General features: G+C 39.0%; 2 protein-coding genes across 5 annotated transcripts; both read left to right on the forward strand.

The window, feature by feature from the left end:
- Window positions 1–3,774: 3,774 nt before the first annotated feature.
- On the forward strand, window positions 3,775–39,421 carry LOC132273749 (uncharacterized). 4 transcript variants are annotated; one of them, XR_009470237.1, is made up of 8 exons: window positions 3,775–4,363; window positions 7,700–7,825; window positions 10,628–10,779; window positions 10,941–11,100; window positions 14,052–14,219; window positions 14,717–14,848; window positions 26,553–26,860; window positions 39,049–39,421. XR_009470237.1 is itself a non-coding variant. In XM_059774797.1 (6 exons), exons 1-5 carry the CDS (start codon window positions 3,854–3,856, stop codon window positions 14,214–14,216), a joined length of 1,113 nt encoding a protein of 370 aa, XP_059630780.1. In that variant the 5' UTR covers window positions 3,775–3,853; the 3' UTR covers window positions 14,217–14,219; window positions 14,717–15,045. The 4 variants fall into 4 exon arrangements, 1 of the variants encoding a protein (XP_059630780.1); XR_009470236.1 differs by lacking the exon at window positions 39,049–39,421 and having other exon boundaries at window positions 26,553–27,261; XR_009470238.1 differs by lacking the exon at window positions 39,049–39,421 and having other exon boundaries at window positions 3,776–4,363; window positions 14,055–14,219; window positions 26,553–27,250.
- On the forward strand, window positions 17,952–18,782 carry LOC132272537 (uncharacterized). Its single transcript, XM_059773666.1, has one exon. It carries the CDS (start codon window positions 17,952–17,954, stop codon window positions 18,780–18,782), a length of 831 nt encoding a protein of 276 aa, XP_059629649.1.
- Window positions 39,422–54,663: the final 15,242 nt, after the last annotated feature.

Genomic DNA, 54,663 nt, shown 5'->3' on the forward strand with positions numbered 1-54,663 from the left:
AATTTAGCTCTGTTTGTATTGCTTCTTTCCATTTTGGCCAATCATTTTTTCGTCAACATTCTTCGACGTTTTGAGGTTCCGGATCCTCATTATCAATATCAAGAGCAATGGCATATGAGAATATGTTGTCGACAATAATTTCATTTCTATTCCATCTCATTTCATAATTTAGTGAGATCTCATCATTTTCAGGTACTTTTGTCTCATCAAGAGCATGTGCCTCATCAAGGGCCGCATCATCATCTGTTGCCTTTGCCTCATTAATATTTATCATTTCATCATTTTTAGGTACCTAAGACTCATCAAGAGCCTCAACCTTATCAAAAGCTATTATCTCAAATTGATCAACAACATCTGTTGCTCCTTTTGTGGCCTCTTCAAAAGTGCTAGCTTTTCTTTGTAATTTCCTCTTTCGAGGAACAATATCTTTTGCACCAACTGGTTTACCACGCTTCAGGCGTGTTTTAGATGCATTTGCTGCATTACTGACAGAAGATCCCTCAGGGACAGCAATTCATGCCGGAGCATTTGCAGCTGGTATATGTGATTTTATTACTTTCTTTGTATCAGTAAATGCATCAGGTAATTGATTTGCAACATTTTGCAAGTGAATGATCCTCTGAACTTCTCGTTCACATTGATTTGTATGAGGATCAAAATGAGACAATTCCAAGGCATTCCAAGTAAGATCACGTTGCTGCTGTGCCTTTTCTCCCCCTAATGGTGGGAAAATAGTTTCATCAAAATGACAGTCAGCAAATTGTGCTTTAAAGACATCACTTGTCAGGGGTTCAAGATATCTAATAATAGATGGAGAATCAAAACCAACATAAAATCCAAGTCTACGTTGAGGACCCATTTCAGTGCGTTGGGGTGGTGCAATTGGAACATATACAGCACAACCAAAAACTCGTGTGTGAGATATATTTAGTTGTTGACCAAAAACAAGTTGCAATGGTGAGTACTCATGATAAGCAGTTGGTCGTATACGAACTAATGATGCAGCATGTAATATGGCATGACCCCAGGTAGAAACAGGTAATTTTGTTCGCATAAGCAAAGAACGATCAATTAACTGAAATCTTTTAATAAAAGATTTAGCCATACCATTTTGAGTATGAGTGTGTGCAATAGGATGTTCAACATTAATTCAAACTGACATGCAATAATCATCAAAAGCTTGAGAAGAAAATTTAGTGGCATTATCAAGACAGATTGTCTTAATTAGGTAATCAGGAAAATGTGCCCGTAATTTGATGATTTGAGTAAGAAGTCTAGCAAATGCAACATTACGAGTAGAAAGCAAACAAATATGTGACCATCGTGTTGAGACATCAATTAAAACCATAAAATAGCGAAATGGTCCACAAGGTGGATGAATTGGCCTACATATATCTCCGTGAATTCATTATAAAAATGGGGGAGCTTCAACAATGACTTTTGAAGGGGATGGTCTGATAATCAACTTACCTTGCGAGCAGGTGGTGCATAGATGATTATTTGGTAAGATGATTTTTTGATCCTTTAGTGGGTGTCCATGTGAATTTTCAATAATTCGACGCATCATTGTACTTCCCGAGTGACCAAGTGGATCATGCCAAAGCATAAAAAGTTTTGGGTCACAAGATTTTTTATGTATCACAACATTGGACTCAATTATCCTAATGGTTGTATAGTATAACCCAGAAGAGAAAACATGGAGTTTTTCTAATATCTGCTTCTTGCATGAGGTAATGGAAGTAAGGTGGAGATATTCCACATTTCTTTCATTTGCGGTCTCAATATAATACCATTACGACGCAAGTCTTTTAAACTCAACAGATTTCTCTGAGATCTTGTAGAATATAAGGCATTATTGATTTGTAATCTTGTTCCATGTGGTAAAATGATATTGGCTCGTCTGGAACCTTCAATCAAGTCAGTGGGATTTGATATTGTACTGACACTAGCGTCTGTCAGAGTTAGGTGAGAAAAATATTTTTGATCTCGAAGGATTGTATGTGTTGTTCCACTATCTGCAAGACATATGTCTTCACCATTTATTTTGGAACTAGTCAGATCCATTCCTATTCATGCAAATTTCTTTATCAGAAAAGAAACATTTATAATAAAAGAAATTTTAATACAAACTAGAAGATAAAAACTTTAATACAAGGAAAACAAAAGCATAATAGACAGAACATGAAAAGAAAATAGGATTAATTGGTGTGGACATTTCCATCACCAATTAGGAAGTCTATCTTTCCATCATGGTCCTTAAAAAAACTGATACATCCAGATTTGTGATGTCAATTGGCTCATCATGATTAATGAAATTCATTTCTAGATTTGTGATGTCAACTGCCTCATCATGATCGATAAAATTCATTTCCTTTTGTTTCCCCTTTTCTTTCATTGAGGCTTGGTAAAGTTCAGCCAGATGCTTAGGTGTATGACAAATGCTTTGCCAATGCCCTGCCATGCCACACCGATAACAAGTATTATCATGTGCCTTGGGAGGTTGAGCCACATCCTTCCCTTGTACTTGTCTCATTTCGTTATAATTCCTCTTTTGGGGATATGGTGTGGATCTTTGATTGCGAAAATGTGAAGATTGATATCCTTCAAAGTAATAAGAATGATTTCTACCACGACCATATTCATTATTGTGGTAGTTATTTTTACCACGACCATATTCATTATTATAGCCATTTCTACCATCACGTCCACGTCCACGTCCACGACCACGACCACGACCACGGGATGAGGCAACATATGTTTCAGGGATCGGTGTCGATCTAGTTGGACGAGACCGGTGGTTTTTTAATAAAAGCTCATTATTTTGTTCTACCACAAGTAAACATGATATCAGCTCTGAATATTTTTTAAATCTACGCTCTCGATATTGTTGTTGTAAGAGCACATTCGAGGCGTGAAATGTAGTGAATGTTTTTTCCAACAAAAGTTCATCAGTAATGGTATCACCACATAATTTCAATGTAGAGCTGATTTTAAATAGGGCAGAGTTATATTTAGCCACAGTTTTAAAATCTTGCAACCGCAATTGCTGCCAATCAGCCCCAGCCTTTGGGAGGATAACTGTTTTTTGATGATCATATCTTTCTTTCAAATTGTTCCACAAACACAGTGGATCTCTTTCAGTGAGATATTCAGTTTTAGCTCCTCACTAATATGGCGCCGAAGGAAAATCATAGCCTTCGCTTTATCTTATAATAATGCATCATTTTCTTTTTTAGTTGTGTTTCTAAGGTCCATGGCATCTAAATGGATCTGAGCATCCAGAATTCAAGATAAATAATTTTTGTCAGAAATATCCAAGGCCACGAATAACCTTTGAAGTCAGAAATATTATTTTTTTCGATAAAGCAAACCAACCCAATAATCTATCAAAACTAGTATTACAAAATAGATATATAATTGAGATAGAAAGAGAGAGAAAAAACTTCTCCTTTAAATCTCAGATGGATATACTTCGTGCTAATAATGTGTAATAAATATATATGATTTAGTAAGAGAATGGAGAAAGTATTACAAGTATAACAGAGAGAGGTAATTGAATTGTGCACACCATATTGCACACACCATTTCATACATCTGATGCCTATACACACCATTTCATACTTCTGATGCCTATTTATAGGCATTCAATTCGTGAGCTTCCCATATAAGCTCGCTGCCATTTCCAATGTGTGGACCCCACACAAAACACATATGGACATGACAAAATATGAAAAATTGAGGGCAAAAAATGTTGGTACTATATCATAAAACATAAATAATCCTGTGCAGATCGTTACAGAACTAAATTAAGTTGAAGAAGTGAGACACACATTACACACACCGTCCATGAAAAATGACCTCCCTGATTGCTCGTAGTCTGATACCAAGAAACAACCCAACGCTTTCATGCAAAATCAACCACTCCTCAATTCCCTTCACCACAAACCCAACTCCATCTCTCAGTTTCTCTTTCTCTCTCTTCAAACCCCAATTTCTGTCTTTTAATAACTCAGGATGTGGCCGAGTCCACTCAGTCCATCCACACAGATCTTCCCAAAATCCATTAAGAATCCTGTTCAGTCTCGAGACACTCATTCTCTTCATATTCTCTCTCTCTCTTCTCTGCCTCAGGATCGCCTCGGATGTCATCGTCCCCGATTTCACTCACCGATGGCATCAACTCATTGCGTTCTCCGAAGAGTCTGAGGCCAAGTTTAGCCATTACCCGTCGCATTTGTGGCGAGCTGTTGTTGCCTACGAAGACCGGCGGTTCTTTCGGCATTTTGGGATCGACCCAGTTGGCATTGGCCGGGCTGTGTTGTCCTTTTCGGCTCTTGGAGGTGGTAGCACTATAACCCAACAGGTACGTTTTTGTCCATGCACAGCCAATGTTTGATGTTTTGCCTCTTCAGAGTCGGTCTGTTTATTATGATTGTTTATTAACTTTCTTTTGAGTAGTGGGTGGTCTCTTTTTTCTTTATTTGAAATGGGTAGGACGGTGATTGTGCGAATGCTATATAAAAGTATTGTATTTGTGCTCGGTAGTTCAATCTTCTTCGGTTAAATAAACACATCCTTAGTTCTATATATTACATCCCTATGTGATCTTATCACCAAATGTAAACCCACCTCTACTTGCACCATTGAACTGTCTGAAATCGCTGTAGAGAGAGAATACGGTGGTCACTGTCAACCTCAGCAGCAGAAGTTGGGAAAAAAAAATCTGGAGAGAGCCAGGGCAGAAGGATTCTACCCTCATCGATACCTATTCATCAGAACCATTTCCGTTCTTTCCTTCATCTTTACTTTATATTAAGTCCTTGTTATTCTTGCTCACAACAGTCAAATCTCGTGCTCTATCCTCTATGGTTAGGATAGTGATTGTGCGAATATATAATTAATGGTAATCAATTTGTTCAATGAGAATATTATATAAAAGAATTGTATTTGTGGATGGTAGTTCAATCTTCTTCGATTAAATAAACACATCCTTTGTTCTAGATACTACATCCCTAGCTGATTTTAGCACCAAATGTAAACCCACCTCTACTTGCACCATTAATCTGTCTCAAATCGCTGGAGAGAGAGAGAGAGTATGGTGGTCAATGTGAACCTCTGCAGCAAAAGTTGAAAAAAAAATCTGGAGAGAGCCAGGGCAGACAGATTCCACCCTCATCAATATCCTATTCATCAGAACCATTTATGTGCTTTCCGTCATCTTTACCCTATATTAAGTCTTTGTTATTTGTCGGAGTTCATATAACTGAACTCTACTGCTTTGGGTCTCCAAGCATTTGACAGCTGCAGCACATGCAGTTTGTTATTTTCCTGTAGCGGACGTTGGATGGATTGTAATTTAAAAGAGAGATATATTTATAATTCTATCAGAAATAATTGTTCAAAATAGTGGCATTTGAGAAAAGTAGTTTCAACTCTTTAAAAGTTAGCTTTTGGATTAATGGTTACATCTGTTAATTGAACAGTCACGTATATTCAAATAGTGTCATTAGCTAAGTCACATAAAGCGGGAGCAGGAGCGAGAACGAATTTGAGAGCGGGAGCGTGCTCGGAGCTTGAGAGCGACACCCGTTGCGAAGGATTGTGTGACTTAGGGACTCATTAGGACTGCATCCATTTGTACTGTATAAATAGAGTGCTTGATTCAGAAATTAGTTTCAACTCTTTCCAGTGTTTTTCTTGTATTATGGAGGTGTTTTCTTGTGCCCGGTAGCAAACTCACATTGAGTGGGGCAAATAACACCTTAAGGACAACGTTATTCTACGAGCCTCAAAGCCACAAATAGTGTTCATTGATTCCTTCTTCATATTACCATACCGGCCATAACAATGGACACCCAAAGCTGCCATATTCAATACTTGCACAACAAGCTAACTTCTACTTGTGTCTTATTCATGAGCCATCCAACACCTTCACTTGATATGAAAACCATGACGCATCCATTTCCGGTTCATGAAATATGAGTCTAACTGCCAGAGGCAGTAGTATCCCCCATCAAGATGGCAATATCAACTGGTCAACTCCACCGTTAGGGTTCTGTTATCTGCACAACTGCAGACTGAGACTTTTTGGGGGAGCTTCCTTAAACCAACAGATACAATCATAACCAGACAACACTTGGTTGTTGGGACATTGCTTTAAGCACTGTATCAACTGGTGATTACAGGCTTGCAGTTACTGCCTCTGATGCTATACTGCTATGGCAGACTCCAACCTTACTCCTACGATCTTGTTGCTGGAAGAACATGATCACTCCACGAGCAATTTGTCCCCTTCCTAGTGATTGATTTTGCTTCCTTTCACTCACGAGCGCGAAGATGCAGGGAAAACCTGCTGATCTAATTGAACTAGATAAATCGTAGATAAGTCACAATACCATCAATCAGATATGATGAACACCACATTAAAACACTCACAACCTCTCGAAACATAAAAAAACAAACTCAGAAAAATCAATCCTCTCAAAACTCACTCTACGCTCTGACAATAGTGTCTCTATTGGTGTCTATTTATGTTAGCTAAGACATGAGTTTACATACAAAAGAGTCCTTAAAACTGGTGAAAAAGAAGTTTATAAAAAATTTAGTTCATATTTTGTATTTGGGTTGAAAAAGGAGTTCAAAACCAATCAGAAAATAGGTTTTAACACCTCCACCGGTTGGTGAATTTCTGTCCAATAGAACTGGTTGGGCAAAAATCCCAACCAGTTGAGAAGCATTCTGGAAAAACAGTTTTCGTTCCAGAATCAAGTACAACCTGTTGGGATAGAAAATAATTTTAAACTTCTAAACATGGTTGAACTGGTTGGGCAAAATTCCAACCGGAGGGTCCTGAGTGATTTTAACACAATTTTTCAGAACTTCAATCAACCCAATTTTGTAAAACAAAAGTACACACTCATTTACCTGTTCTATGTGATGTCCAAATCCAATCGATAGGTATCGAGTTCATATCGAACACTTGACGTTTAGCTTCCGAAATCAAGACTCAAAACAAGCATAAAACTACAACTTGATTCACATGTTTTGACACCGAAATTTGCCAACTCCAATCAATGCCTACATAAGATGGATGAAGACCGGGGCCTCCTAATTTAAAGGATAGAGAATAAGAGATGGGGAATATAGAGGCTTTTCTTTCGCACTTCGGAGGTGAATTACACATGAATTTTTCTCTTTTCCTGTCAGAGTTATTGATACTCCTTTTTTCTTTCACACTTCCTAGGGATTGCCTGACTAACTAAAATATTAAGCGTGGAATGTATCCTCGTTTTTTCTATTTTCTGGGAAATATTTATAGATCTTAAGGGTGGAATATTACTCATAAATTTTTGTGTAATACTGAAAGCTGCTATTTATAACTTTGCTAGGTGAGACTGCTTCAGTTACTTTCTGTATATTGTGATCGTATGCTTCCCTGCTTAATAATATAGCAATTATTTCCTTAGTCCGTCATACTCTAGTGACTCTATTTTTGTTCCTTAAACCATAGGTACATGACATCAGGCTTGTAGGGATTGAAGTGTATTACTTTTGAATTCTGGAAATAGTTTATAGTTTTTGAAATTAATTTAACACTAGTATAAAAATTCTCATTATTCTTAGAATTGATTTTAGTACTTTATAATTCAATCAATCCCATTTATTTCTGTTTTTTAACGCTCTTGATTCCACATGGCAGCTTGTCAAGAACACTTTATTGAAAAATGAACGTACATTCTCGAGGAAAATTGTTGAGATGGTTTTGGCTCTAGCATTGGAGAGGACAATTTCAAAATTGAGAATCTTGAGCTCCTATTTGAGTAAGGTCCAGTGTATTTTCAATTTATTGCAAGGTAGTTTTGTAATATTACTCTTTTAGTGACTAAAGGAGATTGATGTATCCCCTTTCCCTTTTTCTTTTGTTAAAATTTACAGAAGAAATTGTGTTATTATCAACTTTTCAGTTTAAAATGCATTCTTTAATGTGTTACCACCAGTTACCACACATGTCAGCCATTTCCGAGGAGATTCCGGATGCAATTAGTACAGAATATATATATATCAGTGAATGATATATATTATTCACTAGCCCTTCAATGTTTAAAAAAGGAAAAGAGAAAAGGATGGCTGATGAGAAATGGGCAGGGCTTTGAATATATCTTCAACTCTTTTAGACATTGTTTTCTTTTCTTAGGATAACATATTTGTTTTTACGTTTTCTTTTCATTTACAAACTTGTCCCTCACCTTCAAGTAATATTTGATGTATGCTATACATGTGATAATCTTGAAACTGGTTGTTGTTATTCATGGATAATCATTTCCATTATAGGCATATGGTCGCATAAACTCAAATCTTGGAGAAATTGAAATGTATATAGGTTATGAATAAAACGCAGAGGCGGAAAAAATGAAAGAGGTCAAGGGGTGAACATTAGGGATGTAACCTATTTCTTTGATTATTTACTTATATGGTTTGGTTTGGCTATACCAAAGTAACTTCGTTATTTGATTATTTGGTTATATGGGTTTAGTTTGGCTACTGCGGTTGAGCTCAATTCAACTTTCTGCCTAGTTGCGGAAACTTTGACAGCAACGGGAGCAACTCTAGCTTGCCCTGCCATGCCTTGACATTCCATATAGAAATTAGAGAAATTCATCATTCGTTCATCAATCTCCTTAGGAAATAAGCAAAGTTGATGGGCCCATAAACATCCAAAATTTGTTTGCCTTCTCTGGCATGATTTCTCAACTAAAACTGTACAATAAACTATTTGACATCTTGTCAACTATCTCCATTGGAAATTTGGAAAGTACTTGACAAGAAAACTGACATGGCCGTTAATGTTTGAAATAAATGAGGTAACCAACACTTTGATCAAACTAACCACAACAGTCTTATTTCCATAACCATATTGGTTATGAATTCTCCTCTTTCTACCTATAATTCCACAACTTCATTTATATCATGTTTATGGAGAAGGGACCTAAGGGTTTTCAGAAACGGATTTATGTATTACATTTTCTTCCTTCCTTTAAGGTGATGTGTTAGGGTCCACTGATTCATGTACTCTCTTACCAAAATCCAAATAGGTCCTGAATCATATGGATAAATTAGAGACGCTTACTAACAATGCCAATACAGGAAGGCTTTTATGGACGACTTTTCAAGAATAGTATAGGTCACTGTTACGTCTTTAGGGTAGTTATGATTCATTTTCTTTTTATTTCTAAGCTTGAGTATGGATCAGTAGATGAAGATCCCTTACCAGTAGATTTAATTACCTCATATTATATATTGTCAATGCTTTGACAATATAAAGTGCAAAAAACTTTCAAAAAAAATATATACATATAAAGTGCAAAAGGGGTTTGGCCTCTCTTGAAACCAAATACAGAAATATCATGGAAGATCGAATCTTTGCATGTGAAGCCATTCTAAGCAAACCTGACAGAGCAATTTCTTATGTTACTCATGTTGTGCTCATGAGCTCAAAGCTAGGAAGCACCGATACTTCTACTGGTGTGCCGTACTCGTATCGTGTCTGTGTCAGATACCGATACTCCTCTGATACTCACGGATATGTGTCTGATACTTCCTAAATGTATCCATAATTTTAAAATATATATTTTTAATTTCTAACACGAATATGATGCTTCTCAGATACTTCGACCAAGTATCCGATGCTTCTCAAATACTTCAAGACACATATTTAACAAGTTTTGAACATTAAAATGTAACTTTTCCAACACTAATATCATAAGTTAAATAAAGTTTAAAATTTATTCAAAAATGAAGTATTGAGATATATATATATATATATATATATCATGATTTAGTCCAAAATTTATACATGCAATATAACTCTCAACTTATTTTGTTTGTTCATCATAATTTTTTTTTTTAATTTTTTTTATGTATAAATATATATCATCATCATCATCATCATCCTCGCCTTATCCCATATAAACGGGGTCGACCACATAGATTCTCTTTTTCCACTCTTTCCTATCATAAGCCATATCTCCTACCAGATTTTATTTCTTAAAATCATTTCTTATCACTCCATTCCATGTTATGTATAATTTAGATTGATTTATATACATATCTACGATTATAAAAATATATATTTTGTCGTGTCCTTGCATATCCGTATCCTATTTTGTAAAAATTTGTCGTATCATTGTATCCATATCGTATCGTGTCCGTATCCATAATTCATAGGCTCAAAGTTATGATTGAGCTTGGCTTGTCTGTGTTCTTAGCTTGAACCAACTGTAAACTGGCTGAACTTGAATAACTCGCAATCTACTATTCATTTTTACAATCTTGTCTCAAACATTTAAGTTATTGGTCCTCTTGTTACCTGATTTTTTTTTGTTTATTTAAGTAAACAAATTGTCACTTTGTGGGCGCATGCAGTGAAAAGTTCACTATAATTCTTCTGTCATTGGACTAGGGCGTTTAAAATTGCGTCAAGGAATTCTTTTATAGAAGTCACTGAATTGTTACTCTGCCAACATTTATGGCTCCTGTTACAATTATTTATGGAGATGTTTCTTACAATCCTGGCACACGTTGAGTGCTTTTTTCTTTGGTGAATGACAGAGATAATGATATGTTACAGATATACTGGGGACATGGTATTTATGGCATTGAATTGGCATCATATTTTTATTTCCGGAAGCATCCAACCATTCTCAGTTTGGGGGAGTGTGCAATGCTTGCCGGGATTATACCAGCACCAGAGCTCCGATCGCCACTCAGGGACCCCGGCAGGTTTGTAATTATTGTTGGAATTCTTGTACTCAAATTTCCTTTGGATTTTTAAAGTTCTTTCTATTGTTCCTAAAGTTGTATAGTCATATATTGCTTGGAACCTTATCCAGTATTAAGTTCATGGATTTAGTTCTAAAGGGTTAACCTCTCACATCTTTCAGAGGGAAGAAATACCAAGTTAGAGTACTGAAAAGAATGGTGGAAGTTGGTTTTCTTGATATCGAGACAGCACTTATGGTTGTGAAACAATCTGTTCATTTGCATGCCGATCAGGCAGATTATGTGGATGGATTGTTGCCTTTGATGTCTTCCTTTAGGGAGGTCAGTTAAAGTTTTCTTCCTATATCTCATGTTAGCAAGTGTTATGGACTTAAATGTTTGTATAATGTATATATACACATGTTATGACTTTAACCTGGGGAAGTAACCCGGTCAATGGGTCACTGGTTCAATTGTCAGATCAACCAATTGGACCTTGACATTACAAAGATATTATGCTTATTATACTGTATTAGTAAAGTTACAAAAAGAAAATGAGAAAATTAACAATATTTGATATTATTTCATATTATTATGTCAATATGAGTATTCAAATGGGTTGTAGGCTTAAAAGGTTACATTTTCTTTTGCCTTGTCCTACTATAGTGCTTCACAAAAATATATAAGGACCCACTGTTAGAAACCCCCAAGGCCACTTCAATTCACCTAAAATAAAGTTTGTGCATTACTTGAAAGGCATATTAATTATGTTTAATGTCAAACTTTCATCAAAGGACTGCAGGTTAACTAAATTATTAATAATTTAAAGAATAAATTATAATGATAATCATAAAACTACTCAATGCATCATGCAGTAATCATGTAACCGTCAAACATATAAATATGAAAGTAGTAAAAATAAAGAGCATAATGGACACAAATTTTTATGTAGAAACTCCAAACGATAATAATTCAATATCTCATAACCCCTAGTTACCTCTTGCCACAAACTGATTCACCGAACTCACACGCAGAGTCTCCAGTCACAGTTTTCTCAGTCAATAAATTTTGCTCCTCATGCAATCTGCTTCTTCTCATGTACTTTAGTCTCTAGGCTAGTCCCAAACCAATATCTGACGAGTAGATTGAATTGTGTTGAACTGGATATAGCTCATACATGATCACTCACCAATCTAGTATGCAATATGATTGATGAATGAAAACCAAAGAGGTATATGCACTCATATTGCTCTCTATTGTATATTCTGTGTATAATTTTTCTCTGAAATAGTTGAGTATTTATAGACAATACAGAGAAGTAAAAGGATTAGGGTTTTAGAATTTTAATTTTGAAAAGGAAATTGCTTTTCCAGATAGGTCAATTAACCGAGTTAACATGTCGATCATTTGACATGTGTCTAGAAAGCTTTGATTGATCCCTCGATCCCCTATCCTTTTGCAAATTGGATTTTTAAACAATTGAAGTTTCCAAAAACACTTTTTATGCATATAAAAAAGGATTTAATGTATCAAATCATAAAAATCTATGAAACCCTCGATGATAAATGCATGAACCTTAATTTTGGTGCGTTCAAATATGCATGTCAAATGGGCATTACCCTGTGGCCTAGTTGGTAGACCGCCCAGCTCCCCGAGCGGGTGTACCCGTGTTCGAGTCCCCCCCCCCCCCTGTTGGCCAGGATAAAAAAAAAAAAATGCATGTCAAATTACCATTTTACCCTTCGCTTGAAGATTACCGTTCTGCCCTCGGTTGTAACTTCAGTTCCAACTCCACCCTTGGCCAAGAGGCAACTAACTTGACATCAACTAAAAAATAGTGGTTTGTTGATAATAAAAGAGAGAATTTGCAGAAGAAGAAAGGAAAAAGATAGATAAAGAGGATACTCTGAAGAAGAAGAAGAAGGCTTGCCGGCAGTCAAGCTTCGATGATCCATTGTAGCAAGTTTGAAGCTTGGTTCTGAAAGAGAACAAGAACCTTTCCATTTTCTCTTTGTGATCTTTTACAATATCAAACAAGTAATAACCATAAAAAGATCAAGTAAATATAATTTCTTGATAAATTTCATTTAAAAACCTTGTTATTTTATATGTTTTGACTTGCATATTATTGAAACTTTTAAAAAAATTCCTTTTATATATTTTAACTCGGTCTTTTTTTTGAAATATATCTAAAGGTGTTCGTGGTGTATCGGCATGTCCATAATGTGTCCGTGGCGTGTCCATGACATTTTTACATCATGTTCGTAATGTGTCCATGACGTTTTCACAACATGTCCAAAAAAAAGAATATTCAGACACATTTTTTGGCATCTGGGACTCATGTCGGGCCATTTCAGACAAGTGTGTCCATGTCCGACATGGACACTTCGACCTTTATTTCTAGCTATTCAATTTTCATTGGATGTCCATCTGAATGAGTTTCCATTGTATTCATGCATAATTATAATATGACTCTAAAAAGATCATTTTATATAGGCAAAAGTGCAAACCCCACCCCCCCAAACTGTCACTGAATTGCAATATACCCCCCTGGACTATTTTGTTGCAGGTCAACCCCTCAAGTATCAAAAAGTTGCATCTTGACCCCTTTCGGGTCACCGGAATACACTTTCCGGCAGTTAGAGGGTCACGTGCTGAAGCTTTTTGAATTAATGCCTAAATTGCCCTTGCATATTTCCATTATACCCCCCTCCTTCCACCCATCTGCTGCCTGTTTGCTTCAATCTTCATATTCCCTATCCATTATTGAACACACCCAAATTTTCATCCACATGAGAAAACCAGATCAGAGACAGTGATAGAGAGAGCTCCAAAACCATTCCAAGGGGGTATCTTGCAATTCAGTGATAGTTCAAGGGGGTGAAGATGCAACCTTTTGATAGTTGAGGGGCTGACCTCCAACAAAAAATAGTCCAGGGGGGTATGTTGCAATTCAGTGATAGTTCAAGGAGGTTTTTCGCACTTTTGCTTTATATATATATTTTCCAAGGATTCTTCATAAATGCGGAGAATTGAATATTATATAACAAGTCAGTTTTACAATTCGAATTATTATATTTTCTGTATATATTTTGGTTGGCAAATAGTATATTTACTTCAATCACATTGTTATGACTTTTAGTTAAGTTTTTGGAGTTATCTTTTTCTGTCTCTACTTGAATGGGGAGGGGTGGTTTATGGCAAAGATTTACTTTCCACTTGCTTGATTACATAAAATTTTGTAATACAAAGATGATTAATTTGTTACTTTGGGAATTGGAATGTCTATGCAGCAGAAAGGAAGTATGGATTCTATAATGAAGGAAATATGGGACTGGGAAACTGAAAGCAAGATTTGGGAAGCAAGAGAGGACATGGAAAGATGGGCACTAAGCATCCAGAAAAGAAATACATCAAAAATTTCTATTTCAAATGACAAACTGGATATTCAATTGTAATAGGTAATGTTCGTCAATCCCTCCACCCCACCCCAAAAAAAAAAAAAATAATGCAAGGTTTCTCTATGCGTTGGAACTGGTATGGAAATGATTCAATTTATGGAATTATGAATAGTCATTGGTTCAGTTGGTACATAGTAATCTATACATTCTCTCTTCTATATAGATGGATTTTTGACGTCTTTATCCTTTCCCCTCTTCATTTGTCCAATGGTATATAATATATTATTATTACTTTTTTGTATTTGTCATTTGTGCAAGCGCATGTAATTTTTGTAGTTTTCATACTTCATCTTCTTTGAGTCTTTAGTGGTATATTGGAATGAAAGTTTCTTTACGTGTTAACATCAATTGTTTTGATCTCTAAAAGTGTTTTTATGCATGTTGACATCGGCATTAATAATTTTTTTTTTTTTTTTTTACTTTTTAATTTTCTAGTTAGTGCCAAACATGTCTTTACTGATGATGCTGTTTATCTTACTCTTCTGTTTCTCTTCCAGACAACTGTATCAGATAGTAACCTTTTTGACTGTTTGACAAACGTTTGGGAATTCAATCCGGGGCCTGTTCCAGGAACTTGCAGCCTTTTTTTCTTGGTGGATTTCAAGTTCCAGTCACCACCTTATCGACAGGTGATGGTCTCTCTGGCCAATTTTGTTATGCATTTTTGTAGCTTTGTAAACTTCAGAATAATAGCTAACTTGTTGCTACCATTGCTTCATGAATAGAGAATTGATGAAGAAGTTTAATTACTCAATCTTTGGAATGAACACAATGTTAAGTTTATGTGGTAAATTTTGAAGAGCATAATTGTCTAAAGACTAGTTCATATGATTTACAGTTTCTGAAAATAAGTAGAAGTAATAAGCAGTCCTTCGTAAAAGTTTACCCAAAGAAACTTAATGAAATGAATTTGCAACGATTTATCTTTAGAAAGAGTTGAAAAGCCATCCTCAATGAAAGAGGTTGTGTTCAAGTGGTCCACTCTTATTAGTTGCCAAGGGATTCCTTACATGCACTCTCCTACTTTCCTTCATGTACCCATATCGACACAACACAACATGGGTATGGGTACAAGATACGTGTTCCACATACAAACCTAAATCAGACAGCCCAATCCTTCACATGGCATGGTTGAAGAAGAAGAAAAAAATCAGATTAAATAGTAGAGATGAGTTTCCTGTCTATGAGAGAGATGGAAACCCTTTTGTTTTATTACATCACATGTAATTAGAGTAATAATTGAGTATTTTTTTTTTTTTGATAAGTAAGAAGACTTCATTAACAGCTCTCAAGAGGGGAGTTCTCCCAAAGGAGAACAAAAGATGCCTATCTAAAACAACAATAAACATTAAGCTATAATAAAACATATAATGTATCTAAATGTGTAGTACGTCCCTATACAACTTTTGGATAGATATCACCGCACCCGATACACTTACCAAAGTCCAGGTAACATAAGCCAAGGGACATCTTTATGAACGCTTCCATTTGCAGCCAACCCATATGGGGAAGAGAGTGATGGCCATGTAAGACATGCCTATACAAGGCACCATTTTGCCTTCACTTGTGAACACTTCCATACTGCTGCTGTTATCACCCTATCCATCAATTCCTCCACTACCTCAGCAGGCTGCTGCTGCCATTGCATCTCCAAGAGATATGGCACCATCGTGCATTCACCACCCTCTGCCAGTTCCACAGGATGCAGTATTTTGACCATTTTCTTCCTTTTTTAGAACTAGATATTTTACTAAATTTAATTCAATTGAATCTTCGAACCAACATATGTTTGTGTGTGTGTCCGGTTGAATCAATTTTTTTTTTTAAAAAATCATGTACCTTATACAGTTTCCAATTCTCAGTTCTTTAACTGCTATAATAATGGTATTCCTTTGGGAGGAATGTGTCTTGGTCTTGGTTTCACCATAAGGAGATGTGAAAACAATAGTTGATGCAGGTTATTGGTTGAAACTGTCTTGGATGGGGCTCAGAAATCTAATGTGTGCCCCAATGGTTTGCATGGAGCTCTATAGTCTATTATTTCACATGATGGTATCAAGTTTTAGCTCGCATGGTTTCACACACCTAGACTCCACGTGAAAGTGAGTTAAAGAGATCACCATTATTTTAACAAACATTGAAGAGCCATGAACGGGTTCATTTTAAGCAAGACTCAATATTTGACTAGTGAATCATGTCTGTCCCTTGTCTCGCCGTGCCATTGTTTGGATGTGGGTTATCATATGGTTATAATGGGTCAGGTTTAAACTGCTTTACGTGTACAACCACTGGCCCTTCTGGTTGAATGAGTTCTTTGTTTATAGCTATTCCATTAGTGAATGATTATCAGGTCCAAGAATGAGATGCATAGATTTCCTGAAATATATATAGTAGTTGTTACTTGTCAGCGTATACTGACCTGAGTACTACTTATTCACATTTCACTTTTTTAATGAACTTGATTTTGGCAAGCGTTCATTTTGGTAATTGTTGAAGCCTCATACTAATTGCTTTAGGTTTTGCTTCAGGAATTTGTGGATTATTTCAAATTGTAATCTCATATGGGTTGAAGGATTATTATTATTATTATTATTATTATTATTATTTCCCTAATTGCTGAACTGTGGTGTGTTTTTATCTCTCGGTTTATTGTTATGGCAAGAGCTAAACATATTGTAGCTGTGTTAAACATGGATCGTGTTCATGATTGAAGACACCAAAAGTGACCCGGGCTTGGTATGATTCATATTGCTAAGAACGGGTCGGGTGGGGGCAACCAAGATGGAGCAAGTCCTCGCTGAATGGGCCCAGGTCCAGGAAGTCAGTAAGGAAGCCCACATTGTGATGAAAGGAGTTGGGCCCAAGCAAAAGGAAAGAAGATAGGTCCAGCCCATGAGTGATTGTAACCGTCTATAAATAGACGAAAATGAGAGGGAAAAGGGGTTGGAAAAAATTGTTTGAAGTGCACCATTTCTCTTTCTAGATTGGGGAAAATTTATGCGTTTCTTCAATTGGCGCTGTCTGTGGGAAGAACGACGAGGATTGATTGGTGTTGATCCAAATCGATTCGATTCAGAGCACTTTGCGAAGAAGGCGCTTGATCTCTGAAAGCTGAATCAAGATTGATGGAATTGTGATCTGTCTTGATGAATCTCGGTTCCAGTTGATTTCGAGAGGTTGGCGTCCGATTTACGCAGATCTGATCTGTGCTTGTTCCGGCGAGCTGCGCAGTTGCGAGTTGTTGAGATTGCCGCATTCGGCAAGCTCGTAGCTGAAGTAATTCAAATCCGGCCAGTAACGAACAGAATTCAACAAGTTTGAGTCCAGATCTGGTGCGTTTGCATTAGCAAAGCTCAGATCTGATCAAGAAATCCGCGGTTAATGACTTTGCTCCGATCAGGAATGATGATCGGAGAAGAGAGTTCAAATCCCTTGGAGAATGGCCAGCAGTCGAAGCTCGATGAGTTGATGAACATGATCGAAGCCCTGAGAAAAGAAAATGCAGAATTGCGAGCTGGAATGGAGCGTCGTGAAGCTCCTACTATTCCGAGGCCACCTCCGGTTGTAGAGGGAGTCTTACTGTTCAATGCTATTCATCAAGGTGATCCAGAAGGTGTCAATCGCGTGGATCCTCATCGTGCTGAAGTTTTAGTAGGCGATCTACCTCCAAATGTCCGTTAAGTAGAGGATCGAGAGGGATCTATTCATTTGGATCCGCACCGCGAACGGATCATGCGAGAGGAAGCGCCGGTGTACGATCATAGGGCTGCATCATGGCAAAGTGAGTTTGCAGAGGACAGATCGTTTGATCCACCCTATCGACCTTCAATGGCAACATTTGATTACTACAGTTCAGAAAGGAGATCTGCCGATCATGGAGTTCCATCACAGTTTTCAAGTAAGAACGAAGCACTGCGCTCATCAGCAAGGACGGTTGCATCTCCGTTCACTGATGAAATCCTAAACGCTCCAAATCCGAAGAAGTTTTCCATGCCGATCTTCATTCTGTTTGATGGAATAACCAACCCGATCGACCACATCGACCACATTCAGTTGAAAATGGCTTTGAATACTAACAATGATCCTTTGATGTACAAATGCTTTCCTACAAGTTTGGCTGGGCCAGCCCTCAATTGGTTTAAGAATCTGGCTCAAGGCTCAATTGCTAGTTTCCAGGACTTGTGTGACAAGTTCATAAGCCAGTACTATGGGAATAAACGCCCAGCCAAGGATGTTTCAAGCCTTTTTACAATGAAGCAGCACGAAGATGAACGACTCCAAGCTTTCCTCACCCGGTTTAACCTTGTCAAAAGCATGGTAATGGAATGTCATCCGTTTACAGCGGTCCAAGCGTTTAAACTTGCAATGAACCGAGGGACACCGTTCCACACAAGCCTAGTGGTGAATACGCCGAAGACCATGGACGAGCTGAACGAGAGAGTTGATGGTTTTGTGCGTTTGGAAGAAGAAGAGGCAGCTAATGCAAGGAAGACATCAATTATTTCAACAGAAGAGAAGTCCAAAGCCAAGATTTGGCAAAAACAAGCTCAGCCACAACGCTAGACCTCCTGGAAGGCAGAGAAAAGGCCTAGAGAGGAGGAGTTGGCTACTCCACTTAGAGTTACCCTGGCAAGGTTGTATCAAGAGAATAAAGATAAGTTTCGCTTTCCCTTACCAATCAGACAACCTCTTGAACAGAGGGATCAATCTAAACATTGTGCTTTCCATAGTGACTTTGGACACCAGACTAATGAATGCAGGAATCTCCACCCAACAAAAGTGGGGAGGAGGAGCCGCCAGTTCTGACCGCAGAACCTCTTCTTGATGTGCAGATCGACCATAAGAAGTCGGACCGAACAACGAGGGTGGGATCCAGACTTGTTGAAGAGGAGAAACAAGGGTTGATTGATTTCTTGACTCAGAATGCAGATGTGTTCGCGTGGAGCCATTCAGACATGCCAGGAATTAGTCATTCTTTGTCCTGTCATTCCCTCAATGTAGATCCGAACGCAAAGCTTGTGAAGCAGAAGCAGAGAAGATTTGCTCCAGAACGCAATCGAATCATAGCTGAGGAGATTGATCGGTTGCTCGAGGCTGGATTCATTAGAGAGGTTCAATACCCGGCCTGGCTCTCCAATGTCGTTGTTGTGCAGAAAAAGAATGGGAAATGGAGAGTATGTATTGACTTTACTAATCTGAACAAAGCTTGCCCAAATGACAGCTTCCAATTGCCAAGGATTGATCAAATGGTGGATGCCACTACTGGGTACGAGCGATTAACCTTCCTAGATGCTTATTTAGGTTATAATCAGATCCCTATGGACCCGATTGATGAAGAGAAAACTTCTTTTGTTACCGAACGTGGGACCTACTGCTACAAAGTCATGCCGTTCGGATTAAAGAATGTTGAAGCTACTTATCAGAGGCTAATCAGCAAGATTTTCAAAACTTAAATGGGGAGAACTGTGGAGGCTTACATTGATGATATGGTGGTAAAGAGTAAGAAGAAGGATGATCACTTGGAGCACTTACAGGATGTGTTCGGTGTGTTGAGGAAGTACGGAATGAAGCTTAATCCAACCAAATGCTCATTCGGCGTAAGCTCTGGCCAATTCTTGGGACATGTGGTCAATCATAGAGGAATTGAGGCTAGCCCAGCCCAGGTGGAAGCTTTGATCAGAAATGCAGAACCAAAGACAATTAAAGAACTGCAAGCACTCACAGGTCGAATAGCTGCACTGAGCCGATTCATTTCTAAGCTCTCATACCGTTGTAAACTGTTTTTTGACACGATATGAGGCCATGGAAGACAAGCCTGGGGGGATGAACGACGATAGGCATTGACCAACCTGAAAGATTACATGCGAAACCCTCCGGTTCTATCTGCTCCCGAGCTAAATGAAAAGCTTTTTGTGTACCTTAGGGTATCCAGCATCGTAACATGTGCCGTTCTGATCCGTTGTAAAGACGGAAAGCAATTCCTAGTGTTTTATGTCAGCAAAACAATGGCTGAGCCAGAAAGAAGGTACTCAAAGGCCGAACGGATGATCTTGTCGTTGGTCAACGCGAAAAGGAAGCGCAGGCATTATTTCGAATCCCATCCAATTGTCGTCTTAACTACTTTTCCTATAAGGATGATCTTGCACAAGCCAGACCTATCAGGAAGAATGACAAAATGGGCCATTGAGTTGAGCTCATTTGATATGAACACAGAACGGCAATCAAAGGTCAAGCGGTGGCTGATTTCCTACTTGAATGTGATGTTGAAGACTTGGAGGAAGATTATAGTTGTTCCTTATGGAAGCTCTTTGTTGATGGCTCTTCAAATCAAATAGGGGGCAAGAATTGGAATCAAATTGCAAACACCAGAGGGCACCACGCTGAGCCAAGCGATCAAACTTGAGTTCAAAGCAACCAACAACGAGGCTGAATACGAGGCATTGTTAGCTGGGCTGCAGTTGGCTAAAGAGCTGAAGATCAAGAATCTAATTGCTTATAGCGATTCACAGCTAATCGTTCGGCAAGTAACTGGAGAATACGGAACCAAAGATAAGACTATGGAAGCATACCGAACCGCAGTTCTGCGTGAGGCAAAAGACTTCGATTAGATTAAGTTCATTCAGTTGCCGAGGGAGTATAATGAAGATACCGATTGCTTGGCTTGTAGTGCATCCAGTTCTGAAGAAACACTGGCTAGGGTCATCCCGGTTGACGTGTTGATCTAGCCGTCCATTTTTGATGAATTGCCCGATCCGGGCGCTCAGCAAGTTAATGTTATACTATATGAGCCGAGCTGGATTGATCCCATCATGGCTTTCGTACGTGATGGTGTGCTGCCCGAACAAAAAGATGAAGTAAGAAAAATCAGGTCCAATGCCGCGAAGTATGCTATTGTGTGTGATCAGTTGTACAGACAGTCCTTTTCGAGTCCATACTTGAAGTGTGTTACCCCAACAGAGGCTAGACAGATCATGTGAACCATTCATGAAGGTGTATGCGGAAATCATTCGGGAGGAAGATCTTTGGCACACAAAGCAATGACACAAGGGTACTTTTGGCCAAACATGGCATGGGATGCAGAAGAATTCTCTAGAAGATGCGATAAATGCCAAAGGTTCAGACCATTGATCCACCAACCACCTGAAGACTTGTACGTAATGGCCACGCCATGGCCTTTCACGCAATGGGGGATGAATGTGGTTGGCCCTCTGCCGACCGCAAGATCGCAGAACAAGTACGTTCTGCTAGCAACAGATTACTTCCCCAAGTGGGTAGAGGCAGAGCCGTACCCCAGTGTTACCCAAACTCAAGTAAGACGCTTCATCTGGAATAATATTATCTGTCGCTTTGGCATACCAAGGTTGATCGTTATGGACAATGGGACCAATCTCGATAGCAAGCAAGTGAAGGAGCTACTGGAAGAATATGGAATTAATCAAAAGTTGGCAGCAGTCAGCCATCCCCATGCTAATGGTCAAGCTGAGATCACGAACAGGACAATATTTGCTTGCATCAAGAAGAAGCTTGAAGATGAAAAAGGAAAATGGTTAGACGAGCTTCCGAACGTCTTGTGGGCTTACAGAACAACCCCAAGACGGCCGACCCGGGAGAGCCCATTCGCTATGACGTATGGCACCGAGGCAGTGATACCAATCGAGCACTTAGTTCCAATCGTTAGAAGCTTGGCATGGAATCAAAAGCAGAATGATAGAATGTTAAGGTTTAATCTTGATCTGCTGGAGGAGGAAAGGGACGCAGCTGCAATAAGGCTTGCTTCTTATCAGCAGACGCTCGTAAATAGCCATAACAAGAAGGTGAAGCACAGAGATTTCGCCCTTGGCGATCTGGTTCTGAAAAGGAAGGTGGGGATAGTCAAAAAGATGTTTTCGTCATGGGAAGGTCCATACAAGGTTGCAGAAGTCATAGGGAAGTGGGCATACGTCCTAGAGACCATGGCAGGGAGGTTGGTCAGTAAACCATGGAATGCCACGTCTTTGAAAATGTACTACTAATAGAAGTAGAATTTAATTCCGAACAGTATGCTCGTTTTGACTTGCATACTTGCAAGTGTATGAAATTCTCAAGTTCTATGAAAAAAAGTTTATTTTGCTTAAAATTAATTGGTATTCCACATAGCAGAGCAAGTGGCAACTGGCATTACGGGCCGAACGCCAAGCTCTTGCATAAAAATAAATATACGCCAAATGGCAAGGGGCATTCTAGCCGAGCGCCAGACACATAGCAGAGCAAGTGGCAACTGACATTACGAGCCGAACACCAAATTCTTGCATAAAAATAAATATATGCCAAGTGGCAAGAGGCATTCTAGCCGAGCGCCAGACACTTAGCAAAGTAAGTGGCAGCTGGCACTACAAGCTGAACGCCAAACACTTACTCAAAAATAAACATATACCGAGTGGCAAGTGGCATTCTAGCCGAGTGCCAGGCATATAGCAGAGCAAGTGGCAACTGACACTACGAGCCGAACGCCAAACTCTTGCATAAAAATAAATATATGCCAAGTGGCAAGGGACATTCTAGCTGAGCGCCAGACACATAGCAGAGCAAGTGGCAACTGGCAACTGGCACTACAAGCCGAACGCCAAACACTTGTTCAAAAATAAAAAACATATGCCGAGTGGCAAGTGGCATTCTAGCCGAGCGCCGGGCACTTAGCAAAGTAAGTGGCAGCTGGCACTACAAGCCGAACACCAAACACTTATGAAAAGTGAAATTTAAAAATTGAAATTTGAAAATTGAAACTTGAAATTAAAGAAAAAGTTAGGTATCAAGTTATTATATCATCTAGAATTGAAGAATGGAAGTTTTGCCAAAAATAGGTATTATCATTCCCAGTTCCTTCATTACAAAACAATCTTGAGGTACATGGCTTGATGTTCTGAGGATACATGAAGATACATTCAAAAAAAAAAAACTGTTGCAAGAGATTGCAGAGTGCTAGTTGGCACGATCTTCTCCAAGCTATGACTTATTGTTTCCCCTATCATTGCCCTCTGGCCCATTGTGGCCCCTCCGTTTTTAGCTGTACCATCATCCTTGGAGGGAGAGTCAAGATGAATCACCCCCTCAGTTAGCACGAGTCTGTCAGAGGCAACTGATGTGGAGGGGATGATAGTAGTAATAGGAGGAACGTCAAAGGATGGAAGGGTGGAACAACCCTTGAGGCTGCAACCTCTCTGCATTCAATAATGATATTCTCAGCAGGGTCGTAGGGTGGATTTTGGTAGTTGCTTGGTGGATGGATGTTTAAAGAGGCGTCCAGCTCATCCAGACCAGCACAAGAGCTAGATTCACCCTCAGGGGGAGAACGGTCAATAAAGCTGTCTCTATACCCTTCAGCATATCTGAGAGCACTGATTCTAGTGAAGCGGGCAAGGAGAGCTCTCATGCCACCCTCAACTTTGCCAATCATATTCAGCAAAGAAGAGCGTTCATTTAAAAGCTTTTCCTTTGAGTTGGCATGGGTCAACCGTTCAGCAATAAGTGTACGCTGAAGGTCTCCTTTCTCAGCCCTCAGTGAGTCCCTTTCAGTCAGGGCGACGTTCTTCTCAGTTTTCAGGACATCAACTTCATCCTGAAGAGAGTCCTATTCAGCCTTAAGGGCCTCCCGTTCAGCTTTCAGGGTGTCCCTCTCATTTGCCAGAACGTCTTTCTCAGTTTTCAAGGCGGTAGTTTCTTTCTCTGACTCGTTCAGCTTAGACACAAGCTCAGCGTTTTTGGCCTCAAGCCGGTTCTCCGCTTCAATGGATCTTTTAAGGCCAACAGAGAGAGACTTGAGCTTCTTGTTCAGAACCTCAATGGTCTTCTGAAAGGTGAACATTCTAAATAGAGTCTGCACAGAGGAAGGGAGGTTCTGGTCAGTTCAGCCACTAAATAGTTAAAATAGAAAAGAGACGTATCTTAATAAGAAGAAAAGTTACCTCAACGGTAGCTGTTGGGAACTGCCGGTACATCTCACCAAAGGTCATCTTGTTCTGGATTTCAAGATCATTGGGAGTCCAGAAACCCTTGTAGAAAGCAAAAGATGTGAGGGGGTCCTGGTATAAAGAATCTGTAGGGCCAATGGTCGAGCCTTCTTTACGGCTGAGCAGAGGGCGCCATAGAAGAACGGATGGTGCTAGACCAGAGGTTCTGGCAGATTCACCCTTTGGAATGAAAAGTTGAGGTGGAGGCATGGGATCAGTGATCCTGAAAGAAGCCATCCTGGTCCTCCGAGCTAGTGGGATGTTGCTTTGATCATGACCGCCCTCAGGCATTGGCCTTTTTCCCAGACTTTTCTCTGACATACCAGCTTTAACTGGAGGAGACCCTCCATTGTTCTGAGATCCCCCAGCATCCTGAGTGCTCTTTAAAGAAGTGTCAGACAGAATGTTTGAAGGCACATTGGTGGGAGCAACAGGAAGGGCCTCAGCAGAATGATCACAACACGGGTCTCAGCAGGGATGGATGCAGAAGGCCCGTCAGCAGAATGATGTGCGACTTGAGTTATAACTGGAATAGTTATGACCTGTTCTGGAGCTGAGACAGCTGAGGTGGATGATGTGGTAGCAGGTGTAGAGGAAGATATGGTAACAGGTGCAGCAGAAGGGATGGGAGCAGAATGCCTCCTCCTGCTGAAAGATGAAATCTGAATGCTCTCCATTGTAGATCCTAGGAGAGAGATGTCAGAGAGGTTGCCAGGAGTGAGCAAGTCTGTAACTGAAGGGACGTTGTTCAGCACTTTCTCTTGTAAGATGTCTAGCTTGGCCCTGCAAACGCTATAAATCAGTTCGTCATGAGGTATTTGAAGGCATTTACGAAGAAAAGTACAAAAATAGGGAAGGCAACTTTCATAGTGGCATTCAGTGGGATGTGTTTTCAGTTTTTTTATAACCAGAGATAGAGCATACTCCAAAGGTGGAGGGGATAGAGAAAGATTGGCCGAACGGAGTCCGCCAATTCCCATTGACCCCAATCAAGTTTTGTCTCCAACCTTTTTCAAAGGAGTTCTTGTTCGTACAGATCGATCGTTTTTCAATAGGATAGAAATGATAGTACTTCTCACTATGTTTGATTTTGTTAATTCGGTAGCAGAGGAGGAGGTCAATGACGTCAAGATTGAGACCCCTGTCACGGTTCAAGAGCAGAAGGACTGAAATTACCCTAAGGAAGTTAGGGTTAACTTGCAGAGGGCAAAGCCCCAATTTGTTGAAGATATAGCAGAAAAATGGATGTAAGGGGAACCTAATTACGTTTAAGTGGACAGCAGAGAATAAAATCTCCCCAGGAAGGAGACCCTCACCAGAGCTCCCATCCAGGTTTGTGGGGTAGATCCTGAGAGAAACGTCATTGGGAATGCTATTTTTGGAATGAATGGCATTCAAATTAGGGGGAGCCATGGAGAAGGGGAGGAATTTTTGATAATGAATGTTTTTCTTTCAAAAAAAAAAAAAAAAATAGTTAAAAAAAAAAAAACTGACCTTGAGGAAGGAGTTTGTGAAGTACTCTGCAACAGCACAAGAGCCAAATCGCGAAGGAAAAACTCGCCGGAAAATGCAGGAAGATGACAGAAGAGACTCGAGAAGACAACAACGGAGGATAAAAGTAGAATATGTTAAAGGAAGACAAGGATTGAGAGGATTATGGTTTTTAAAGAGAAGAAATGGAGGCGACACAGAATTCGAAAGGTTAAGGTAAAAGTGGCGTAGCAGATCTCGGAGTCTGGGTCTTCGTGCCAGCCGTTCGATTCCCTATGTCATCACTCCGAGCCATCAGACCAAGATTGTGTCTTTTCAATTATCTTACCCTAATTAATTAAGGGAGAGATTATGAGGGCAGATGAAGACACCAAAAGTGACCCGGGCTTGGTATGATTCATATTGCTAAGAACGGGTCAGGTGGGGATAACCAAGACGAAGTAAGTCCTCGCTGAATGGGCCCAGGTCCAGAAAGTCAGTAAGGAAGCCCACATTGCGATGAAAGGAGTTGGGCCCAAGTAAAAGGAAAGAAGATAGGTCCAGCCCATGAGTGATTGTAACCGTCTATAAATAGACGGAAATGAGAGGGAAAAGGGGTTGAAAAAAATTGTTTGAAGTGCACCATTTCTCTTTCTAGATTGGGGAAAATTTAAGTGTTTCTTCAATGATTTATGTCCTAATTCCAGCTACCAAGATTTTAGGTATACACTTCATGATTACTAGTTTCATAGGTTTAATGAATACTACTAATGAAATTTAGTCCAGAAGATTTAGAGTTTCAAACATGAAGTTTTCTGTTGTGATGAAGAGCAGATTGAAGCAGTTCTAACTCAGTTGATGGCTTTCTATATGACAGATGGCATCAGTGTTCTTTAAGGAGGCGGTCTCTCGGCTTGTTAGTTCATTCAATGATCGTTGTCGTGTGATATATGGACCAGGGGTTCGAATCCTTGAAAACACTTACGGCCAAGGAGTGTGAAAGTGTTCGGCTTATTTGATGATGATACCTTGTAAACTCGAATGCCAATTTATATCCTCTGTGCGCTTCACACAAATTTCAAATCAACGGAATCTAATTCATTTCTCACCATGTCCGCTAGATTGTTGTTCTGTGTACTGGCCGGGGCCCATTGCTCATTTATTTTTGCCGGGTGCTGTGCGAAGGTTCGCTTCTAAGGCCCGCTTGCTAACTGTTCTCGGTTGTTGTTTATCATTTAAGCTTAAATGCAAGTAGTGTTTATGTTAGGTTGTTGTTTATCAATAATTGAAATATTGTTTGATAACACGGAAATGCTGAGCTTGTTTTGAAAATGAAAAACAAAGAACATTGTCTGTTAACCTTAAATTATTTAAAGAAAAATATAACAAAATAAGTTGTTTAGTAATTCTAAAATGTTTGAAGAAATTGAAAATGGAGACATAGCCTTCTTCTAGAAATTGTCTGAAGCCTATTTTTTATTTTTATTTTTAGTTTGGGACTTGCACGTGCTCATCTTCATGGTATGTTGATCAAAGCAATTTTTTTATTTATTTTTAACCTGGCAATGGTTAGAGAGTTAGGAATTAGTGGGAGTTAGGGGAAGGGGATTTGAACTTGGGAGCATATGGTGGGGGCACTTATGGCCTGCCCTTTACCACTCGGACCACCATACTTCAGAAATTTTTTTGCAAATGTGCAAACTCTCTTTTATTATAATCGCACTCTAATTTTAAAAGATTTGACATTTTCTGATTTTATAAATAAATTGATTATTTTATCTCAAATACCACAGCTGCCTTTTGAGATGTTTTCGTTTCCCCCCTCTCGGATCTTTAACCTATTTGGTCTCCCGCATTGCTTGACCCTTTCTCAATTCTCCTTGTGTCTCTTAATTTCAATAACTGCCAATTCGTAGGACCACCGGCACTGCAGCCGCCACCACCATGCGAAGCCACTCCAATGATTGCTTGCTTTAGAATCATGGGATAATTCCAAAAAAAATGGATTTTTGGAGGTAAAAGGTAAAAAAGATTGAGTCAAACTTTAGTTTTCCAAATAAATGGAGTTTTATGAAAGGCTGACGTGAACATGGAAATTTGTTGCGAAATGACCCAACTACCCATTGAATTAATCTGCCCTTTCTCTCTCTTCATCATTTTAGCATGCCTCTGCCTCGCCATTGACACAGCCAAAGGTAAGTAAGAGTGCGGTAAGGAATAGAGTTGGCTTTCTGAAGTTCAATTTGAAGACAGATATGAAGATTTGATTTGTTAAATTGTTTATTCTCTTCTATGACTCCAGGATTTCTTAATCCAATAATCTAGAGATAGCATCTTCTTGTGGACTTTGTTCCTTCTCTTTACTCGAGAGACTTTTGGCCTATCATCCCTCTTTGAGTATAAAGTCTTTGCCCTTCTTGCCAGTCCTTATTTGCAGACGTCCCTCTTGGTTCGCTCAAATTTCTAATAGAGGGGGAAAGTCTAGCTTTCTGGTACCCATCATGATCAAAATTTCTTGTCGTCTTCGGAAATAGCATATTTTCATCGGAGCCTGAACTCAACGTGGAATCGTGACAGAGTCGATGGTTTATGTGTTGGTTTTTGTGTGCCGGAGCTTGAAGTCACCTCGGCATCACGACTTCCTTGCTGATTTTTCTCTTCTTCGACTATGTCAACGGGAGGAAGGGAGCCATCAATCCCTAAAGTGATAAAAGAGAGAAATGACAAATCAATTAAATGGGTAGTTGGATCATTTCATAACAAATTCTTATGCCCACGTCAGCCTTTCATAAGACTCCATTATTTGAAAAATTGAAGTTTGACTCTGAAGATGCAAAGATTTTTCTATCTTTCTTTTTACAGAATCTTATTACATTTTCAATAATCAAAAATCAAATCCCCTAGTTCATTCTCTTCACTGCCCTTTTATAGGCAATTACAAGTGCTGCTGGTTTATCTCTTTTGGGCCTTCTTTCCAATGGGCTCGGTCCTCTTCAGTGGATCCTCCAAGCTCAGCCCATTCCGTGGTGCTTTTGTATGGGCTATACTTCAATTGTTTGCCTCGATCCCATGCCAGCGAGCTATAACCGGCCCATATCACTTATTGTATTCTCAACTGTCCCCATAATTACTCCCTATTAATTAGGGGGTAATTATTAGAGGCTGCTAATCATGACCTGACGGCTCGAGAAGATCGCATGGGAGAATGGACGGTTAGATTTGGGGGTCGGCGCTTCGAGATTCAAAAAACTCCTCGCTTTCCTGACTCCTCGGCCCTCGGGCCCACCTTGTCTTTATAAGCCTTATAGATGTTCCATCGATTCTCTTTACCGTCTCCATCTCACTTTTTTGTTGCTCGAATCTTCTCCGGCGATTTCTTACAAAAGCTCTTTTTTCCAGCGACCTTGCAGTACTCTTTGATGTCCTCACTCTCTGAGGTTAGTTTCATTTACCTTTTTCTTTCTGAAGACCTCTTTTTCTTCCTTAAAATCCTCATTCATTCTCACAATGACTGTAGATCTAGACGTTCTTCGCATGAGACTTCATCTTCCTGACGATATACAAATTAGAAATTGCCCTAAAGAGGTGAATATTAGAACCGGTGCTGGCCTTCTTCCCGGCGAGGTTCTGTTTTCACACCTTCATCTTAACCTCCTTTGGTTCCCTTTGCATCCCTTTTTTTGTTACATTTTTAATAAATTGAAACTTTCCCCTTTGCAAGTAAACCCAAATTTCATTAGGATTTTATCTGTTATGTTGCTTCTGATCCGTGACAGAGGTCTATATCTGGACCTCGTAGATCTTCTCCTCTGTTACAAGGTTAGTAAAATCAGAACTAATGAACCGTTTTACCACTTCTACCCCATTGAGAAGAGGTCCATCTGCAAAGATAAGTTCAAACCCGAGAAGGGTTGGAGGAAAAATATAATTGGGGTTAGGGGAGCCTGGTTTTCTCTAGCTGCAGAGGATTTCCCTATCTCGAGCGCTTTTGGAGAGTGCTCTGTCTCTTCTTATAAAAAATACTGTCCTTGCGAGATTTGCATTCCTCGTTTTTGTACTTTCTTATGCCGTTCCTTAGGCATTCCTTAGGATTATTTGAGCTACGGTGTGTGTAGGGATAGGGATAACTACCTGAAGCAGTACGTTCTGACCGACATTCCCTCCTGCTCGGACCTCCTCACTTCAGACAACCTCCTTGCTCTCTCAGCCCTCGGCAAGACAATGAGTCAACTCCAGATCCCTTCCTTTGGCAGGAGGAAAACTGCCCCCAGGCCCGTTGCTGCCCCTGCAGCAACTTCTTCTCCAGCTTTAGTATCTTCCTCCACCACCATTTCTGATACCACTCCTTCCACTGATCCGATTGTGACGGCTATTGACCCGATCTCCAACACAACGACCGCTAGTCCGAACGTGACCCCCTCTGTCAACAACCTTCCCAGCTCTACTACTGCTTCTGCACGGGAAAAGACAAGAGGAAAAAGGCATCAGCCTGATAGTGCCCTCAGCCTCGATGATGTTCCTTTGTCACAGAGGGTTAGGCCTTCTGGGCCGAATGTGTCCGTGCATCCTCTAACCAGGCCTCCTCTGACTAGGTCCCCTACCCCTTCTGGGCATGCCTCTGCCTCAGGAACGGCACCATGGAACCCTCGTTTCATTCGAACTGACGAATCGTCTGTAAAGCCGAACGAGACCATGTTCAAGGATGGTCAGACCACTATGGCATACTACAGGAGCATGTGGACTCCTAAGGACATTGAGGTAGCCAAGGGTCTGTCTCAAAAGGAAGTGTTTAGCCGGTTTCCCTTATCTGCCATGGAGGTAACTTCTGCCTCTTAGTCAATGAATCATTATACAGTCTTTACACTTGATTTCTTCTAACCATCTGCTCGGCTTAACCAGTTGTCATGTATATCTCTACAGACCCTGTACGGGATGATGGCTATGCAAAAGCAGGTTGAGCTGGTGAATGCCAAGGTTCGCACGCTCTCTGACAGCCTTGGTACAGCTAACAAGGAGAACGATGCTTTGGCTGCCCAGAAGACCGGGTTGATGGTTCAGCTTGGCAAAGTTGAAAAGGAGAGGGACTCCCTGAAGAAGGAGAAGGACTCTCTTCAGGATGAGAGGAATGCTTTGCAGCTCGAGAAGAGCGTTTGGCATACCGAGCGAGAATCCTTTAAGGCTGAAAAGGAAGAACTGCTACGCCTTCTGAGTGATGAGCAATCCACTCGGATGGCTTTTGAGAAAAAGGCTTTGGACGAGCGCAATGCTTTACTCGACACCATTAGTATGGTAAATGGTGGTATGCTAGCTCTGCACGCTCGGTTTTCCAGAGTTGGGGCCCTCAGATATACTCAGGGGTTCCGAGAAGATTATGCCTATCGTGTTCCGGGTGAGGGTCAGACTGGTTCTACCCCTGATGAGGTTGACAGGGAGCTGGAGATTGATCCTCCGGGTATTTATGCCGATCCAGACTCCACCCCTGCTGAGGGCATATTTGATGAGTGCCAAGAGATTGCCTCTTCCCGGATCACTCCTACTCCTTCTACCGCTCTGACTTTGGACGTTCTTCCTCTGTCCATTGTGACTCCATCTGTCACAGCTGCTGAAGATAACCCTCGGCGGAATGATTCTTCTAATGCTATTGAGGATAGGACTCAGCAGAATGATTCTGTCATTCAGCTCGATTCTCCTCCCCGTGAGGATGGTAACGCCAACAATGATGAGGAGGGCGTTCAGCACCATCAAGAAGCTGACGGGGCAAATGCTTATAGTTAGAACCTTTTTGATGTATTGACCTTCCTTCTTTTGTATTTTTGCCATCTATATGCCTCATCATTTTTTGTAACTCTTAAGCTTTATCATTAATGAGATGGCCGACTTTTGATTGAACTCTTACCATAAATCCTTTGATTTAGTGATTCAATGCTATCTGATCTGGTTCTTCTCTGTATGTCAGTATTTGGCCAGCAAAAGTTTTTTGCGCAAGTTTCTGGCGTTTGGCTCATGGTGCCAGTTGCCACTTACTTTGCTGAGCGGTTGGCGCTCGGCTAGAATGCCATTTTCTACTCTCATTCTTTTATTTTTTAGCAAGTTTTTGGCGTTCGGCTCATAGTGCCAGTTGCCACTTACTTTGCTGAGTGGTTGGCGCTCGGCTAGAATGCCACTTGCCACTTTTACTCTTTTATTTTTTTGGCAAGTTTTTGGCGTTTGGCTCATAATGCCAGCTGCCACTTACTTTGCTGAGTGGTTGGCGCTTGACTAGAATGTCACTTGCCACTTTCACTCTTTTATTTTTTGGCAAGTTTTTGGCGTTCGGCTCATAATGCCAGCTGCCACTTTCATTGCTAATTTTTAAACATTTAATTTTTTCATAAGAAGATAGCTCTTTATAGATTTCAAAATTTCATTCATTCGTGCGTACACAATTTAAGAATGATCAATGATAAAATTGGAACTCGATTTTCTATTGATAATACCTTTTCAGGGACGTAGCATTCCATGGCTTGTTGACCAGCCTTCCGGCCATGGTTTCTAAAGTGTAAGCTCCATTCCCTAAGACTTCTGCAACTTTATATGGGCCTTCCCAAGTTGCCACCATTTTCTTAACCATTCCTACATTCTTCTTCAGAACCAGATCACCTTGTGCAAAGTCTCTGTGCTTTACCTTTTTGTTATGGCTATTCATAAGTGTCTGTTGGTAGGACGCAAGCCTTACTGCCGTTGCATCTCTTTTTTCCTCCAACATATCGAGGTTAAACCTCAACATACTGTCGTTATGCTCTTGGTTCCATGCCAAGCTTCGGACAGTCGGAACCAAGTGTTTGACCGGTATAACTGCCTCGGTACCATATGCCAAGGCGGATGGGCTTTCTTCGATCGGTCGCCTTGGGGTCGTTCTATAAGCCCACAAGATGTTCGACAGTTCGTCTAACCATTTTCCTTTCTTATCTTCAAGCTTCTTTTTTATGCAAGCAAAGATTGTTCTATTCGTGATTTCTGCTTGTCCATTAGCCTGGGGATGACTTACTGCCGCCAGCTTTTGATTAACTCCATATTCCTTTAACAACTCTCTTACTTGCTTGCTGTCAAGGTTGGTCCCATTATCCATGACGATTGACCTCGGAACACCAAAACGGCAAATAATATTACTCCAAATGAACCGTCTCACATGAGTCTGAGTCACGCTCGGGTACGGCTCTGTTTCCACCCACTTAGTAAAGTAATTTGTAGCCAACAGCATATACTTATTCTGAGCTCTGGCAGTTGGCAGAGGACCAACCACATCCATCCCCCATTGTGCGAAAGGCCATGGTGTGGCCATTACGTGCAAGTCCTTAGGTGGTTGGTGGATCAGTGGTCTGAACCTTTGGCACCTATCGCACCTTCTAGATAATTCTTCCGCATCTCGCGACATGTTCGGCCAGAAGTACCCTTGTGTCATTACTTTGTGCGCTAAAGACCTTCCTCCTGAATGGTTTCCACATACACCTTCATGAATAGCTCGCAGTATCTGCCGAGCCTCTGTGGGGGTGACGCACTTTAAGTACGGCCCGGAAAAAGATCTTCTGTACAACTGGTTATGCACTATGGCGTACTTTGCAGCATTCGATTTGATTTTCCTAACCTCATCTCTTTGTTCAGGCAGAGTACCATCCCGGATGTAAGTTATGATCGGATCAATCCAACTTGGCTCATATGGAATAACATTCACTTGCCAAGGATTTGAGCCCGAAGGTTCTTTAAAAATAGATGGCTGGTTTAATATTCCTGTTGGAATCACCCTTGCCAATGTTTCTCCAGAACCCGAGGCACTACATGCTAACCGATCGGCATCCTCGTTATGCTCTCTTGGTATTTGAATGAATTCAATTTTTTCAAAGTTTTTGGCTTCCCGCATAACAGCAGAATGATATACTTCCATCGTTTCATCTTTAGTTTCATACTCGCCATTCACCTGCCGAACAATTAATTGCGAGTCACTAAAAACAGTCAAATTCCTGACCTTCAGCTCCTTGGTAAGCTTAAGTCCTGCCAGCAGTGCTTCATACTCCGCTTTATTGTTGGTAGCTCTGAATTCAAGCTAGAGCGCTTGATTTAAGGACGTACCTTCTGGCGCTTGTAGTTTGATCCCAATGCCTGCACCCATCTGATTTGAGGATCCATCGACAAAGAGTTTCCACAAGCAACCACGAAGGTCTTCCTCCATGTCCTCTGAATCACACTCTAGTAAAAAATCTGCCACCGCTTGCCCTTTAACTGCCATTCTGGGTTCATATGTGATATCAAATGAGCTTAACTCTATGGCCCACTTCGTCATCCTTCCTGAGAGGTCTGGTTTGTGCAGGATTATTCTGATAGGGAAAGTGGTTAGAACGATGATAGGATGGGATTCATAATAATGCCTGAGCTTTCTTTTCGCATGCACTAGCGAGAGTATCATCCGCTCCGCCTTTCAATAACGTCGTTCGGCCTCAGTCATTGTCTTGCTAACATAGAACACTGGATATTGCTTCCCCTCTGCACAGCGGATCAAAACGCCACTTGTCGCGATGCTGGATACTCCAAGATATAAAAATAGCTTTTCGCCTGGTCCTGGAGCTGACAGGACCGGAAGGTTCTACATATACTCTTTCAAAGCAGTTAATGCTAGGCGCTGTTCATCCCCCCAAACTTGCCTGCCATGGCTTCGTATTGTGTCAAAAAATGGTTTGCAGCGATTTGACAATTTGGAAATGAACCGGCTCAGTGCAGCGATCCGTCCCGTAAGTGTTTGCACTTTTTTGACTGTCGTCGACTCGGCATTCTTAGTCAGAGCTTCTGCTTGGGCAGGGCTTGCCTCTATGCTTCTGTGATTAACCACATGTCCCAGGAATTGGCTGGAACTTACACCAAATGAGCACTTTGTTGGATTGAGCTTCATTCCATATTGCCTCAACACATCAAATACGTCTCGCAGATGTTTTAGATGGTCAACTTTCTTCTTACTTTTTACCACCATGTCATCAATGTAAGCTTCCTCGGTCTTCCCTATTTGGCCCTTGAAATTTTTGCTAATAAGTCTTTGGTAAGTTGCTCCGGCGTTCTTCAGTCTGAATGGCATGACTTTGTAGCAATACGTCCCGCGTTCGGTAACGAAAGAAGTTTTCTCTTCATCAGCAGAATCCATGGGGATCTAATTGTAACCTGAATAAGCATCTAAAAAGGTTAAACGCTCATACCCAGTAGTAGCATCCATCATTTGATCAATTTTCGGCAGCGGAAAGCTATCCTTCGGACAGGCTTTGTTCAAATTGGTGAAATCAATGCATACTCGCCATTTCCCATTCTTCTTCTGCACCACAACAACGCTTGACAACCAGTCAGGATAATACATTTCTCTCACAAACCCCGCATCAAGCAGTCTGTCAACCTCCTCGGCAATGATCCGGTTGCGCTCGGGAGCAAACCGTCGCTGCTTCTGCTTTACAGGTCTTGCATTGGAATTAACGTTCAAGGAGTGACAGGATACAGAAGGATCGATCCCAGGCATATCTAGGTGGCTCAATGCAAATACATCGGCGTTTTGAGACAAGAAATTAATTAACTCCTGTTTCTCCTCCACGGCGAGTCATTTCCCCACTCTGGTTGTTCGTTCCGGTCGGAACCGATCGATCTGCACTTCAACCAGGGATTCTTCGGTCAAGTCCACTGCCTCCTCCTCCCCACTCTGCTTGGAGCGAGGTTCCTGTAATTGCTATCTCGGGCTTGGTGAACAGATGGGAACTTTCCCTTTTCCAGCATTCTTCAGCGTTACTGAATAACATTCCTTAGCTGCAACCTGGTCCCCATGAATGTCAATCACCTTGGTTCCGTCTGGCCCCAGGCATCTCATTACTTGATGCAGAGTGGAAGGAACACCTTGAACTCTGTGGATCCATCCTCTGCCCATCAGAAGGTTGTAAGAGGGATGAATCTCGACAACCACAAAGGTCTCAATCAGAACCCTTTCTGTAGCGTGTACTGCTACCTCCACCGTACCAATGGGCTCCACTCATTTTCCATCAAACCCTAGCAAAGGATTCCCAGTGGATTTGAGCCGGTCCGGCTTGATCTCAAGCCAATCAAATGTGTCCCTTGGCATGACGTTCGCACTACTTCCAGGATCAACCAGAACTCTGCGTACCAAACATTCGGCTACCGTCAAACTAACAACCAACGGGTCCTCATGAGGGATCTGAACACGCAATAAATCTGTTCTATTAAACTTTATTTGTGTTGATGCGTTCTGTTGGTGCAGAGAGTTTACACTGCGTATCCTCCTCCTCATCTGTGCCTGGCGAAGGCGTGTTCGAAGCACTTTATCTGACTCCTCAGTAGGCTCAGGCTGGTCGTGAATTGCATTGATTATTCGAACTGGTTGCGTATTGTGAGAGTTCAACTTCTGACTCCTCTTCACGTGCTCCATTGGTCGGTTCTGTTCCACCGCCGGACCTTTAATATAACTTGCGAACTCCCCTCTGGCGATCAGCATCTCTACCTGTCTCCTTAAGTTCCTGCATTCATTAGTCTGATGGCCAAAGTCAGAATGAAATGCACAATGCTTAGACTGATCCCTCTGTTTGAGGGGCTGTCTGATTGGTAAAGGAGATCGGAACTTATCTTTTTTTTCTTGGTACAGCCTTGCTAAGGTAACTTTCAATGGAGCAACCAACTCTTCCTCCCTGGGCCTCTTCTCAGATTTCCACGAGGGCTGACGCTGTGGCTGAACTTGCTTTTATCTGATCTTTGCTTTGGTATTTTCCTCTGTTGATATGACAAATGTCTTCCGAGCGTTAGCCACCTCTTCTTCTTCCAAGCGCACAAATCCATCAGCTCTTTCATTAAGTTCATCCATAGTCTTCGGCGTATTCACTACCGAACTTGTGTGGAATGGAGTGCCACGAGTCATGGCCAGTATAAATGCTTGAACTGCCGTAGAAGGATGACATTCAATCACCATACTCTTAGTAAGGTTAAACTTGGTCAGGAAAGCTTGGAGACGCTCATCCTCATGCTGCTTCATTGTGAATAGGCTCGAAATGTCCTTTGCTGGACGCTTATTTCCATAATATTGGCTTATGAGCCGATCGCACAAGCTTAGGAAACTATCCACTGAGCCCCTCGGCAGGTTCTTGAACCAATTAAGCGTTGGTCCAGCTAGACTTGTAGGGAACCATTTGCACATCAATGAATCATTCTCAGTGTTCAGAGCTATTTTCAACTGGATATGATACACATGATCAATCGGATCGGTCGTTCCGTCGAACAGGATGAAAATGGGCATGGAAAATTTTCTCGGACTCGGAGCATTCAGAATTTCATTGGTGAACGGTGAATCAACTGTTCGAGCTGCTGAACGGAGGGCTTCATTTTCCCTCTGGAACCCTGTGATTGCTCTCTGATCTACAGATCTCCTCTTTGAGCTACGATAGTCGAACGTCGCCACGGAAGGCCGATAAGTCGGATCGAATGATCTATCCTTAACAAACCCTTTGTGCCACGGCGGTATAGCTTTGTGACGATCAAACTCAATTGCTTCTCTTCGGCTGGGCGTTTCTTGATGTGGATCGAAAGTCATGGCTTCGTTTCGCCTGATCTGTTCACGCCGTGGATCCACATGAGTTGATCCTTCACGATCATCAACGCGACTAGGATTTGGCGGCAAATCGTTTGGCCGGACCTCCTCGCGGTGAAGATCTGTCTAATTGTTCCCTACCTCCTCGCCGTGACGTGCCGCATCGGTACGTGCAACTTCTTCTCCTACCGGGAGCGGTCGCGGATTCACCGGAACTTCTTGACTCTGCATTTCAGTCCTTAGATCCGCATTCTCTCTCCGGAGAGCTTCGATCATGCTCATCAACTCATCAAGTTTCATCTGCTGGACGTTCTCTACCGTATTGGAGTTCTCACCCCCTATCATGATTCCGGAGCGAAGCAAAGGCATGAATTACGAATTCCTAACCAGATCTGAGCGTCACCGATGCGAATTCCATCAGATCTGGACTCAACTTCACCGAATCGTGGTCACCGTTTGCTAGATCTGAGCTTTTCTAGCTTTGAACTCACCGGATCTAACTGCAATTTGAACAAATCACAGTTGCGTAATTCTGAAGCAAATGCCTCAAAATCAACAATAAGCAAGAATCTTCCCTGAACAAACTACAATCTCACTGATCTGGATTCAACTTCCAGAAATCAAACTTTGTGCTCACGAATTTGCTTGAATTAACATGATATTGATCAAGTTCGAATCGATCTTCTTCGTCATTCCCACAGACGGCGCCAATTGAAGATGCAAAGATTTTTCTATCTTTCTTTTTATAGAATCTTATTACATTTTCAATAATCAAAAATCAAATCCCCTAGTTCATTCTTTTCACTGCCCTTTTATAGGCAACTACCAGTGCTGCTGGTCTATCTCTTTTGGGCCTTCTTTCCAATGGGCTCGGTCCTCTTAAGTGGATCCTCCAAGCTCGGCCCATTCCGTGGTGCTTTTGTATGGGCTATACTTCAATTGTTTGCCCCGATCCCATGCCAGCGAGCTATAACCGGCCCATATCACTTATTGTATCCTCAGACTCTTATCTTTTGACCTTCTACGGTTCTACCTACAAAACTCAATTTTTTTGGAATTATCCCTAGAATCAACTCATGTATTTGGGAATTGAAGGAATCACTGCATGTGCCTTCTTAATATTCTGCGATCAAAAAAGCTCCTGTTAGTGGTTCAAACAATTAAACCACAGCATTGGTCAAAGCTACACAAAGCATCTTAGCAAGAGAACTTGACTAGAAAGAGAAATTAAAAGACATAGTTTGTTATGTAGGATTAATTGATGCAAGAACATAACAGAACAAGCAAAGAAGGGAAAAAGTAAAATATTTTATTTATGATAAAAATAATAATTATGATATTATAAAATAAAAGATAATGCATTAACTAGAGGAAGAAAGAAAGCTGTTATAATCAAATCTCAAATTATGTATAAACTTTAGAAGTGTCATGATCCCAACGATTGAGAGGGGAGCTGAGAATTTTTGTATATTACAAAATTGTGAGTGTACAGTGCCAAAGCAAGCCAAAAAATCAATCATTAAATTTTTTTTCGTTTCTAATTCCTTAGTTGGCTTGTGCTATACTTTGAATTAAACAACTTGTAATAAAAATAAAATACTTTATCCAAATCTTTTGAATGCAACATACATAATATATGTAGGGAAAAAATGTTTAGAGCATTTTCAGCAGTATGTTAAAGTAGTCTTTTGTGTAAAATATATACTGCCACATATATTGTGTAAATTTTTAAAACATATATGTAAAATTGTTATGTATTTTATACAGTCTTTTTACACAGTCACATCAGCATATTTCTCATTATCTCCCGAGAGCATCTAATCTTTCTACCAGAGAGGATTCGAGCTATGTCTTAGGCTTTTCCTCATGAGTCTCTTCGGCGCGAAAGCTAGTTTCCCAGTGGATTAGAAGCAAGGAGAGGAACGAAGTCCAAGCTATCACATACACAGAAGACCTTTCCGCTCCTTGGTGACAGTTCATAGCTTCTGGGACGTGTCCTTTCTTTTAGTCGGTTTTGGTTGAGAAGATAGTTGGCTAATTCTTATTTAGAGCAGAATCAACCCCATACTAAGAAGGTTTGTAAAAATTATGTGGATCCAGGCACGATACTGATTGATTGTTATTGGAACAAAAGGTGTAAAACAACTTTAAAATAAATAATCCAAATTTATTTATTTATTTATTATTATTTTTTTTGTGTAAATCTATTATGAAACTTCAGATTTACAAATATATATATATATATACATACACACACACACAACGATTGGGGTGCTCCTAGAATTTTCATCTTTAGAAAAATTAAAATCATCAAGTCTAATTGAATTTTTTTGGGGCTATTATTAAATTTCTCTATTGATTGAGGCCTAATAATAGAAGGAAATGATATTTTTAGAGAGGTTATAATATATAAAGATAAAAAAGGGAGACAATATTCCTACTCCACTTTTCAATATTTGCACTACAATTTTAAATAAAATGGCAATTATAACCTTAACTTTACAAGTAAATAATTATTAATTTTTAAATGACACAACAGTCCTTTCATATTTTCTCCTTATCTAATCTTTAATATTTTAAATATCTTTTGACAACACAAATAAAATAAAATAAATTTTGGAATAATTTTTTTTATGGGACCAAAATAAAATAAAATATTATTATGTTGAATAAATTGCCTCTTTTGACCTAATCAAAAAAATAAAAAGTAACCATTTGAAAAATTATCTCTTTTGTCAAAAATAATAATAATAATAAAAAAATAAAAAGAACAAAAGGAAGATGATTAAATTTTTTTTATTTTATTTTTTTTATTTATCTCTTTTAATTAGACCAAAAAAAAAAAAATGTTATTTTTATCGAATAAATTATTTCTTTTGACATGACCCATCAAAAATTACCAAAAAATAAAGTTACCTCTTTTGACATAATTGAAAAAAAGTTATTTTTGTTGAATAAATATCTCTTTCGATTGTACCCAAAAAAAAAAAAAATTACTATGGAATAAATTATCGCTTTTGACTGTCAAAAATAAAATTATTAGTATTATTTTCTTAGAGAGGACTTCTGGAAAAAACAAAAAGAAAGGAAAAAAAAATTGTAAAGAAGGTAAAAAAAAATATATATTTAAAGTTTGTATAAAGGATAGTTATGACATTATAAATTAAGGAATTGTGTATTAATGAATTCAAGGACCTTGTCATTTCTTTAAAAGAAAATGATAAATGGAGTGCAATTGGAAAAAAGTAGAGTTCGTTCAAATATAGTCTCCTAAAAAACAATTGGGGCCAAAAATAAATTAAAAAAAAGAAAACCAGAGAAGGTGAGAAAGGATAGGATCTTTTAAACCCTGTTAACTCTCTATTGAGGTTTAATAATATAAGGAAATTTTTTTTTTAGGGAGGTTATAATATAGGGAGTTGATGGTAGTGCTCCACAATTATCCTCGCCACTCCATCCCCTTTATTTCTTAAAAGAAAATTACAAAAAAATCCCTACATCAAACTAAGTTTAGTTCTTATAATTTTTATTGTAGTGTAGTTGCTAGACATCTAAAAGGGAACAACAGATGATGAAACTTGCATTATTATCAACAAAATAATAATAATAATAATAATACTAATAATAAAAGGGAAATGAAACTTGCATTATTATCAAAATTTTTGCATTTGTCACCTTGCAATAAAGGCTTGTTTTTGTTCATCTAAAACAGATGATGTGTGTAGAAATAACGTACAGACAGTGCATTTGGGGGTTAAAAAACAAAAAGAATAAAAAAACTCAATAGGAGGATGCCGGGGACCTTAATGAAATGTCTCACATGGTTTGACCACCTCTCATTTTAATTTTTTTGTTTTTCAGGGCTTCAGATAAGATTGTCGTTGAATTTATCCTAGATTGATTTGATCCTTGCGACACTGAGTGTTTTTTTTTTTTTTTTTTTTTTTTTTCCGGTAAATATTTGGAGACTATTTTGGTCTGCAAACTATTCATTTATTTATTTATTTTTATTTTATTAGGGTTTAAATTTTAATAATAACAAATGAGTATAAATATAGTCTCAATTCGTTTATACCCATCTCACTTTCTAATCTAACACACTTTATAACACTGTACCTCTACATTCTTATCAACTTACACCTATATAAGTTTTCTGTTTACACGTTTACCACCTCATCAACTTACACATATATAGGGATCAAGTGATTTTATGTTTACACGTGTATTACGTGTATGCCTTATATATATATATATATATACACATAAGTGTCAGTACAATACACTAACGCTCACACGTACCAATACACTACTACCATACTCACTCACTAGTATGGTACTGTCTCACACGCTAGCTTGTTAATAATTGGTTGTTTTCTCCTCTTCAAAATGAGATTTCTACTTATATATAAACACCTTCCTCCTCTTTAAACTAATTGTGTGAGCTTGTTGTTATAAATGAGACTTCTTTTTATATATAAACATCTTCCTCATTCATAAACGGATAAAATGCATTATTATACATGAAACTATTTCAAATAATAATCATTTAATGCCTAATATTTAATTTTAAATAATAACCATTTAATGTTTAAAATTTTTTCTAGAACTCTTCACTTAAATATTTATATATTTACAAAGTTTTCTATTCTTCTAAAATCCTCTCCCATCAACCAATATTCTACAACCTCACCAATGTTCTATAATCTTCCATTCCTCTTTCCAATACTCCATAATGTGCACACAAATATAATATGAAGATTTCAAAATCAGGGGCTGAGCTAGAAATACTCGATGGGTGGGGGGACAAAGTAGCATTATATAATTAAATTCATAAAAATATAAAATATTATAATTTTTGTAATATATCTTAACATATATTAATAATATAGCATGTCTATTAAGATGACACTCTAACTTAGAGGTTGACTTTGAAAGTTTCAAAGTAATATATTTTTTATATTCTTAATATAACCTAAATAAGGAGGAATATATAACCTAAAAGAATTAATTAAAAAAAAAAAAAAAGTTAAATAAATAAGATGAGTAAACTAATATGAAAAAACAAAAAACAAATAGAGAGAAAAAAACAAGTTGCAAGCCGATTAAATGAGACTGTCAAGTGCTAAGCATTTATTTCTCTCTTTCAAATTCATAAAAAATAATTGATATTTATATATTTTTCAATCTAACATTGATATATTAATTGTAGTAAGGATTACCGTTGTAATGAAATTATATATATATATTTTCACTTGATTTGAATTTTCTAAAAGAAGAATAAAAAGATATTAATGAACTTTGAACCGTCCACATGTAAATTGTTTAAATTCAACGTTAACAATTATTAAAAGACTCGTAAATAAGGTTTTTTTTATAAAATATATATGGAGTCAATTTTTTAAAATAATTCCAGACAAACTATTAATCATTATTATTAAAGGGACATATAAACAAAAATATATAATAATAATAACAATAAATTGGGAGGGGGCATGTCCCCTAATAACCGTGACGGACCCGAAGTTCTTTTGAGTGGGGAAGCCATTGGAGAAAAAAAAAAAAAAAAATTGAAGAGAATTTGTTTTCAAATAAAATGATAAATATAAAAATATTACAAAAATGAGAGAGATAGAGGGGGCATTTTGAAATTTTTAACAAATACCATAGGTCTAAATGTAAATACACCAATGGTCCACAGCTTTTAAATTTTTATTAAAATTACAGATTAGTAATGAAAATAATCACAAACCTACTCAATCCTGATATGTTTATATAACATCGTTGCAACCGTTATAACAAATAATTTTTAGCCTAACAAGAGCATCTCCAATGCTAAAAGTTATTTTCAGCTGCCAAATCTATATTTTGACAGGTGCTACAGTGTCAAAATGCTACATTTTAGCAATTCTGCTCCAACTGTGCATTTCATACAAAATGTCATTTTTTGACACAACTACCATTCTTTTTCAATTACCATTCCCACCATTCATATTTGCATCAGTAATATTAATATTAGGTACATTCCAAGTCAAGTTGTAGACATCAAAAGGAAATTAAAATTAAACCTCAAAAAAGGACCAATATATATATATATATATATATATATATATGTATAAATTTATATATTTGATTATATTGTTATATAATTTTTTTTATATAAATTTTTTTTTTCGAAAATTCATATATATTATATATATATATATATATGTATATTATATATTTGAGTATATTTTTATTAAAAATATATATATTTTTAGGGCAAATCATTTCAGCCTCCCCAATCGCCTCCATATCTATTCTCGTTCTCAACTCTGAACTCCCCCTTTCTCTCTATCTCTCCTTCTCTGCAACTGCAAACTAGAAAATCTATAAGAATCAGAAGTTGAAAACCTATATATTTCAGTTTATCTATCTGTCTGCAAGAATCAAAAGATCAAAACCCATATCGGCATATCATTTCAGATTGCTCAAAAACCCATATCTTTCAGTTTACATCGCCTGCTGTTCCTGTTTGGGTTCGCCGTTCGCAAGCTTCAGCCGCTCTCTCAACTCTCAAGCTTGGTCTCTCTCTCTCTGCAATTGCTAAATTGTATGTATGGGTTTTGTTTTAATTTTTTTCCTAAATCATCTAATCAACATCTGTAATTCTTGTTTTGCAAACTAAATCCTATTTGGTGAAATTTTTTATAATCTTATATATATATATATATATATATATATATGAATTTGGGTTGAAATTATGTGTGTGTGTGTGTGTGTGTGTGTGTGTGTGTGTCTGTGGGGTTGGTGTTAGAGAGCTGCCAAAAAAATTAAGCAGCTCTTATATTTGAGAGAAATTTTGAGATTTTCAAATTTTGAGAGGTCAAATGAAAGGCCATTGAAGTAGCTTTTTTTACCCATCTCTCAAATTATAAGTTTGAGAGCTCAAAATGAAAGAGCATTGGAGATGCTCTAACCTATATTTAAAGCCAACTCTATTCATGTCATAGAGAATATACCTACGCGCCTGCACAACCCAACCCTCCTTTCGTATTGAAGGAGCATCATACTACAAAAGAGAGTTTTGGATATAGTTTAAGAACCCACTAACCTAATTATCTTTTGAAGTTATATAAATGATTAAAGACGAGAAATAGCAAGCTAATTTGTCAATGAAAGAGTTTGTGTACACACATATGCATATTTATATATAGGGCTAATTTCTAAAAACCCCTCTCTTGCTTTTAAAAAGTATTTACTAACCCCCTCAAGTACGGAAACTATCATAAAACCCCTCAAAGTATTTTAAAATCTATCATATAACCCCCTCCCAGTTAGTTGACTGTCTAAAACTAACGTCTTCTAATCACGTGAGCGTCACGTGCACCAGATACCTCAATATAATGACGAAAGTACCCTTATTGTATAGAAATGACGAAAAAACCCTTCAGGTTTGTTATCTAACCCCACCCCCTCGGTTATGCGTTGTTTATCTCTTTCCTTCTCTGTCGTTGCATTGCATTGGTTAGTGAGGATTGCCGCCATAGAAGATCTTTTCTCTCATTCGTTGCTATTGCTTCTCTCTTCGTTAACTTGCCGTCTTCTCTCTTATCTCTTCGTTAAGTGCCTTCTTCTCTCTTCTCTCTTCTCTATTCTCTCTTCGCTCTTGTCTTCTCTTGTTTTTGTCTGTGATTGAAGTGGTTTGAGGATTCTCCATAGCAGCAGTATCATAAGCCCTAATTGATCTTATAAATTCTCCAAAATCGTAGCCACTCTGTGCCCTATTCGAAGCCCTAATCGATGTATTGAAGTCCCTAATTGATTATTTGAAGCCCAAAATCGTAGCCACTCTGTGCCCTATTCGAAGCCCTAACCTACGATCAGGGAACCTAAATGTCTTCTTCGAGCACACAATCTGTTAATCGGTAAGATCTCAGGTATAACAACATAATATGTGGTTGTGGCTATCCAGCTATAGTGAGAGTTACAGGTTCAGATGAGTATAACAACAAAGGGAGGATATACTATTCTTCTAGTACAAAAAAATGCTCTTTATGGGCATGGTGTGATCCGATTTGTACAATGCCAGCATATACTGAAACAGATGAAAGCAAGTTTAGTGAAATTGCAGAACTGAAGTTCCGTTTGGAAGCAATAGGAAAAAGTATGGAACAAATCCAAAAAATTCTGAAGCAATTAGTTGTAGCATTTGTTATGTTTTGTGTTGCTGCATGTATAATAGCTTTAGGAAGAAAGTAGTCGGTTGGTTTTAATATGAGGCTGTGTATGCAAAATATATTTTGAAGCCGTGTGAAGTGTGTATGCAATGTACTTTCTGAATTGTCAAGTGCATGAATAAAAGTGTATGTTGAAGTTAAATTATAGAATTGTAAGTGTTGAGCCTTGTGTTTCGAATTGCATGAACAAAATCAATTTGACAAGTTACAATTTGTCAAAATGCATTTAAGGTAAAGTTGCATACATATATTCAAACCAACAGCTTTACTATCCAGAATAGCCATACATTAAAAACATTAACTATCATTACATTGCCATGCATTGTCAAAAAAGCCAACACATTCACAGTCCAAAATAGTCATACATTAAAAACAGCCACTGTCATTACATTGCCATGCATTGTCAAATAAACTAACACATTCATTGTCCAAAATAGCCACACATTAAAAAAAAACCACCACTGTCCAAAATAAACCATCCACATTACACCACTAGTACAAAATACCCACCACTGTCCAAAATAAACCCACCACTGTCATTACTTGGCTTTACATTAAAAACATTAGAAAATACTAATATGCAGTCAACCATTTCTTTAATTTGTCCACCAAAAAAGCTGCACAAAAAAGCTGCTACCACTTTCATCAACATGCCATCATTCTTATGTGTTAAGTGTGGAACATGCCATCATTCTTATGTGTTAAGTGTGGAAGGAAAGTCCATATGAACCATTTCATATTGTGTGGATGTTGATGCCTATTCAATGGATGGAAAGTATGTGTTAGTTCAGTTTTGTTTAATGTAACGTAAAATAAAATAATAAGAGGTTGAATAATAATACCTCTGAATGACCAACAATAGCTCTTCCACCAAGACCAAGACCAACACCATAATGTTGGGTGGATGTTAATGGCTATTAAATAAAGCAAAAAATTTCAACCTACATGTGTTTATAATGTATAATAAATATGAAATAAAAAAATATAATTTTTACCTCTGAATGAAGTACAACAGGTCTGTTACCAGCTCTGCCACCACCTCTAGCAGTATTGCCAACACCTCTACCAGCTGTGCCACCACTGCCACCAGCTCTAGCAGCTGTGCCACCACTGCCACCACCTCTAGCAGGTCTGCCACCACCACCTATGTGAACATCACCACCTATGTGAACACCACCACCACCCCTAGTAGCAACTCTGTTAACTCTCACACCACCTCTGTTAACTCTCACACCACCTCTACCACCACTTCTGTTAGCAGACCTCCCACCTTCTATAGTAGAATTCCTCCCACTCCTACCAGCAACAGTTTCATCTCTACCACCACCTACACCACCTGTGCCTCTAACTATTCTTGGTCTTCCACCCTTACATTATGACCCAAGACAAGACATTTAGTGCATCTCATTTTTGACCTCTTTACCACTGGACCTTTTGACTTACTCTCATCTGGACCTCTTTTCCTAATCTTTTTAGGTCTTCCAGGTCTAGTCCTATGAGGTGGTGGCAATATTAGAGCAGTACCAACTTCTCTTTTCAAATTCCTTAAAGACACTGGAGTTATGACATATCCATAAGAATTCAAATATGTCTCTCTATAGTAAGAAGGGTGAACAAACCGCTCTAGATCAAACCTCCTATCCAAAATTGCTGCCACTGCATGTTTGCAAGGTATGCCAGTTATATCCCAATACTTACATGAACAAATTCTTGTAACAAGATTCACATAATCACTAACCCCAGCTTCATTCCATGTCATGTTTTCCACCTCATACTTGTCATTTCCTGCATAACTCACACGCAGTCTTCTGACATCTTCAGAAATTTTATCCAATTTCTCTTTAATTTTTGGACACAACAGTCCATTAACCTTATCCATCATCTCTCTATTGCTTTGATACCTTACCATCAGTTGTTTTCTAATCTTCTTAAACATATAAATTAAAGGCTTGTCCCTTTCCTTCCCAATGTAGCTGTTGAATGACTCACACATATTATTTACATATAGGCTATTCCTACTCTTTGTAGTGTATGCTGACCTTGCCCAAACCTTTAAGGGAATCTTTATTAACCAGTCATGTGCATCCTTGTTAAGTTCCTTCATCTCTTGCATATGTAACACAAAATCATATTATGTGTATGCTGTGGATGCATTCCAGAATATGTTTCTTAGAATTCTGCCTTTGTATTTCTGCCTGAAATTCTCATACATGCTCAAATACCTCAAGTAGACCCTGGAAATAAGAGAACAAAATATTATAAATATGTAAAACATTAAAGTAAGATAGTAAATGACCATATACATTGAAAGATAAACATGTATACCTTCTGTCGATCTGAGATAAATGTGTAATTCTGATAATTGCCAACTAAAGCCATCAATTCATCCAAGAACCATTCCCAAGAGTCCTTGCATTCTGCCTCAACACAACCAATTGCAATTGGATAAAAGCCATTGTTGCCATCCCTACCAACAGCACACAATAAGTGTCCTTCATAGGGTCATTTCAAAAAACATCCACCTAGACCAATAAATGGTCTACAACCCTCTAAGAATCCATCATCATTATAGGGTATTGTTCTTACATTAGCAACACTCCTGGGATTTGTTTCTAGGATTAAGGCACAGTAGTCCCTAGCTCTTGCAAATTGCTTTGAATAATCACCTTGAATCATTAGTAAAGTCAACTTCTTTGCTCTACCCACCTTTTGTTTTGTCACTTCAACATTAAATTCACTTTCAACTGTCTTCACAAAACCTTTCAATGAGCAATTTGGATCAACCATAATCTTTTCAGTATAATGTTTTTCTAAATAACTATATGTTAGCTGATTATTGTGCCTTACACCAGTACAATTATGAGTATCATTGAATGTCTTTATTTGGAATGATTTATCATCATCATTTTTAGAGGCATGAATCATCCACCCACATTTAGCCTTGCAAGCCACTGTGACTCTATCTCCATCATTCTTCACAAATGATAGGTCAAACTTGCCTTTTATAGTTGCATCCCTTACTGCTTCTCTAAATTTTGCTGTAGAATCAAACTTCATGCCTATTTGAAGTTTTTTTTTCCCCAAGTTTATATGAACATTGAAATTTGGATAAGATGGGCCACTTGTGGCATCATCCTCACATTCTTCACCACTTGAGTATACCAAACTCATCAACTCTTCACTTAGTGTATATTCAGAAGTTTGATAACTGCCATTATCCTTATCAGATTCAATCTCAGATTCTTCATCATTTGTAACCTCATTCACCTCAGTTGCATCTTCATTATTTCTTACTTCATCAACCTCCTCATCTATCATAAAAGTCCTCATCTATCACATTTTCAATATCATTACCATTCACATCCTCGTCCTCAATTTCATTTCTATTTCTATCAACATCACTGTCATCTTCACTTTCAGGCATATCAAAATCACTGTCATCTGCATTTTCACTTTCAGGCATATAATAATCACTGTCATCTTCATTTTTATCTTCAATTTCAGGCACATCAAAATGACTATCATCTCCAGTTGCTATTGCACGCACCTCTACTGATCTATCTCCATTATTCTCACCTTCTGTATTTCCTTCTTCAATAATTGACACCACATATATTTTAATTAGGGAGAACCTTTGGTTGTGTTCGAACATGTCAATGACATCCCTGTCAGTCTTCAACTCTTTTAAACTCCCATCAATGTAAGACCTGTAGAATAGTTTACTTGTTGTAGTAGGACAACCAAGCAGACCTATCATGTATGTAAGTTCTATCATTTACATGAGATCACTGTCTATACCCTCATATATCTCAACAGACCCACCAACATATGGACTTAATTCTGTACTACCAAACTGACCACCATAATGCATTTCCAGTGTGTATAACTTTTGAAAAGCAGGATTAAAACCTAAAACAATAAATTTCAACAAAACAATACCAAACATAAGATAACTAAAAAACAATTCTGACACAGTTACAGTAATTTTAAACAAGTATTATCAAACATCACTGGGACCACCACCCTATATTACTTAATTTAATGATCACTAGGACCAACAATACTCTAAGTACTACAAAATCATTAAACCCTAATATCAATACTCCCACCCAACAATAAGGACCCACATTGAAAAGGAAAGATTATAAAACCCTAAGAATTCCTCCCAAAAAAATATAGTATTTACTATTAATTTCAACAATAAATTCCTAAACCTTAAATTATGAAAAAATTATTTGAACAATAAACAAACCCTAATTTTTTATCACTGGGACCACAGCCCTATAAACAAACCCTAATTTTTATTATAAAGTAACGACAAAGCAATGAAATTGGTAAAAGTTTGTCCACCAAACATCGAATTATACCTACCAAACATTAAGGACCCACATTGAAAAGAAAACAATATAAAACCCTAACTACAAAGCAACGACAATAGGTAAAAGTTTGTCCATACCTAGCACCATTGTGTCGAACAAAAGTGATACGAACCAGTTGGAATCCACCAAGATCTTCGACCACTGAGCGATTACAGAAAAAAGACACACACAACACTCGCTTTCATAAACACTCGACACTGGCTTTCATCAACATTCAGACACTGGATTTCATCAACACTCAGGCACTTGATTTTATCAACACTCAGACACTCGATTTCATCAACACTTGCTTTCATCAATAGTCGCTTTCATCAAGACTTACACTTGCTTTCTTCAACACTCAGTGCGCACACAAACACAGAACATAGATGGAGGCATAAAAATCGATTTAGGGCAAACAACCCAACCCCTACACGATGTAGTTTCACAAAGAGGCATAAACAACACAATACTACATCGTTTCATACGGGGGTATATTTGCCAATTAAAAATTCACATTTTCATTTTAAAATAGTATTAAGGGTATTCTTGACATTTCACAATAACTTAACGATTCTGTGACGGAATGGGGGCAATTTTATAGTTTCTGTTATATTAGGGGTTTTTTTTTAATACTTGAGGGGGTTAGTAGATAGTTTCGATGAACAAGAGGGGAGTTTTTAGAAATTAGCCCTTATATATATATGCTAATTCTTTAAGACTAGTGGTCGTTAAACACCCAATCTCTCACATACAGATTTTACAAGAAACAAAACTTTGAGCAACATAGATAACAAGGCGAAAGGAGTCGGTAGTAATTATATTTTGTAAGATAAATAAATTTTATTAGATAAAAGAGATTATAATGAAGAGAGGTAAGGGTATGTGTATGGTAAATAAGAATTGAGAGAGGTAAGAGATGACTAATAAGAATTGAGAGAGGTAGGAGATGACTGATCGACAGGATAAGGGTAAGGGTATGGGTATGGTAAATGAGAACTGAGAGAGGTAAGAGATGATTGATCCAAAGGGGGTAAGGGTATGGGTGTGGTAAAGAGAGAAGATTGTAGAATTAAGTGAAATAATATTATATATGATATAAAGATTATTACAATAATGATATAATTTCATTTTCTAATTCATTTCAGAGTAACTACTCTTAGTATAGAAATTATAAATAAATTAAAGTTTTATAATACTATTACTGAATAGATGTATAATAATAAAAAAATTATATTATAATATAGTCATGTCCATACCGTAATTTAACGTGTTGACATATCCGCATCGTATCGTATTCGTGTTCGTGTTACATAGCGCAGATGTGATCAGACTTCTTGTAGAAGTTATCATTTTTTATTATTATACTCATGCAAGCCTCTCCTTTTTTTATTATTATTTATTTTTAAAAATTTTTGCTGGGAAGGAGGGGGTCATTGAGATTTGAGAATATAGATGTAGAATTTTGGCTCATTTATTATTATACTACTCATGCATCAAAATTTTATTTTTTATTTTTTTCTTCCATAGTTGTCTTGGTTCATTAAAAGGAACTCTTATTCAGTCATGGCTGGAACTATGCAACTGTCGATAGCTGATCCATATGTGAAACCCCTCTCTCCCTCTCTTTTCGCATAATTTTCTTGGGATTGTTAAGAGGATCCTTCTTCTCTACTCTGCTTTACCTACTAGCTAGAGCCATATCCAAATGCAAACGCACCAGAATGAAGGAAAAATGAGATACACATGATTGAGCTAGTGGAGGTGGTATTTCAAAGAACTGTGGTCAGAATACATCATCATATTGTAGGGCAAATTTAGCTAAATAGTAATAAATAGCTGACTGTTCTGTTACTAGTAATCTTGTAAATTTGTTTGACATTACCTTCTTGGGCGATTTCTTTATAGAAAAAAGTATATATAGACTTGAAGATGCAAGAAATTCGTTTTTTCTTTCTCTCTCTAGAACTCTTTCACTTCAACAGAAAAATCCCCTCCCTCTATCCATTACTTCTCCTATTTATAGATACTTACAAGCATTAATGGACTGCTAGATCTGGGTCCGTTCCTCTGTGAGTTTTGGTCATCTTTGATGGGCTATTCGCGTTCGGCCCATATGGCAGTGTCTCTCTATGGGCTTGACCCATCTGCACGGACCGGATGTCGTGTTCGCGGGTCATATCCGGCCCATGTCACTTCGGGCCTCCTCAACTGCCCCCAAAATTACTCTTTGTTTAATAAGGGGGTAATTATTAAAGGCGTCTCATCATGATGTTGACGGCTCGAGAAACCCTTATGGGGGAACGGACGGTCTGATCCGGAATCAATGTTCCGGGGTTCGATAAATTTCTCGCCTCCCTGACGCTTCGGCCCTCGGGTCCACTTCGCCTTTATAAGGCTCTAGAATGCCACTTCATGCCTTTTTACCGTCTCCATCATCAATCAAATCTCTCGCTCATTTTTTTAGAACAGTGCTAAATTTCATCCGATGAAATTCTTCGAGAGTCATTCTTCCAGCGATCTTGCAGTGCTCTTTGTTGCTTTCTACCCCAGAGGTTAGTTTTGTTCCTTTTTACTTTCAGCAGACTTCTTTTTACCCTTTTAGATTCTTCAATCGCCTCCACCATGGTTGTAGATCTAGATGTTCTTCGTATAAGACTTAGACTTCCTGACAACATCCAAGTTAGGGTTTGCCCTAAAGATGTTAATATTATGACCGGTGCCGGCCTTCTTCCCGACGAGGTTTTATTTACAAACCTTCAACTGAATGTCGTTAGGTTCCCTCTGCATCCCTTCTTTAATTATGTTTTCAATAGACTGGGGATATCCCCCCTGCAGGTAAACCCCAATTTCTTTAGAATCATATCCGTTATGTTACTGTTGATTCGTGACAGAAGTCTGGACCTTGACCTCATAGATCTTCTTCTTTGCTATAAGGTCAGTAAGATCCGAACTGACGAGCCATTCTACCACCTCTACCCGATCGACAAGATGTCCATATGTACGGATACAATCAAATCTGAAAAGGGTTGGAGGGATAACATTGTGGGTGTTAGTGAGGCCTGGTCTTCGCCGGCTGCAGAGGATTACCCAATCCCGAGCGCCTTTGGCGTCTGTTCTGTCTTCTCATATAAGAAATTCAAATCTCATAAAAACGATTGTCCCTGCGAAACATGTGTTCCTCGCTTTTGTACTTTCTTATGTCGCTCCTTAGGCATACCTTGTGATGACTTGAGCTACAGTGTTTGCAGGGATAGGAGTAATTACTTGAAGAAATACGTTCTGAATGATATTCCTTCTTGCTCAGACCTCCTCACTTCAGACAACCTTCTAGCGCTCTCATCCCTTGGCTATACCATGAGCAGGCTTCAGATTCCTTCCTTTGGTAGGAGGAAAAATACTCCCCCAGCCACTTCTGCTGCTGGAGCAACCTCCTCTCCTGCATCAGCCTCTTCTTCAGCCACCATCTCTGACACCATCCCGAGTACGGTGGCTATTGATCCTGTTGTCAGCACCCCTACTACCAACCCGAGCACGTCTCCACAAATCACTACTACCCCTGCTGCCGCTGGGGGTGCTCGGGACAAAGAACGAGGCAAAAGGCCTCATCCTGACGGTGGAGTCAACCTTGAGGAGGAACCTCTTGTAAGAAGGACCCGAGTCTCTGGGCCGAGCGCTCTCTTGCATCGCCCAGTCAGAGCTCCTGCCCCCTCCGGGCCTGTTGCAGCTGGTGCCTCTGCTTCTGCTTCTCCTTCTATTCCTGTTTTACCACCATGGGCTCCTCGGTACATCCAAACGGATGGGACGTTCATGAAGCCGAACGAGACCATGTTGAAGGATGGCCAGACCGTCATGGCGTATTTATAGGAGCATGTGGACTCCGAAAGACCTTGAGGCGGCGAAGGGTCTGTCCCAAAAGGATGTGTTCAGCCGCTTTCCCCAATCTGCCATGGAGGTGACTTTTATTTTCTAACTCATGAATCCTCTCATACTATTTGCTCTTGCCTTCGTCCGACCAGGCTATCGGTTTACCCAGTATTCATGTATATCTATGCAGACTTTGTTCGGTATGATGGCTATGCAGAAACAGGTGGAAATGGGGAACGCCAGGGCCCGTAAGTTCTCTGATAGCCTGGATGTGGCTAATAAGGAAAACGACCTTCTTGCCAGCAAGAACACCGAGATATTGGCTCGGCTTGAAGAAACCGAAAAAGAAAGAGATGTTCTGAAGAAGGAAAACGACTCTCTTCAGGATGAGAAGGATGCCCTCCAGCTTGAGAAGAATGTCTTGCAGACTGAACGTGATTCAATCAGAGATGAAAAGGCAGAGCTCCAGCGCCTTCTGGCTGATGAACAGTCTGCTCAGATGGCTTTTGAGAAAAGAGCTTTGGACGAGCGCAACGCTCTGATTGATACCATCAGCAGAGTGAATGGTCGAATGGTGGCTCTTCATGCTCGGTTCTGAAGAGTTGGAGCTTTTAGATATGCTCAGGGATTCCGAGATGGTTTCTCCGACCGAGTTCCGGCTGAGGGACAGACCAGCTCAACTCCGGATGAGATTGATAAGGATTTAGGGATTGATCCTCTAGGGGTCTATGTTGACCCAGAACCCACCGAAGCCGAGCACATATTTGATGAATGTCAAGAGATTGCTTCCTCCAGGATCACTACAGCTCCTCCTACCGTTCAGCCTCTAACTGCTCTTCATTCGTCAACTGTGGTATCTCCCATAGTCACTGCTGACGTTGGCCCCCAGCAGAATGACTCTGTTATTCATCTTGATTCCCCACCTCGTGAGGGTGAGATGGCTGACGGGACCGA

Source organism: Cornus florida, unplaced genomic scaffold (genome assembly GCF_030987335.1).
Source record: "Cornus florida cultivar Cherokee Brave unplaced genomic scaffold, ASM3098733v1 CherokeeBrave_3.0.0_Hap2_Chr09, whole genome shotgun sequence".
In the NCBI taxonomy this organism is placed as follows: Eukaryota; Viridiplantae; Streptophyta; class Magnoliopsida; order Cornales; family Cornaceae; genus Cornus; species Cornus florida.

Coding starts and splice junctions, on each gene's coding strand:
- LOC132273749 (XM_059774797.1), top strand. CDS start 3,854: ATGACCTCCCTGATTGCTCGTAGTCTGATACCAAGAAACAACCCAACG. Junction 4,364..7,699: donor GTAGCACTATAACCCAACAG/GTACGTTTTTGT, acceptor TCCACATGGCAG/CTTGTCAAGAACACTTTATT. Junction 7,826..10,627: donor TGAGCTCCTATTTGAGTAAG/GTCCAGTGTATT, acceptor GATATGTTACAG/ATATACTGGGGACATGGTAT.
- LOC132272537 (XM_059773666.1), top strand. CDS start 17,952: ATGCGAGAGGAAGCGCCGGTGTACGATCATAGGGCTGCATCATGGCAA.